Genomic DNA, 72,089 nt, shown 5'->3' with positions numbered 1-72,089 from the left:
GATGCATTAATCATAGTTTTCCAGTGCTTTGGAAAATTATGACTAATACACCTCTAGCATCCTTACTTTTTTAATACCCTGGAATTCACCCGATGCTGGAGACTTATCTACCGTAAGCCCCCTTACTTTTTCCTTTACTATACCTGTTTATATTACCATATTTATTTAATAATAAAATGTAAATTGCCAAAGGTAATGGGCACAGCAACCCTGCTATCCCACCCAACCTTATGCTCCCCCTGCCATCCAGCTCACTCCTGGGGTGGGCAGGGGAGGGGGGATGGTTGAAAATTCCAGCCCAACTTTCCTGGAATGCCATGTTTGAATCCCTCCAATTAGATTTCTAGTCTTACCACAGTACTGAAGTAGCACTTAATAAAGTCACAAATAACATCCTATGTGACTTTGACAAAGGCAAACTATTCCTCATCCTTCTCAACCTGTCGGCTTTGATGCAGTTCATCACTATATCCTCCTCCAACACCTTCCACCTTCGTTCATCTAGGTGGAACAGCCTTGCCTGGTTCCATTCTTATCTATTTATTCATAATCAGCAATGGATTCTTTTCCTATTTCCACATATTTACCTCTGGTTTCCCTCAAGGATCTGTCCTTAGTCCCCTCCTATTTCTTATCTACATGCTGTCCTTGGCAACATCATCTGAGAGCACATCAGTTTCCACAAGTACACAACCACCTCTCTTGACCCTTTCATTATCTCTAAATTGACAGACTGCTTTTCCAACATCCAGTATTGGATGAGCAGAAATTTCCTCCAATTAAATATTGGGAAAACTGAAGCCATCGTCTTCGATCCCCACCACAAACTCCACTCCCGAGCCACTTACTTCATCTCTCTCCCTGGCAACTGTCTGAGGCTGAACAAGACTGTTCGCAACATTGGTATCATATGTGACCTCGAGGTGAATTTTCAATCAGATATCCATGCTCTCACTAAGACTGCCTATTTCCACCTCCACAACATAGCCCAACTCTGCAACTACCTCAGCTTTTCTTTTGTTGAATCCCTTATCCATGCCTTTGTTGTCTCCAAACTTGACAATTCATACAAATTCCTGGCCTGTCTCCAACACTATACCCTCTGTAAACTTGAGATGATCCAAAACTATGCTGCCCATGTCCACATTCACACCAAATCCTGTTCATACCTCACCTCCCTGCAGTTGATGTACACTAGCTTCTGGTTACACAGAGCCTCAATTTTAAAATTCCTATTCTTGTTTCAATGGCCTTGTAAGGGCATGAGAATCCCTTTGGAGTCTCACTTAGGTTTGGAGCGGTACTCTGGACGTAACAGGAATGAGTGGCAATGCCAAGTAATGTGTTAAAACAACAATTTTATTGAATATTGAATAATGATAATTATATGACAATTATAATTGATCATATAAAAAGAAAAATAAGTGAAAAAAGGGAGCTTTATTGAAAGGAGAAGGCACAGATTTTTGTTTATAAAGCACAAACAGTAACCCCAAATTGGTTTGTTCCATGACAGATCCCCAAAATGGATAACCCCAACTTAGTCTGTTCCACAACAGGACCCTAAATTGGTGAAATTTCCCCTTGGTACATACATTATCAAGTCTATGAGTTACATGACATGGAAGTAGACTCTTCGGCCAGCCACTCCGATATCCCTTCCTCTGCGTTCTTCAGTGGTTGAGTATTCCACTCTGGCTCAAATCCTGGAAGCAGTGTCCCATTAATTCAATTTTTTGGCTCCATTCCAGCCTTTCAAGGCCTTGTTCAGACATTCTCAAAACAATTCTGGTAAACACACATCCTTACCAATTCTCCTCACAGGCTCTGCAAGGCTTTTCAGATTTCTCAATATTCAAGTTGTTTATGGTGTCTCCCATCTGTGCTCAATCATGTTGTATGTCCATCAATCAAGCTCCATCTCTTGAATCCACACCATAGTTGACTACCCTGCATGTAAGGCTACTCATTGACTGGCTTGTAGTTCAAGGGTCATCGGGGTGAATACAGTAAGAACAGTTCGTCTTTTTAAACAATAGTCAAAATAATATTTTTTAGTAGTGCATCTAGAAAAATAAGCAATGTTCAGGCAAAACAGCAGCTGTGAATATGATGCACAAGAAAAGTCCTTGGGAAACAGTCCAAGTCTACAGTTAATAATATTACTGATTATTTAATTGATCAATAATCAAAGAACAATCACACCTCGGTTTAAATCAATGTCGACAAAGCGAGATTCAATAAAGGTTTTTTTTTGCAAAAATATACTTTATTCACAAAATATCTTCAACAACATTTCAAATCATTTCAAAATCACCATCACAAAAATACAATCAGGTTCAACTTTTACAACGTGTATCACGAAATGCATCAATACAATAAATGAATATTACAATCATTTGCAGACATTCATTTTCAGCTGTACAGCCCGAGGGGATTTAAACAGTTCCCAGTCCCTCGGTGCACTGTGGCAGAAAGGTCTTAGGCAGCGACCCTTCCCCATTGCGCCTTTGCGGCGGCTGCCCCAAGCTTTAGTGCGTCCCTCAGCACGTAGTCCTGGACTTTGGAATGTGCCAGTCTGCAACGCTCGGTCGGGGACATCTCTTTGCGCTGGAAGACCAGCAAGTTTCGGGCAGACCAAAGAGCGTCTTTCACCGAGTTGATGATCCTTCAGCTGCAGTTGATGTTTGTCTCAGTGTGTGTCCCTGGGAACAGCCCGTAGAGCACAGAGTCCTGTGTCACAGAACTGCTCGGGATGAACCTTGACAGAAACCACTGCATCTCTCTCCAGACCTTCTTTGCAAAGGCACAATCCACCAGGAGGTGAACAACGGTCTCTTCCCCACCACAGCCACCTCGAGGGCAACGTGCAGAGGGGGTGAGACTCCTGGCGTAAGGTTCACTTAAAAATCAAAAGTGAAGCAAAAATAAAATTACAAAAATTAGTGATTGCCGATTGTAGGCCTGCAGCCTACCCCTTTTAAAATACAAAATTATAACAGTATTGTATACTCCAAAATCACCATTTTTTGTAACTTATCCAGTTAGGGTAATTTTTTTTATATTCCATTGGGGTTTCAAGACTTGTAGAGGTCATAGCTCAAATTCAGTTACTCGTGAAGGCAATTGTTGATACACTTTATTTACATATTGCTGAATACAGCAATTAATTAGCGGAAACAGAATTATCAGTTAGTGAACAAAGACCAATACATTTGATATAATCTTAATACATGGATGAATATTCACATTCAAGCCCCAATTCCATAAGTTGTTCCACCATGTGGTAATTTTGATATCATCAATTTTTTCGTTAATATACGCATTATGTTGCTGCAGGTGAAAGCACACTTTCTAGGATTTAGCAGTATTCTCTCTTAATTCTTTTACTTGTTCTGGCAGTTGTGGAGCTGTGGGACATTATAACCGAAAATTTCCACAAACTCCTGTAGTCATCCTTTCATCCTATCTTTTACACTAATTTTTGTGATATTGTGATGGTAAATACTCATCAATTCTCAATCACAAATTCTGACAGGTGTTTCTGGGGTAAAACAAAAGGCCATTTTGGGAACAGGGCATGGATTTTCGTATCCATAATTATATCCTTTTTCTATAGTGGTAACACAGTATTCCCCCTCTCCTACATATCTAGTTTGTGTCGGCTTCAGACCAACTCTAACAGCTTCCATTGTACAATTTACTTGTGTTTGATTAAATTCACATACTGCTTTGGGGTGGCCCCTTATCTCATACGGGCACACAGACACTTCCCTCTGTGTGCTACACCATTCCAGCCAAGTTCCTAATACATATTTACTGCATATCGATAGGTATTGTGACAATGCATATGACTGGCATCCCAAGTCAATCCTATGTTTTCTACCAGATATACTGGCAATGGTTCAGTCTCACTCGTCACTACTGGTAGGCATGGAATTAAGCCCGATGATGGTCCAATTAATAGTGTCACATTTTACCTGGACAGGGTAAGACTGAACCAATCCCTGAGTTGTCAGGCTGTGATGCCCTCATGTATCTCTCTTGTATTCTCTCAGGCTTGTTCCACTAGCCAGGGCCCATACATAACATACATATCATTTTGAGCTGCTTCTATCGAAGCATTACGGTCTTCCCTAATTAATTAATTGATTTTTTCGCGTGATTCTCTAATTCAATACCTATATCCTTCTAGTGAATTGTCATTACCCAATCTTCCTGTAATTGAGTGTCCTAATTTGTTTTCCCTTCCCGGAGAACATTTTCAGTTGTGTTTTAAGATTTTTAATTGCACCATTTAGCGTGGCCAGATCTACACTATTTACTACTGAAGCTCCAGTATTAAATCCTGTTGCTAAATTATTTATTAACCCGCTCTTACTTCTGGATGAGCTTCTCCTGTTTGGAACATAGGCCTGAATTTTTCACTCGTTGGGCGCAAGCAATCAGCGGGCCCAGGAGTGGAAAGGAAACAGGCCCCAGGCCGCAATTTCATGCTGGCTGGGCCCGTGCCCCACCAAGGGATGTAAAATTCTGGCCATAAATTTACTCCCCGTGATCTGGTCCTCCATCTAATTTTATGCCCAACTCAATAACTTGGTGTAACAGATTTTTGTACAGTGCCTGTGTTTTTGCCTTACACCAACTTGGTAATGTCATTCCTGTCAAATTTAGCATCACAGGTACTACTTCATGATGTACATTATGATACAGAGTCTTTCTCATTGGAATCAATACCAAACTGTTTTGTGGCCCCTCCCTGTATTTCGGACAATCTGGCTCACTTACCCTAAGGAGTACTGAACGTGTGTTACAGTTCTTTAAAACAGACTGTGGAGCTGCCCACTGTAACAAAATCTGTGGATACCCTTGTTTGCAACTACGATCACCATCAGGACCACACAGGATAAGTTTGGTCCATAAGATGGGAGTCTCCTTTCCTTGGTTTGTTCTCCGTCTAGGAATGGCGGGGTCTGACATACACTTCACCTCAGGGAGTACCCTTTTTGCTGACTCTGCTGGAACATCATTTCCCCTACGAAATATATAGTTTCCTGAATGGAATTTACCCTGCCATTTGGACCAACATAACTGGATATGATTATCAGGTGGGTCTGTCATCATTATTCTCGGGCTGTCTCCTAGGTTGTAACCTCCCACCTTTTTCCATTCACCACCCTCCCCAACTTGTCTCAAAGCAACAAATGTGGAATGTCTAAGGGGCAGAGTAGCTTCAGACTCTGACATAAGTACTTTCCATCGAAACTCACAGATTAAACATGTTCCTTTTTCTTCCCTAATTCGCCATACTCGTCATATTCCTTGAAGAGAGCAACTGCCTGGACAGTCACCTTTAATCTCTCCATGGTATTCCCACATGTATACCCTGCCGGCTCCCCAGAAAATACTTGGGGTCCGAAAGAAGCAAAATCGTGGTCACTGAGGTTGGATCAATCAAATAAATCACCTTTCCAATCTGGATGACCAAAATACACCTGGGGCTGAATTTTCCCCCTGTTGGGGGGGTTGTGCGGGGGTGGGTGGGAGCAAACGCGAACCCGTTCAGTGCCCCCAATCAGGTGCGCGCCGTTATTTTACGTGGGTGGGCCAATTAAGGCCCGCCCAGCGTGACGCACACGCAGAAGCGCTGTGCGCTCCCTGTGCAGGCAGGGGTGAATCCCCTGAGTTGGGGCCTGCGCTCTTTTGCGCATGCAAGCAAAAGAGCACAGAAATCTCCCTGAGGCACAGAGATGCCTCAGGGAGATTAGTTTAAGTTTTGAAAAATGTAATAAAGGTTAAAAAAAAGGTTGGACGGGCAGCATTCTTAACAGCCTTAATTACTTTGTTAATGGCCTTAACAAGCCTTTGACAGTTCGGCGGGCGTGCAGCTGACTTAGCTGCGTGCCCACCGAACTGACAATCTAAATGACGCGTGGTGATGTCGGGACACCCACCCGACATCACCGCACGCCATTTTACACGTCGGCGAGCGGGCCCCGCCCCCCACTTGCCGACGAGAAAATTCTTCCCCTGGTGTCACCTCTTCCAGAATATGGATGGCTATTAACAGGTGACTGATCATCAATGTTTGGACCCACATCTTCCACTGGTCGTCAATCCGGTTTTTTCTGAAAAATAAAACAAAATACATAGAGCTCTGTGGGCGAAACCTTTCTTTTGGACATAGACTAGTAGTTAAGGGTTAACAACATTGTCTCTCTCTTCTGCGGCCTCTATTAACCCTATCACTTCTGTGTGGGAGTAAATCATCTGAGCCCTCCCCCATTGAGCCCTGTCTTTGTAACACATAGCACTGCTGGCACTTTGCCTTCCTGCACAGGGCTGGTTCTCAGCTTGAACTCTTCTTCTGGCATTTCCTTGGAGGTGATTCCTCTGGTCCCATACTATTGGGTCCATGGGTCCGATGCTGGCTGCTTTTTTTTTCTCCAAATATTTCCCTTTAAATAGTTTCACCTGATTAATATGAAACCACTTAACTTGCTTAGGAAGTTGGGCAGCATACATCATTGGGCTAGCTTTATCCACAATGCTTTATGGTCCTTTATACAGGGGATCAAACAGACCAACTCTCGTATAATTTCGCACCATAACATGCTGACCTATATCTCACTCTTGTGGTTTGGCTGGTTCTAAGAGCAATTTATTAGCATGATGCACCCTCCCTATATTTTCTGCAGCCTCATAGTGGAGGTCTTGCAACGTCTGTAGGAGGTTTGCCACAAACTGTTCCTTGGTAACTTCTCTGACCTACCTCTCAGTTAAAGTGGGCACCCACATGTGTATGGGGGTCCTCATAGGTCTTCCTGCAACCAACTCCGGGGGAGAGTATCCAGTTCCCTTGGACTTTCCTGCCCTGATATTCATAAGTATCAGTGGTAGAATTTAATCCCATTTCATCCCTTGGGCCATTAGCTCTTTCCTCAGCGCTGTTTTAATCGTGCGATTCATGCGCCCCACTATCTCGGATGATTGTGGATTGTAAGGCGCATGTCACTTTCTCTCAATTCCTAGCAGCTGTAGAGTACGTTGCATTACCTGATCGGTGAACTGATGACTTCCTCAATTGGACTCCACAATTTGAGGTAAACCCCACCTTATAAACACTTCTCGTACCAGTTCTTAGCTGTCCACAGCACAGTTACAGGTTTACAGGGGAATGCCTTTACCCATTTGGTGAAATTAGCTACTAGTGCCAGACAATACTTGTTCCCCCTTCTTGTTCGAGATAAACACCCTATAAAATCAATTTGGATCCCTTGCCATGGACCCTCAACTCTCCTAGTGTGTCCCATAAGTACCTTCCTCTTTTGTGGATCAAGATTATTAGCAGCACAGATGAAGCATCGCTGACACACATCCTCCATATCCTTTCTCATCTCAGGCCACCATCCAACATACCATAACCTTTCCCAGGTGGTTTCCAGCCCTGGGTGGCCAACTCCCATATCTCCATGGACCAATTCCATCATTTCTCGATGCCATGTCTCTAGTACTATCCATTTATCACCTTTAAATAACATCCCCTGTTTTATATTGATTTCGGGACTCCCCAACAGCCCTCCTATGGACTCCCCTCTATTCATAGCCTCAATGCCTGCAATGCTGGACCTTGTCTCTAGGTTTTGATTTGGTCGAGGGGTAATGGTATTCCCCCAGTTCCACATTTAGTAATGCCTTGTGCCTTTTCACAAGGAAAAAGGATCCCATGATATCTCCATTTTAACCACTATCTTGGCCATTTTGTCGGCCTCACAGTTCCCCTCCCATCTGGTTTCTAATTTATGGATGTAGCACTGCTCTGGGCTTTGTTGGATTGCCCGAAAAATAGTCTGTAAAAGGGGTTTAATGGTCAGTGGTTCAACTGCTGAGGTGTACCCCTGTCTTTCCCATATTACCAGAAATTCAGTCAATGCATTTGCATATGAACATTGAATCTAAGCAAATGGTATAAGGTAGCTGAAACTTTCCTGGATTCATAACCACATAAGCTGCTGCTACCAGCTCTCCCTGCTGAGCAGTCAGGCGGCTAGGAAGTTTTAGACCTAACCACATCTGATTGTCAGGATCATAAATCCCTCAATCTGTTTGTCGTTTTCCTGCCACTACTGGACTTGAACCGTCCAAATGGATTTCTCGCCCATTTGGGTGTATTCCTGCTTTAAATCCTTCCCCCGTTTCCCAGATACCTTCAACTGAACATTCATGTGATTCTTCTTTGTATAACAGATTTGCTGCTAACTTAGCATTTTGCAATGATTGTACTTTCAGAATTGTGCCCTGTAAAAGCAGGGTCCACTGAGCAATCCTGGCATTAGATACTGTTCTACCTTTAATCTTTCCCTCTGGTAATAGCTTTATCGGTGTATAATGGGTTAATAAGGTTATATGTAGTCTGAGTCCCATTGTAAACTGCAAAATGCTTTATGGTCCAGAAGGTGCACAGTAGATGGCACTCGCATATCGAGTATTCCTTTTCTACTTCATTTAATACCTGGGAGGCATATGCCACAGGTCTATGCTTCCTGTGAATCTCATGCATCAATCCTGCACTAAGGCTGCTGCCACTAGCCACTACATCCATAGCAAATCCCCTTTTCTGACTGATCATTCCTACAGCTGGTGCAACCTGAAGATCCTTTTTTAGTTTCTCAAAGGCCTCTTCACATTTGGGTGTCCAATTCCACGGCTCTCCCTTTTGTCAACAGGGTTGGCAATGGAGCTGACTTGCCCCCATAATCTTCAATGAACTCTTTACAATAACCTGTCAGTCTAAGGAAAGATAGTAATGTAATCATTGAGGTGGGGCAGGCTAACTTGACTCCTATCTCCCTCTTCAATTGTTCGATACTCCATTCTCCTGGTGTAAGACCTAACCCCAGGAACTGGACTTCTCACACCCCTTTCTGCACTTTCTTAGGGTTCACCTTCTGTTCTGCTCTCTTTAGCAATTGTAAAAGTTCTGTCAAGAGGCCAGCATGTTCCTGCTCACATTCTGTGAACAATAATAGGTCATCAACATATTGAATCAAGCAAAATTAAAGCAAAATACTGCGAATGCTGGAAATCTGTTTTACCAGCATTTTTTTGTTTTTGTATTGAATCAAGCACTCAGGTTAGCTGAAAACTTTCAATTCATTTGCCATCCATTGATGAAATATGGAGGGACTATGGTGAAAATCCTGTGGAAGGCATGTCCATGTATACTGTTGACCATTAAAGGTAAAGGCAAATTTGTATTGATCTTCCCAATGTATGGGAATTAACCAAAATCCATTTAGGTCATTTACAGCGAGAGAGTGTGAGAGAAGCAGGGCCTTTAACAGTGAGAGAGTGAAAGAGTGTGAGACCATTAAAGAGCGCGAGAGGGAAAAGAGTGTGGAGAGCAACTGATTGGTGAGTAGGATTGGTGAGTATTTCTAGTCTTTAAAGTAAAAGTCTGTGTTTGGATCTCTAGTCTTTTTTTCTCTTTTTCTTAAAGATAGCTTGTTAAGTATATGGTGTGCACAAAAATAATTATAATGAAGTGTAAAGAGTGGCGATACTAGAGTAATTAATTAATTAAATTGAATAAAATACAATAGCAATGGCAGGACGAGTGGTGTGTTGCTGCTGTAGCATGTGGGAACTGCTGGACACCAAGGTGATCCAGGGCAAACACATCTGTACCAAATGTTTGCTGCTTGAGGAGCTTCAAATCCGAATTAAGGAGCTGGAGTCCGAGCTGCAGACGTTGTGCCACATCAGGGAGAGGGAAAGCTACCTGGACACTTTGCTCCCGGAGGCGGCCATACCCCTCAGATTAGGTAATTTAAATTTGGTCTGTGATCAGGGACAGGAAGGTGTGACTGCAGGTGAAGCAGGTTTGGGGACCCAGGGGGCAGTGTTCGAGGAGCCTCGGCCTCTGCAACTGTCCAACAGTTACAAGGTTCTTGCAAGCTGTGTGGATGAGAACAGGGACTGCAGAGAGAATGAGCGAACTGACCACGGCACCGTGGTACAGGGAGCCATTCAAGTGGGGGGAGGAAATGGGAGCATAGCAGTGGTAGGGGACAGTATAATTAGAGGGATAGATACTGTTCTCTGCAGCTGTGAGCATGAATCCCGAAGGCTATGTTCCCGCCTGGTGCCAGGGTTAAGGACATCTCCTTAGGGCTGGAGAGGAACTTGGAGTGGGAAGGGAGGGATCCAGTTGTCATCGCCCATGTTGGTATCAACGACATTAATAGGATGAGAATGGAGGTTCTGCTGAAAGAATTTGAACAGTTAGGAGCTACCTTCCTTCCTAACAGCACTGTGGGTGTGCCTACACCACATGGACTGCAGCGGTTCATGAAGGCAGCTCACCACTACCTACTCATGGGCAACTACGGATGGGCAATAAATGCTGGCCCAGCCAGAGATGCCCACATCCCATGAATGAATTTTTAAAAAGCTGAATTATAAAACAGAGCCTCCATGGAAATAATCTTGGGATTGCCACCTGAGCCACGGTCAAACTGGCATAGGGTAAATAAAGTCAAGGGGATAAATGCGTGGCTCAGAGATTGATGTGGGAGGAATGGGTTTCAGTTCATGGGGCACTGGCACCAGTACTGGGGTAGAAGGGAGCTGTTCCAGTGGGACAGGCTTCACTTGAACTGTGCTGGGATCAGTGTCCTGGCAAACTGAATAACTAGGGCTGTAGAGAGGACTTTAAACTAAATAAAGGGGTGGGGGGAAGGTTCTGGAAAGGAGATACTTAGGCTTACAAAGCAAAAGGACATGGCAGCTTTGCAGGGCAGCTATTTAAGTAATGATATCCAGAGTGTGACAGGAAGGGACAGAGTGTACAAACATAAAAAAAAGAACAGCAGCAAATAGGGTCAAAAGGGGAAAAAATGGTAAAAAGGCAAAATTAATGGATCTTTACTTAAATGCACTCGGAATAAAATAAATGAATTAACGGCACAAATAGAGGTTAATAGGTATGATCTGAAAGCCATTACGGGGACGTGGTTATAAGGAAATCAAAGCTGGGAACTAAATATTCAGGGGAATGTGACATTTTGAAAGAACAGACAGGGAGGAAAGGGTGGTGGGGTAGATTTGTTAGTATGAGATGGAATAAGTACAATAGCAAGAAAGGATCTTGGATCAGAAGATGTAAAATCCACATGGGTGGAGGTAAGAAATAACAAGGGGAAGCAGAGACTGTTGGGAGTAGTCTTTAGGCCCCCTGGCAATATCTATATTGTAGGACAGAGAATAAATCAGGAGATAATGAGGGCATGTAAAAAAGTCAGTACATTAATCATGGGCGACTTTAATCTTAAAGTAGATTGGGAATATTAAATTGGCAGAGGTAGACACAAGCAAGAATTCATAGAGTGTATTCAGGACATTTTCTTAGAACATGTGTGAATCCAACCTGGGATCAGGCTAATTTGGATCTGGTAATGTGTAATGAGGCAGTTTTAATAAATGATCTCAGAGTAAAGGATCTGCTAGGAAACAGTGACCATAATATGGTAGAATTTAGCATTCAGTTTGAGAGTGAGAAACTTGGGTCAGAAACAACTGTGATCAACTTAAATAAGGGTAATTACAATAAAATGAGGGCAGAGTTAGCTGAGTGCACTGGGAAAGCAGAAAGGACGGTTGATGAACAATGGCAGACGTTTAACAAAATAGTTCATGACTCTCAACAAAGACATATCCCAGTGAGGAAGAAGGATTCAAGGAAAAGAATAAACCAACCATTGTTAAGCAAGGAAGTGGCAAACAGTAGTGAAAAGCCAGAGGATTAGGAAAGTTTTAAAAACCAACAAAAGATGAACAAAAAAAATAAAGAGGGAGAAAATAAACTTTGAGGGTAAACTTGCAAGTAATATAAAAACGGACGGTAAGAACTTCTTTAAATATATAAAAAGGAAGAGAGAGACCAAAGTGAACATAGGTGCCTTAGAGAATGAGGCTGGGGAAATAATTATGGGGAACCAGGAAATGGCAGAGGAGTTGAATAAATACTTTGCTTCAGTCTTCACGGTAGAAAACACTAATAGCATTCCAAAAATACTAAATACTCAAGGGGCAAAAGGCGGGGAGGAAATAAATAAAATAACTATCTCTAGAGAAAAAGTACTAGGGAAACTATTGGGGCTAAAGGCCAATAAGTCCCCTGGCATCCTAGGATGTTAAAGAAAGTAACTACAGAGATAGTGGATGCACTGGTAGTAACCTTCCAAGAATCCTTAGATTCTGGAAAATTCCCAGAGGATTGGAGAATGGCCAATGTAACACCTTTATTCAAAAAGGGAGGGAGACAAAAAACAGGTAACTATAGGCCAATTAGCTTAACATCTGTCATTGAGAAAATGTTGGAGCCTATTATAAAGGGTCTAACAGCAGAGCATTTAGAAATACATAATCTAATCAAACAGAGTCAGCATGTCTTCATGAAGGGGAAATCATACCTAACAAATTGATTAGAATTCTTTGAGGAGGTAACAAGCAGGATAGATAAAGGGGAACCAGTAGATGTAATATATTTGGATTCCCAAAAGGCGTTCAATAAAGTACCGCACATAAGGTGTTGGGGGTAGTATATTCACATGGATAGACAATTGGCTAACTAATAGAAGACAGAGAGTTGGGATAAGGGGGGCATTTTTGGGTTGGCAAGCTGTAACTATTGGAGTGCCACAGGGATCAGTGCTGGGGCCTCAATTATTTACAATATATATCAATGACTTAGATGAGGGAGGTGATTGTACCATCACTAAGTTTGCAGATGACACAAAAATAGGTGGGAAGGCAAGAGGTAAGGATGTCACAAGGAGTCTACAGAGGGATATAGATAGGTTAAGTGAGTGGGGCAAAAATTTAGCAGGTGGAATATGTGGGAAAATATGAGGTTATGCACTTTGGCAGGAAGAATAGAGGACCTGAATATTATTTAAATGGAGAGAGACTGCAGAAGGCTGCAGCACACAGGGATTTGGGAGTCCTTGTGCATGAATCCCAAAAAGTTAACATACAAGTTCAACAGGTGATAAGGAAGGCAAATGGAATGTTGGTCTTTGTTTCAACGGGAATGGAGTATAAAAATAGGGCAGTCTTGCTAAAGCTATACAAGGCACACCACCTTGAATACTGTGAACAAGTTTAGTCCCCTTATCTAAGGAAAGATATACTGGCATTGGAGGCAGTCCAGAAAAGATTCACTAGGTTGATCCCAAGTATGGAGGGATTTTCCTATAAGGAGAGGTTGAATAGGTTGGGCCTGTACTCATTGGAATTAGAAGAATGAAAGGAAACCTTGTTGAATCATATAAGATTCTTAGGGGGCTTGACAGGGTAGATGCTGAGAAGTTGTTTCCCCTTGTGGGAGAGTCTAGGTCCAGACGGCATAACCTCAGAGTAAGGGGGCACCCATTTAAAACTGAGAGTAATCAATCTGTGGAATTCTTTACCACAGAGGTTGTAGAGGCTGGGTCGTTAAGTATATTCAAGGCTGAGATAGACAGATTTTTAATCAGTAAGGGAATCAAGGGTTATGGAGAAAAGGCAGGAAAGTGGAGTTGAGGGTTATCAGATCAGCCATGATTTCATTGTATGATGGAGCAGAATCAATGGGCTGAATGGCCTACTTTTGCTCCTATGTCTTATGTTCTTATGAATGTCTAGCACAAAAAACACTGGTTGTGGGAGGTATGAGTGCAATCAAGTCTGCCACTGTGGCTACCATGGTTGCGCAGGCAGGAGCGTTCTTATTTAAGACCTGATAATCCACCATCAGCCTCCATGACGCATCTAGTTTATGAACTGGCCAAGTAGAAGAATTGACATGCAAGGCTATTGGTCTTAATACTCCTTGCTCTACTAAGGAATCAACCATAGTAGTCAGATCTGCCTCTGACCCCTGTGGGAAATTGTACTGTCTTTGAGGTTGTGACATGGGGCATCCATAAATTCTAATTCCTTTAACTTGCCCACAATCATTTTTGTTTCTCCATTCTGTGTTATTACCTCCTGAAGCTTGGGAGAGACTGACTCCATTAGGTCGGTTAAATTGTACGACCGTAAACTTGCTCTCTGTCCCTCCTGCTTATGTTTTACTTGGGGAATAACCAAAATTTATTTTCCCTCCACAAGCAATGATTGCAAAGATCTACTATAACATCATGGGCCTTCATCCAATCCAATCCTAATATTCTGATCCCTGTGTCTGACCGTTGATTAATATACATGGCCACTGAGTTTTTAGTGGCCCCACTTCAATCTCCAGAGGAACCGATACAGTTCCCATCGAGCAATCCTCAGCAAAACTCTCTAGGAAGTAAAGTGCCCCACTTGATCAAGGACTGTTAAACGGAGCCTCACAATAAATAACTGTGAGAGATGCTCCTGTGTCCACTAAATAATTTCTGCCCTGACCCTGTACCTTGACATACATGCAAGGTCACCCGTAAGAATCATGCTTGACTGGACACAAGTACTCGGGCCAGGAGCGGTCCTGTCATCACTGAATGGGAGGTGCTGGGGGTGGGGAGGAAAGTAAGGCCTCCCCGCTCATAGTCACAATCAGTCCCTTCCTTTTCTCTAAGGCAGCCTCAACTGCTGCTGCTATCTGTTATTCCGAATCCTGACTCTGACCCTCTATCCCTGATTTTCCCTTTTCCTGAGGGAACTTTGCATTTTCCTTTCTAAATGGTTGTTTACAATATTTTCAAAAGTGGCCTGGAAGACCACAATTAAAACACTTCAGGCCATTGTTTCTCTTCCGGGCTCCTTCCTGCTTTCACTGTTTCCCATCTTTTTTTCTTCTCTACCTTCCCCTTCTCTCTATAACCTCTTGCCATTTTCTCCCTCAGCCTTTTCTCAAAATGAAGGGTTTTTTTTCATACCACCTTGTCCTTGGTTATAGACTGACGCTATGGGTCAACATCCTCAAATCCCCCCTTTATGTGTGATATAGCATGGCTAACCAAGTCCCAGAGCTAGTGATTAAAGGCCTGTCCCGCTAAATTGTCTCAATCTGCATCAAAAGCTACATTTGTTCTGGCATAAACAGCCCACAGCCTTTTTGCGAATGCAATTGAACTCTCATCCAGTCGCTGCTAAGTTTGCTCCTGCATCTCAAAGGGGTTTCCCCTTGTCAGACCCATAGCCTCCACTACCCGATTTTTCATGCTTTCCCATGTACCCCCTCCCATTTTTGCTTCTCTGGGCAGGGCCCGGTAAACATCTGGAGCTAAAGTAAATAAGAACAATTTATTCTTTTCGTTCTTATCTAATCCATGTAATCGTGCAAAGTGATCCATTTCTGGGAAGTGTCCATAAGGCTCTTCTCCTCTTTCCAATTTCTTTATGTTACTAACCATCCTCTGTAACTCCACTGAAGTATATAGGACAATAAACTGCCTGTCCAATGGTCCTAATGCCCCTTCTGGTGTACCTGCGGTGGCTGGTTGGTACCTAGACTGCTGCACAGATGCCATTCTTCCTGATCTCCCTGTCAGACAACCAGTCATTTGTCCATCACTACCCTCTCCTTCCCCAACAGGGGTTCTACAATTACCCAATTCATGGGAGTCTAATGCCCTTAATGCACAGACCATCCCATGCTGCTGTTGAATTTTGCTTTGTACTGCAGTCAATTTGAGCTAGCAAGCAGCAAGGTCTGCTTGTTCCTCTCTCTCTCTCTCCCCCTCTAGCATTCTGAATGCCACCTTCACATCCTCCTTTGCCCTATCTAATCTCTTACACTCCCGATGAGGTCCTCATTTGACTTTTCCAAAGCTCCCCACCTTTCACATGCGTCTACACACTGGCTTAAATATATTCTACCTTTCCTTCCCAATGGTTAATTCCTGTGGCATTTTTTCTCATTCCTTCTTTCTCCCTTCCCTCTTCTCTTGGAGCTGGCCCAGAGTATGTTCTGCAATTGCACACTGCCCTTCCTTTTCTTTTTGTACCAATTTAGCTTCTTTATCAGCTAGTTTAGTTTTATACCCTTTCAACTCTTGCTCATGATCGTTACACCTCAATTTTTTTTCCAACATCTGGCTCTCTAATCTCATGCATTTCTCCCTTAGCACCAACAACCAGACTGCTTTTAACAGCCCTGGTTTACACACGGATCCCCCCATCAGAGTTCCACCTCAAAGACTGGATCATCCGACTGCTCAATGAGTTGAATCCATCCTTCAGATGAAAGCAAAATACTGCAGATGCTGGAAACCTGAAATAAAAACAAAAAAAATGCTGGAAAAACTTAGCAGGCCTGGCAGCATCTGTGGAGAGGGAAACAGAGTTAACGTTTCAAGTCCGTATGACTGAAAAGCTATATGAACTTGAAACTTTAATTCAGTTTCTCTCGCCACAGATGCTGCCAGATCTGCTGAGTTTTTCCAGCGTTTTTTGTTTTTATTTCGAAACCATCCCTCCTTCAGGGGTAGCTTAGCTCTAAGATACTTCTCTATAGCCTCATCCATGTTCGCCTTCGGGCTCCTGGCAGCTCAGCAAAAACCTATAAGGGTGTGAAAGTCCCTTTGGAGTCTCACTGAGGTTCAGAGCCATACACTGGATGTAACAGGAATGAGTGACAATGCCAAGTAACATGTTAAAAAAACAATTTTATTGAATATTGAATAATAATAATAATTGATAATATAAAAAGAGAAAGAAGTAAAAGGAAAGAAAGATAACTTTATTGAAGGGAGAAAGCACTATATATATATAAGAAAAGAAGAAACACAGTTTGTTTTAAAAGCACAAACAATAACCCCAAGTTAGTCTGATCCATGGCAGCTATCTAAAAGCCAATGGGGTTTAGAATGTCTCGTCGCATTTTATGGCCCCGTGTCCACCGAAACGGGGCTGTGAAATTCTGCCCTAAGAACAGTTCCTCTTTTTAAACAATGGAAAAATAACTTTGTTTTTTTAACGGCACATATAGAAAAAAAACAACGTTCAGTCAAAGCAGCAGCTGTGAATGTGATGCACAAAAAAAATCCTAGGGAAAAAGTTCAAGTCTACAGTTAATAATATGACTGATTATTTAATTGATCACATTTAGGTTTAAATCAATGTCTAGAAAATAAGATTCAATTAAGGTTCACTTAAAAATCAAAAGTGAAGCAAAAATAAAATTATAAAAATTAGTGATTGTGGCTGTAGACCTAAAACCCGCTCCACCATTTCTCCGTAATATCCTCCAGCCATACAACCCTCCAAGAAACGTACGCTCCTCTAATTACAGTCTCTTGTGTATTGCCAATTTTAATCACTCCGCAATTGGTGGCCATGCCTTTAGCTGCCTAGGCCTTATGCTCTGGAATTCATTTCCTAAACCTTTGCATCCCTCTACCTAGCTTTCTTCCTTTAAGACAATCCTTAAAACCTTTCGGTCATCTGCCTTAATGTTTCCTTTTGTGGCCTAGTCTCATATTTTGTTTTATAATGCTTCTGTGAAACAGCTTGGGATGTTTTATAAAGGTGCTATATAAATAAAAGTTGTTGTTGTTGTGACAAAAGGCATTCTTCACGGATCTGTACTATGGCTTTACTTTTTCAGCACTTATATTACTAGCCTGAATGAAGAAAGAGAGTTTTATATTCAAATTTGCAGATGACACTAAGTCAGGAGGTACTGCAAGTGCAAAACTTTGGCAGGTGGAGTTCAATGTGGGAAAGTGTGAGGTGATCCACTTCTGAGAAAAACAAATCAGAAAGGGCCATAATGTCTGTGGAGTGGCGATCACAATTGGGTTGTCACTCTGCTCTTATTTAGTTGCACTGAAATTTAGCCACACCATTCTTGCCCGACCTTCTGACTTGTGCTCCAGAGAATAGTGCAGTGCAGTCGGTTCCCAAGGCCTTCAGTCGAGTGCAGGAGAATTGGCAGGGAAAGGAAGACGCACCCTCTTTTTTACAGCATTAGGTTTATAAATCCAGCTACTTTAAGAAGCCAGGGAGAAGGTGCAGGTAGTCGGGAGGTGGAGAGGGTAGTTAGGAGGCATTGGGACGTAGTCGGGTGAGTGGGAGCGGTAGTCAGGGGGTCCCATGCCGGGGTTGGGAAGGTACAGGGGTGTCCTGTGGGGGGGTTCGGGAGGGTAGTTGGAGGTTGGAGAGGGTAGTTGGTGGGCCCAGTGAGGGGATGGAGGGTAGTCAAGGGTCCCATGGGGAGGTCGGGGCGGTCAGTACTATAGCTACCCAGGAGTTAGAAGCAGTTTTAATTCTAACTTTTCCTGGGTAACCAACCCCGTAGGACAGTCGGAACCATCCGAAGGCTCCGAGTTAAATTGGAGTATCGGATGGTTCCCAGTGTAGGGCAATTATCCAACAGAAGTTTGAACTTCCTGGGCAATTGCCGTGTAATCCTTATGTGGGGACTTCTGGGGTGTTGGGGGTTGTTGGGGGGGGGGCGGTGATGGTGGGGTGGTATGACGCCCCAGAGATCAGAGGTTAAGTGCCAATATTTTCTTAACGGTGAGAGACTGGGAGCCCTTTCTAAGCCTTGAAATTTTGACTGTTTCCATAGCAGCATTGCAAGCATTTATGGGAGATGCAATATAAATTGCAAACTTTCACATGGTGTGCAATTTCACCCTGTGTGCAAATTTATCCTGATTTTGCAATTCCTGCTTCCAAAGTTATTATTAGCAGATCCTTTTCCATCCAATGGCACTTCTATCCTATGATGCTTTGTTGATTTCAACTGTGCTACCATTGGAGTTTGTGAGATGCTTTCCCTCATAACTTTGAGGGAAACTCATGATATCAGGACAATTGCATCTACAGAATTGCGTCTCCAGCCTGACCTCTCGATTGGGAGAAAGTTCATTACTTTTCCATTACTACAAATAAAATAGGATAGATGCCCTAACTTGTTTAATTTGAGGAAAAAATATAAATAACATATTGCCATAAATGCCCATAAAATTTTGTGGAAGTTTTGCTTCCTTACAGGATGTTAATATACCTGTAATGTGGATAAAAGAAGTGAACTCATTAATCATGAGAAAATGCATAAAATTACAAAAGCATGCTAAATATAAGGAAAAAGTAAATCATAGACATTAATTTTGATTTTGACAGCATACTGATTATTGAAAACACTTTATAATTATACTGAATGCTGAATGAACTGACATTCACACAGTTCTTTAAAGTATCACAGCATTTGTCTATTGAGAAATCTACTCACAGCTCATATAAGTTATTATTGAAGAAGCCCATTGTCACTGTAGGCAATAATGCTATTTATATAAAGTGCTGTTATTACTTTAAATTAAAAAATAACTAGAATGGTTTTGGTGTTCATTGTGGGTTAAAATAATATTTGAATTTAAGGTGTCTTAGGCATTGTTGCGCTACAGGTAGTAATCTTTTACCTTAGGTGTTTCAGTCCCAAGACATGTACAGAACTCCATATGTTCCCTGGCATCAATGTGATGGTCACATCTTAATATTAACAAAGAGCTAGTGGGAAAATCAGTTCTTTACTAGTGTTGAAAAGGTTCATGTCAAAGCTTAAAAAGTTCAGCGTGCTTCTTAAATTCAATTTGCACCCTGCAGTTTGCATTTAATATGAAGCCGAACAAATCTACTTCACACACACATAAAGTGCCCCCAAGTTCTTTGCTTGGAGGATGGTGTAAGTTGTGATCTGCACTTTTGCATGGCCAGGAATTTCTGATTGTATGGATTTACCTCACAATTCCACTGGAGAAGTACCCTGGCAGAAATTGTGCTCAGTTTTAGATTGGGCTGAAGAAGCAGTTGCTCTTCCAATGGCCGCCACATACAAATGATAGAGTTAGGAGGGCACAATGGCACCAAAGTTCCCTCTCAGCTGTGGAGAATGTAAGTGACTTTATAGAAAACACAGTTTTCCAAGACCCATTTATCAAGGCGGAAGTACTTTGCTAAAGGAACTCCACTCATTGGGACTGACGCATTGCAGGTATTGGAAAACATTTTTCAATTATGCTAAGGAAACTGTCACTGCTATGAAAAATCAATCCACTTCAATACAGTTACTAAGATAGGATCTCAAGACTGCACAATGAACTTTTCACTGGAAATCCCACTTTACATGATTTATATGCTGGACCTAGAAAGCAAGGTAGTCCTTAAAGCAAGGCAGAATAATCAGGCAGCAGCTGAGGTAAGTCAAACCATCTCGATATTCCCCACACCCGCAGCAGGATATGTAAACTTCACTTTCTGAGACCTTCCCCAGGAAATCTGTCTCAGGACGTGCACTTCAATCGTGAAGCTTTGGAACCGGTCTTGGGTTGCAGCCAGAATTGCAACCATGGAGAGCATGGATGACTCTCACTGTGATACTGAATTTGACCATGGTTCTCAACTCTTATGCCAGGTGGAGCCAAAGAGACTTCTGTCAGATCAGTCAATTAGTTCTGCACTCCTCTACAATGGAAGTCACTGATACCGTCTGACTTAGGGCAGCTCAATTTACACAATTCAACAGTGCTCCCACATGAATGAAGGAATGGGTCATCATATTTTTAAGAATTGCCAGATTCCCCAGGCTTCCCATGGCTGTTGGTTGCACACATGTTGCATTGCCTGCCCAAATATAAATCCCCATATTTATATGAAATTCCCTAAAAATCCAAACACATTGTAAGATTTCACACGTACGCTGACAACACCTAGCTCTACCTCATCAACCTCTCTCTTGATTTCTCCATCGTCACTAACTTATCAGACTGCTTCTCCGATATTCAGTACTGAATGATCAGATACCTACTCCCATTAAATATTGACAAGGCTGAAGTTATTGTCTTTGGACGCCGCTAAAAAACTCTTCACCGGTTGCCAACTCCATCCATCTCCCTGACAACTTTCTGAGGCTGAACCAAGCTGTCCTCAAACTTGGTATCATATTTGACCCAAAAATGAACTTCTGACCACACATCCGCACCATCAATAGATCACTTATTTCCACCTCCATAACTTTGCCCAACTGCTGATCTGAGGTTGAAACCCTCATCCATGCCTTTGATATCTCTAGACTTCACTTCAAATGCACTGTTGGCTGTTCTCCCATATTCTACCCTCTGTAAACTTGTAAACCTCCAAAATTCTGCTGCCCCTATCCTAACACCAAGTCCCATTCCCTCATCACTTCTGTGCTCACTGGCCTACTTTGGTTACTGGTTATGCCACGCCTCAATTTCAAAATTTTTATCTTTGGGCTGAATTTTATGGCTGACGCATGGGTGGCTGAGCCTGCACATCAGCGCTTAAAACGTCACGCGAGCGTCCCGACGTCAGCGCGCGGCATCACGATATTTAGGTGGACGGGCGCACTATGCAGCGCGACACGCGCCCGCCATTAATTAAAGGCCTTGTTAGGGCCCTTAACTCGGCAATTGAAGCTGATTTTGAGGAGCCCGTGCAATCTTCACCTCGGCACACAGGCCCAACAGGCAGGTGCGTGACTGATTTCTTAACAAACCTCATCCATGGACGGGATATGTGGGCTCAGAGGGGCTGTTCATGTTTTTTCTGACGTATTTAATACAGAAAGTGTTTTAAACTTGCCTGTGTGATTGTTAGCAGTTCAGATCGATTTCCAATCGCTTTCTCTGTACTTTGAAGTTTCAGCTCACCAGTCTGCAGACAGTAATCTTTATCGGGCCTGCAGCTTTCCGGAGGCCTCCTTGTAGCCTGGGTATGGGTTCTGACATCTCCACTGGAGGCAGCTCCTCTGAGGAGGAAAGGAGGAATAGAATAAGGTGGAGGCCAGGAGTGGACAATCAGCCTCCAGGGGAGCCACCTTTGGGAGGCCAGGCGCAGGCACAAGGGGCGCAGGGCCAAGCGGTTGTCCAAGGTGGAAGGGGCCGCAGAAGATGCCACTATCCTGCTGCCAGGGTATACAGGCGATGAAGCAGCTACCTCAATATGACTGAGGTGCAGTGCCAAAGGAGGCTCTATCTGTCAAGGGAGACAGTCAACTATATCTGTCAGGTGATTGGCCCTTTGATCTCCCCTAACTGTGTGGGTGGACACCTTATGCCAGCGGCTCTGAAGGTCACAGCTGCCCTCCACTTCTATGCATCTGGATCCTTCCAGGGCTCGGTGGGTGATCTTTGCCGTGTCTCCCAATCAGCTGTACACACTTGTGTCAAGCAGGTTACAGACGCTCTGTTCAGACGGGCATTGACCTTCAGCCACTTCCGCTGCGACCAGGCAAGTCAGATACAGCGAGCCAGAGGCTTTGCGGCCATTGCTGGCTTCCCCCGCGTTCAGGGTGCAATAGACTGTACACATGTGGCCATCAAGGCGCCAGCAGGTGAGCCCGGTGCCTTCGTCAACAGGAAAGGATTCCACTCCATGAACGTGCAGATAGTGTGTGATCACAGGATGCAGATTCTGCAAGTTTGTACAAGGTACCCAGGCAGCTCCCACGACTCCTACATCCTCAGACACTCCCAGGTGCCGGGGCTTTTCAGTGCTCCGGCTCGGCTGGATGGTTGGCTGCTGGGTGATAAGGGCTATCCCCTCAAAACGTGGCTCATGATGCCACTCCGCCATCCAAGAACAGAAGCTGAGCACCGCTACAATAGGAGCCAGGGCACCACAAGGGCTGTGGTGGAGAGAACCATCGGTCTTCTCAAGATGCGCTTCCGTTGCCTGGACCACTCAGGGGGTGCACTCCAGTACCCCCCAGATCATGTCTCTCTGATAGTGGTAGCATGCTGCGCTCTGCACAATCTTGCGCTGGAAAGGGGGATGCAGTTGACGATGAAGACCTTGACGCAGTGGATGAGGCTGCACATGATGAATCCAGCAGTGCCTCAGAGGATGAGGAAGCACAGGGCGATGATGAGGGGCAGCACGACGACCCGCTATTACACCAAGGAGGCAGGGACACCCGGGACAATTTAATCCAACGAACCTTCAGCTAGATCCACACACATGGATCAGCAGGACCAGCATTGCCTGGCGCTTCCACACGTGGCACTTAGGTGCCACATCTTCCACCTCATCAGCTGCAACTAAGGGCTTAGTGCAGAAATATCAATGTCCACTCAAACACTCATGAGATACCTGTGAAACATACAAATGCAGCACAAAGGAAACAGCCTCAGCCATGGCCAGAAAAGTGGACTTTATTCCCTCCAAAATAAAACACTAACATTGCTTAGGCGTACATTAGTATATTTTCCCGAATCTAGGGCCAACACAAAATCACAAGTGACATACTCGTGGAGTACCTAATGTGTCTTATGCTTACGTTTGCGGGTGCTACGTCTAGGTGCCGCATCATCGCTTGGAGTGGCTTGTGAGACAGCCTGCTGACTCTGCTGTCCTGTTGGCGTAGATGGCCTTGGCGGGCGTCCTCTGGCCCGTGGAGCCTGTGATGGCCCCGCCTGGGAGGGAGTGGCCAGTTCCAGAACTGGCACCTCCCCAGTTGTTGCAGCCTCAACGGATGCAACGGTCACTGGCAGAGGGGCGGAGGAGCTGCTGCCCTCATCTGGAGTGCCCTGAGAGGAGCTCGCAGCGACGACAGGCAGCTGCTGCGCCGACGTGAGATCACATTGGGCCTCCCTGCTCACCGCAGATGCATGGACACCGAGCGGTGACACTTGGTGCCCAGAGAATCTCCCACATTGGGAATGACCACCTGTGGCCATTACCGCTGTGAGGGCTTGCAGGTCAGAGCGTAACCCAATCAGAAGAGTCTCCAAATGATCGAAACTCGTCTCCATGAGAGTTGCCAATCTCTCAGTGGAGGAAGCCTGAAGCTCTGTCCTGAGATTCATGCCTTCACTGACACTCTGCCTGGACTCCTCCACCACAGAGACCAACTGAAGCACACCCTCATGCAACCCTGCCAGATGCTCCCGCGCATTCTGCCGCTTGTCCTGCAGCTGCTGCCTCGGTGACATCTCCAGAGGCACATCATCACTGCCGGACTCAGCATGTGCCTGGTTCCCTGCAGTCCTCCGGCTGCTGGCACCATCGGCATTCTCTGTCTGTGCCATCTCCTCCAGCGATTGTAAAGTGCCCTCTCCACTGTGCCCCGGGACAGTAACCAACGTTACATTCCCCACTGAAGTGTTTGTCACTGCGCTGGTGACTGGCTGGCTGAAATGACGTGACGCAAGTTGCAAGTCTTGGCCCTCAAGTGTGGAGGGGGGGCTCCGGATGTGTTGGGGGCGGCCATGCGGTGGTGATGCTGAAATTAACAACAAGGACAGTGCATCAGTTAGCGTTCAGTCAGTAACACCTTTCATCCCTTTCCCCCCCAGCCTCATAAGTCACTCACCCTTCAAGAACCTAAGGAGACAAACATTGGTGGGATAGTAAATAGTCAAGAGGAGGCCCAAACATTACGTGCGCATACAAACAGGCTGGTTAGATGGCCTAAGTTATGCCACATGGAATATTATGTGGATAAGTGTTCGGTTAAGCACTTGGGCAAGACAAGCAAGGTACGGGAATACTCGAGTAATGGTAGGACCGTGGGCAGTCACAATGATTACAGGGACCTTGCGAGGCAGACCCGTTAAGATAGCAGAACAGGTACATAAGGCGTTTAACAAGGTAAAAGCCAGACTTGCCTTCATGAGCCGAGGAATAGAATGTAGGAAAAGGGAGGTCATGTTGCAAGTGCAGAAAACACTATCGAGGCCACATCTGCACCTCTGCGTCCAGTTGTGACCTGCACTTCATGGGAAGGATGGCACTGGAGTGGGGAGAGTGCAGAGGTGCAGGATGTGCAGCAGCAATGCCATGGCATGTTAGGCCATGGGGATAGTGGTCACAAATGGGATAAGGTGACTTTGGAAGGTGTTAGAAATGTGCATCCTCAAGGGGCCGAGGGACCTTTGTGTGTGACCCACACGTCTGACTGTATCAGTCTGTGAATGAGCAGTGTTGCAGCATTAACGATTGCAGCAACCATCAGTGCTTTGGATGGTGGGAAGATAGAGTGGATGGGACTGTGGTCCTCAAATACCTGGCCGCTGCACCCCAGCCTCGCTGACACCTGCTGACCTGGCCGCCTGCCTCCTCCCCAGCTCCATGGCCTGCTCCTCGTAGGTGGTGAGGCGCTGCAGCATGGCGTGCCCACCACCAGTCTGCTGCCGCTCCCTCAGATTGTTCTCTGTTTTTTCCTGCAGAACAGAGAAGAGCATTTATTGGGGCTGATCGCTCATGTACTCTGCACGTGCACGCTGCACCCCAACCACAGTGGCCAATCTGAGGCCTCCGGCAGCTCCTGTCCACACTACTGGTGATCAGTCCCCAGAAGATAGTACGGCTGCTTCCAATCCCCACTCCCAACGGCCACCTTGGACAGATCACTTTGAATAACACACTGGTGTTAGCGCCCATGGCAAGGAGGCGCAACTAGGTGCGGCACCAAGGCCAGCAGATGGCTCTTGGCCATGACACCTTGAGGCTCCCCTTCCACCATCTCAGCACCATCAATAAGACATGTGTTGGAGTTCTGAGTATGTGTGTAGCTGCCTCCCCTGCAGGTTGACCCCACACTACTCAAATGCGACAAACACCAACATATGCTGCAGGGAGAACCCATCTTCTCCTCAACCACTAAGGCTGATGTAAGCATGGTCACTATCTGTTTGCCCACCCAGCGTGCGCCAAATTCCCAATGCAGTAATGACACTAAGATGTGGGGGAGGGGTGGGGGGGCCTCAAAGGCTAAGGCTACCTGCTGGGTCAAATGGCCAAGGCTGACATGGTACTCACCCTTCCAGAGCGCAACAAATCATTGAAACCCTTGTGGCACGGTGTTCCTGTACGCTGCACAGTATCTTGAGAGCTTACAGCCTCCGCCACCTCCTGCCATGCCTGCCTGGTCACGTGGGGGGCCCTCCTCCTCCCATCCTTTGGAAACAACACCTCCCGATGGTTGGACACCTCTTCGAGGAGGACAGCAAGGCAGGCATCGGAGAACCGAGGGGCACATTGGCCCCCCGCTGGCCTACCCTGCAGCCTGCCCCCCCTCCTCCTCCTCTGCCCTCACCTCTTCTGGTGCCCGGTCGCTGGCCATTGTGAACAGCCTAAAGGAGGCTACCTAGCCGTTCTTTATACAGACTGCCAGTTCCCCATTGGAACCGGCGGTCTGAACACACTCGCCGCCGATTTGAATTTCCTATTGAACACAGGAGCCTGAAACGCGCTGGGTGGGCCTTAATTGGCCCACCCGTGCAAAATGGCGGCGCAGCCCGTTATGCCGGCAGCAATCGGCTCTGCGCCTGCCGCCGATTCAGTCGGGCCCACTCACCCGCCAAACGCAAAATTCAGCCCTTTGTTTTCAAATCCCTCCTTCGCCTTGCCATTCCCTATCTGTGTAACCTCCAGCACCAACATTTTCCCAAATATCTGTGCTCCACTAATTCTGGCCCCTTCCACATCCGCAATTTTATTTGCTCCACCATTGGTACATGCCTTCAGCTGCCTTGGCCTTAATCTCTGAAAATGCCCCCCAAACCTCTCCACTTCTTTGGGCGGAATCATCCCAGATTTGCACAAATTGCGGTAGTGGGCGGGAAAAAGGTTGTTTTACTCGCCAGCCGCAATGGCGGGTTTTTGTGCTGCATTGTCCCATTTCCGTCTTATTAATTCTGCAGCTACAAAAAGCACGCTGTCTGGCTGGCAGGCGGCCTCCGATTTGCCCACCATGCCATTCCTCGCCGCTTCCTCACACAGGGCTCCATATTTAAACTGCAGCTGTGCGCATACTTCTCAATGCTTGCAGCCCAGGACTGTTGCAGTGAAGACATGGCTCCAAAAGCCATGTGACACATCCCTGGAACACCTTTTGGATGCTGTAGAGGCACGCCACGATGTCTTACCCCTGCTCTGGCTGCAGGAGGCCCATCAGTCTCACCACTCCGGTTTGGGAGGTGCGGGCAGAGGTGGTCAGTGTCAATGCTGCACGCAAGAGGTCAGCCACCCAGCGCAGAAGAAAGATGAATGATTTCATCCAATTTTTGGCCTTCTTACCATATTGTTCCCCGCCGCCCCTACCCCCACCTGCCATGATGCACAAGGCCAAGGGGGCTGGAAAATTCTGGCCTTTATCTCATTTTTCTCCTTTGAGGCACTCCTTAGAACATACCTCTTTGACCAAACTTTTGGCCATTTGGCTTGCCTTCCCTTGCCTGAGGCCACTTCTCCCCCTTCCCCAAGCAAGCCCTAGCCGCCTTATGGCTGGTATGGTAGATTAGAGACCTGTCCATGAGCCCCCCTAAAAGTGATGTGGTGCTGCCTGCGAAGCCTGGCGTTAATGACTTCGAGTTCTGCCCGAAGCAAGGCAGGCAAACAAACCTCAAAGTCCCGAGTGAAGTGCAGGTTGCCAGGTGCATGTCACTTATGTTCAATTGTGGAACACATTGGCATGCAATCAAGCCGGTGTACCCGGATGATCCAGTGTGGAGGGATGATTGTGGTGAGCAGGGCTTATAATTAGATGCAAATGTATTAAAATGACGTTCCCAACGTGCGGTGGTGGGGAATATGGCCCGCATTGACGGGTGGAGCGGAGGATCGCAAACTGGTTTCACAACAGCAGTGAAACCAATTTTTGGCCTTCTTGTCGTATTGTTCCCCCGCCACCCCCCCACCCCCACCTGCCATGATGCACAACGCCAAGGGGGCTGGAAAATTCTAGCCTTTAGCTCATTTTTCTCCTTTGAGGCACTCCTTAGAACATACCTCTTTGACCAAGTTTTTGGCCATTTGGCCCAATATTTCCTTATGTGACTTGGTATCAAATTTGTTTTATAACACTTCTGTGAGGAACCTTGGGTTAAAGCTGCTATATAAATTTGTTTAAGTTAAGCAATAAAGTCGCTGTTGCAAATCATTTGCAATGAATAGCACGGCTTCTTGTATGTGAATTCACAACATGCTGGGAACTGTTATGATGTGTTTATACTTAGTGAGTCCAGTGCCTCAGCTCTATTTCAGAAGAGGGAAGTAGAAGGATGGCCACTGGGTGACAACCATTGTTTGCTTCTTTAATAGTTCATAGCGCCACTTTCTGAAGCCACCAGTGCTGCTATGATGTAGATAAGGAAAATAATAAGATCATAGAATGGTTACAGCACTGAAGGAGGCCATTCAGAATGTTGAGTTCATTCTTGTCTCTCTGAAAGAACAATTTAGCTAGTCCCACTTCTCTGCCCTTTCCCTGTAGCCCTGCATATTTTACTCTTCTGGTACTTATCCAATTTCTTTCTGAAAACCACAACTGAATCTTCCTGCGCCACACTTTCAGGCAGTGCATTCCAGATCCTAACCACTCACTGCATAAAATCAGTTTTCCTTATGTTGCCTTTGGTTCTTTTGCTAGTCACCTTAAATCTGTGTCTCTTGGCTTTCAACTCTTCTGGCAACGGGAACAATTTCTCGCTATCTACTCTGTCTAGACTCCTCATGATTTTCAGCACCTCTAACAAATCTCATCTGAATCTTCTCTTCTTTAAGCGGAACAGCCCCAGCTTCTCCAGCCTGGCTACATAACTGAAGTGTCTTATCCTTGGAATGATTCTTGTAAAATAACTTGAAAGGAAGGTTCCCGTGACTGGATGGATCCGGTGGTGCCTTGCAATATGTGCCCAGCACCATTTCTTCAATTGTGATGCATGTTGTGTCATCCACAACTTTGTAATCAGGATAAGATTGAAGGTAGATGCCCCAGAGGGTGCCAGGGAAGCTGAAGATGGCATCACTGATGCTGGAGATCTGGCCCATGCAAAACAGGAAACAGATGCAATGGCAACAGCTGACAGCAGATTTATTTGGCAAATCTCCACAGATGATTAGTGCACTACTACTTGGAAGCCACAGCCCATCAAAAACCTTCTTCCTCTCATCAACCTATAGTCTAAATTAAAGTCCTTGATCCTCAAAGTTAGCCAATACACCCTAAGCCTCAACATCAACAAAGTATTGTGCTAGACAAGAATACCAAACACCAAGCAGTCCTTATATCAAATACAGATATTACAAATATTCATTACAACTATTTATTTTTTTAAAAAATCATTTGATTATTTCACTGTGACCTTGCAAGTTTTTCTCTGCTGTAGTCGAACATTTCTTCTATGTGTTTCCTCAGGGTCTGGAGTCTGAGATGCAGATTGCTGCTACAAAGTATGAGCCTTTTGTTATATGAATTGGATATTTTATGAGATGGACTGATTAGCACTAGAGACACTAATTACGAGACTTTCAGTGGTGAAAGGAGGCATGCTAGGATCATAAACAGCCAAAGTAGCACCAGCCTGGCGTAATAGGGAATATATTCCCAGGGCCTGATTCAGTAGCAGACAGATACCATCTATTAAATAATATATCTGCAGTTAATATGCATCATATAAAAGTAATGGCCAACTTTCACTTTCTTTGCCCTTAGGGAAGATAGTGGATATATGGATAGTGCCCTGGAGTGGAAAACAGGAGCAGCCACCTCATGCAGCATTACCTACACTTTAATAGCTGTCAAACTGGGCAGGGCGCTGGTCTGCTCTGTCTACAGACTCATTTTTCTTTTCCTTCATTTTTATCTGCTGTTTCTTATCCCCTTTCCCCTTTCAGCCCTCCTGCATTAGCCAAGTACGTTCTTAGCAGATCCACCAAAGGCCGATACTGATGGCGATATCCATGGGGAGAATTTTCCCCCGTTGGGGGGGGTTGTGCAGGGGAGGGCGGGGATGGGCGCGGACCCAATCAGCACCACCGATCGGGTCTGCGCTGCCATTTTACGTGATGTGACGTGCGCCCGGAAGCGCTCCCTGTGCAGGCGGGAGTGCAGAAATCTTCCTGAGGCACAGAGATGCCTCAGGGAGATTAGCTTAAGTTTTAAAAATCTACATAAAGAAAAGAAACAATTTTAATACATGTCCCCTCGTGTCACATGAGCTGGGACATATCAATGGATTTTTATAAGAATTTTTATTTAATTTGTAAACACTTCATGAAACCTCATCCCGCCATGGATGAGGTTCCATGAAAAATGTGAAGGCCACCTGGGCTCTTCGCCTGCCTGCCAGCCTTAAGGTTGGACGGGGAGCTCAGGTTATTAGTTTAATTAGTTTTAAATGGCCTTAATAGGCCTTTGATAGTTCAGCGGGCACGCAGCCAAGTCGGCTGCACGCCTGCCGAACTGAAAATCTAATTGACGCGCGGTGACGTCAGGACTGACGTCACCCCGTGTCATTTTACCCCTCGGCGAGCGGGCACCACCTCCGCTCACTGAGCCAATAATTCTGGCCCATAGGTCAGGTCTGCCCACTGTCCCGAACAGGGGGAAGTTTGCTTTGAGGCTGAAACACAAAGAGGAATTTTGTTGGGGGAGTTCGGGGTGTGTGGAGGATAATGATTTTAAAAATGAAAGGGAAGCATTCTTACTGTTCAATTCTGATTACTTTATCGTGTAGAGTGCCCAATGCCAACAGTTCTATAGGGTTAATTTTCATTTTGCATATGGGCGGTTGTTTGACATCCAACCAACTTTCCAAAATTGATGACGCTATATAATAGGTGGTCAATCTAGAACCCCCAGTTTCTTGCCTGCATCCAAAGTGAAAATGATTCCTTTGGCTTTGGTTTTCAGCATGTTACTTCCAGCCCATGAGCAGTTCAAACTGTGTTTGGCAAATGTAGCTATGGCTGCAGCCAAACAGACACCAGCCTTGGCTCATGAGTTAACCAGCCAGTCAATCCCTGCCCAATGACATTTATTAGCCCACACCTATCATGCCACCAAATGGAGTTGAGAATTTGATAATTTTGTTTTGACACTGCATGGATATTTATGTGTGTTATCAATTACAAAGTTTGACAAGTTACATCAGCAGAATAGGAGCTGAACAATTGAATTTTACTGGATTGTGGCCAATTCAGAAATCCTGTAACTGCAAGCATGAGTTCAGGGTATGCATTTGAGCAAGAGAAGAATTCACTCCAGCCTTTTTAGTACCAATGCTTCCTCCCCACTAATCTGAATTGACCAAATCCTGAATAGCCTATTAAAGAAATGTATGAGAAGCAAACAGGTAAAAAAGCACATTTTATTTTTTAAATGTGACTAACTTAAGTAACCAGAAGAAAAACATTGAGTGGAATTTTCTGAACTTTGGTCTTGCCGTTTTGGAAGGGGCTGCCATTAGCGGGTCAGGAACCCGTGGTGATCTTCAGCCTTAGCTTTGCCGAGGTTCTTTAATTGAGTCACAGTATTAATATCGCACATCCTGGTTCCATGGCCGATCAGGGAGGTGGGTGGCATGATGTGTCGATTCTGTCGAAAGAAGGATTTCTAATTAAACGGCATGAGTTAGAACGGCTCAATTGGATATGGATTTTGGATGCTGCAGCACCCACAACAATGGAGAGGAGACCTGGGAAGGCTGCTGCCTGGGTCTCTCACTCTTACCTCGAGGTCCTGCTGTGGAATCTGAGGGATTGCAGTGCGGTGACTTTTCCGAGGAAAGAGGAAGAAGACAACCTCTTCAACGAAACAAGCACAAATGGAAGTGGCCAAGGAAGACAACAGCAGAAGTATGATCCCTTCACCTTGGAGACAGTACACCAAAAAGATGCAGGACCTTGGGGAGTGGGGGGGGGAACAGAAGGTGAGTAGCACAGCAAATTCAAGTATCAAGCCCACAACCTGACTTTCCCAGCATTCTCCTTCACTGCACTCCTCAGAACAACATATTTTGCGATTTCCACTTGTTCCTCTCTCTGCAGGCATCTCACATCCCCATTTGGATAGCCAACACTCACACTCATCCTCGACCTATTGCACATCCATGCCTCACATTTTCCCCCACAAATGTTGTCCTTCCCTGTTAGCCACACAAGCCATTATTACCAGTCATAACTTTCTGCTTTCCCTCCTTACAGGAGGAGAGCACCCAACCTTGGGGAGAGGCAGAGACCTAGGGGGTGGTCCTCCTGGGGTAAGGCAACTTGATGGCCACTGGTAATACGTGCCCACCTGGCCACTGGGCAAGAGGCCTTGTTCCAGGTGGCTGCAGATGTCAACGGCGACTTGTTGTGAAATCCTGCCCCTCTGCCCCTATTACATAGATTGTAAACGGGTATGATATGATTGTAATTACGGAGACATGGTTATAGGGTGACCAAGGCTGGGAACTGAATATCCAAGGGTACTCAATATTTGGGATGGACAGGCAAAAAGGAAAAGGAGGCGGCGTAGCATTGTTAGTTAAGGATGAAATCAGTGTGATAGTGTGACAGGATACTAGCTCAGAAAATCTAGATGTAGAATCAGTTTCTGTGAAACTAAGAAGCAACAAAGGGCAGAAAACATTAGTGGGAGTTATCTATAGGCCTCCAAACAGTAGTGATAAGGTAGGGGACAGCATTAAAAAGGAAATTAGAACTGTATGTAACAAGGATGCTACAGTAAACATAGGTGACTTTAATCTACATATAGACTGAGCAAACCAAATTAGCAATAATACTGTGGCGAATTAATTCCTGGAGTACGTACAAGATGTTTTTTTAGATCAGCATGTTGAGGAACCTGCTAGCCTAGATTTGGTATTGTGCAATGAGAAGGGTTTAATTAATAATCTTGTTGTGCGGGGTCCTTTAGGGAACAGTGACCACAACATGATAGAATTTTTCATTAGGATGGAAAGTGAAGTAGTCCGATCAGAAACTAGGGTCCTAAATCTTAACAACGGAAACTACAAAGGTATGAGGTGTGAGTTGACTAAGATGGATTGGGGAACTTTATTAAAAGGTGAATGGACAACGGTTAATATTTAAGGAACGAATGTATGCATTGCAACAGTTATACATTCCTTTCTGGCACAAAAACACCACAGGAAAAGCAGCCCAACCGTGGCTAACAAAAGAAATTAAGGACAGTATTAGATCCAAAGAGGAGTCATATAAAGTTGCTAGAAAATGTGGCAAGCCTGAGGATTGAGAGCAGTTTAGAATTCAGCAAAGGAGGACCCAAGAGATTGATTAAGAAGGGGGAAATAGAGCAAACTTACAAGGAACATAAAAGTGAACTGTAAAAGCTTCTATAGGTATGTAAAAAGAAAAGATTAGTGAAGACAAATATTGGTCCCCTACAGCCTGAAACAGAAGAATTTATAATAGAAAACAAGGAAATGGCAGAGCAATTAAACAACTACTTTAGTTCTGTCTTCACGGAGGAAAACACATAATTTCCCAGAAATATTAAGGAATCAAGGGTCTATTGAGAAGGAGGAATTGAAGGAAATTAGTATTACTAAAACAATACTGCTGGAGAAATTAATGGAATTAAAAGTCGATAAATCCCCAGGGCCCGATAATTTACATCCCAGGGTACTAAAGGAGGTGGCCATGGAAATAATGGATGCGTTGGTTGTCATCTTCCAAAATTCTGTAGATTCTGGGACAGCCACAGCAGACTGGAGGGTGGAAAATGTAACCTCACTATTTAAAAAATAGGGAGAAAACAATGAATTACAGACTGGTTAGCCTAACCTCAGTAGTAGGGAAAATGCTAGAGTCTATTATAAAGGATGTGGTAACAGGACACTTAGAAAATATCAACAGGATTAGACAAAGTCAACCTGGATTTATGAGAGGGAAATCAAGTTTGACAAACCTAGAGGAGTTCTTTGAGGACATAACTAGCAGAATAGATATGGGAGAACGAGTGGATGTGGTGTATCTGGATTTTCAGAAAGCTTTTGATAAAGTCCCACATAAGAGGCTAGTGTGTAAAATTAAAGCACATGGGATTGGGGGTAATATATTGGCATGGATTGAGAATTGGTTAACAGACAGGAAACAGAGAGTAGGAATGAGTCGGTCTTTTTCAGAGTGGCAGGTGGTGACTAGTGGAGTACTGCAGGGATCAGTGCTTGGACCCCAGCTGTTCACAATATATATCATCAATTTGGATGAGGGAACTAAATGTAATATTTTCAAGTTTGCTGATGACACGAAACTTGGTGGGAATGTGAGCAATAGGGAGGGTGTTAAGAGGCACCAAAGTGATTTAGGCAGGCTGAGTGAGTGGGCAAATACATGGCAGATGCAGTATAATGCGGATAAGTGTGAAGCTACCCACTTTGGTAGGAAAAACAATGGCAGAGAGTTATTTAAATGGTGATAGATTGGGAAACGTTGATGTACACTGGAACATGGGTGTCCTTGTACACCAATCACTGAAAGCAAGCATGCAGGTGCAGCAAGCAGTTGAGAAGGCAAATGGTACGTTGGTCTTCATTATGAGAGGACTTGAATACAGGAGCAAGGATGTCTTACTGCAGCTCTACAAAGCCTTGGTGAGACCACACCTGGAGTAGTGTGTGCAGTCCTGGTCTCCTTACCTAAGAAAGGATATAGAGGGAGTGCAGCGAAGATTCGCCAAACTGATTCCTGGGGTGGCAGGATTGTCGTATAAGGAGAGATTGGGCCGATTAGGCCTATATTCACTGGAATTTAGAAAAATGAGAGGAGATCTTATTGAAACATATAAAATTCTGACAGGAATGGACAGACTGGATGCAGGGAGGATATTTCCTCTGGCCACAGGGGCTCTAGAACAAGGGGTCACAGTCTCAGCACTAAATGGTTTATCCATAGACAATTTAGGGCTGAGATGAGGAGAAACTTCTTCACTCAGAGGGTGGTGAACCATTGGAATTCTGTACCACAGAAGGTTGTGGAGGCCAAGTCACTGAATAGATTTAAGAAGGAAATCGAGAGATTTCTAGACTGTAAATGTGTCAAGGGGTATGGGGAGAGTGCAGGAGTATGGTGCTGAGATAGAGGATTAGCCATGATCATATAGAATGGCGGAGCAGGCTTGAAGGGCCGAATGACCTTTTCTCTATGTTTCTATGTTTATGAGCACTGGTGGTCAGACATGTCAAGAGAACTGATCTTCTGCCTGCAGACCCTCTGCAGGGGTTTTGCTTCCTTGGAACAGGATCTCTGTGTCTATCGCCTCTGCCCTATGGAGTGGCAAGAGGCCGAGGAGAAGACAGTTGGTGCTGGTATTGCTCCTGGTGCTGCAGGTGCTGTTGGTGTTTCTGTTCCTTTTGTTATTCATCACAGGTGGAGATTCTCTGACTGTTGGTCGGGGAAGGTTGTTCTCGGGGGAGAGATATCTGGTCGTGGTAAAGCCGGAGCAAAAGGGCGCGCCAAGGCCAAGACTCGCTCCTCCAGAGCCGTTCCCTGTCGGTCGTATCCACCGGCTGCTGTGCAAGGGTCACTATGCTGAGCGTGTCAGGGCCGGAGCCCCCGTCTACTTGGCTGCCGCCCTCGAGTACTTGATGGCCGAGATCCTCGAGCTGGCTGGCAACGCGGCCAGGGACAACAAGAAATCCCGCATCATCCCCCGCCACCTGCAGTTCGCCATCCGCAATGACGAGGAACTCAACAAGCTTGCTGGGAGGGGTCACCATAGCCCAGGGCGGGTCCTGCCCAACATCCAGGCTGTGCTGCTGCCCAAGCAAACAGGCCAGCCCAGCAAGGTTTATGCCTGAAGGGGGCGAGACAGGAAAAAGGATCACAGGTGGAAGGTAGAGCTGCCTAAGCTGCTCCCATGCCTTTGTGAAGGTTGGCAGCAAGGAGGTGCAGCTGAAGGTGAGTAAAATACAAAACATGTGAAGAGACTTCCAAAAAGCTGGCAATTGCCTGGCAAGCACTGAAAGTACTCTGTGAGAAGGGGCGCTATGTGCAGCAACCTTTCACCTGGCCATGGCTAAAGCTTTTCATTTCCACTGATCAAAGGCTTCCCAGCCTGTCAAGTTCTCGAAAGTAGAACTCCCCTCGTTGACCCTGCTGAGAAATAGATCCACTGTCTGTTAAACCCAGAATCGTTGGTTAAAACACAGCTTAATTTTAATTTTTAAAAGCCTGACCTGACAGCTGCATGGGGTTCCCTGTTTGACTTGAAACCTGCTCAGAAGGTGGGAGGCCCTTGCCTGGGAAAGTTTCCCACATTACCATTCATTGTAAGTTTTAGTTTCTAAGCTCAAAAGTCATTTGCTTCCTCTGAGTTGATGCACCGGATATTATTTAATTGAGTCTCAGTTAAAATTAGTCTACATTTTGCTTTGATTATATGCTTCACTTTGTGCAGTCTTGGATGTTAATAATCATATTGTGCATCAAAGCATTAGTCACCGGCAAACGCATAAGCCTGAAACCACATGCATCGTCGCTGACCATATGTCAATTTATATGTGCAGGATGTATGCTACACAGAAGATGAAATGTGAGCAAGTGGACGGACCTATAAATTAATATAGCCACAAGTGAGTTTATATCAGTCAGTTGAGAAAATGCTCATATTTCACTCCCTACAATTGCATATCACATATTTAAAGTAGTCTGTTTTGATTGTTTTGTTATTTTTTTCTTTTTTTGTTATTTCATGAACTGTGTCATGACAACCTAACTGTCTTGTCTGAGACAGTGAAGGTGTGGAACTGCAAGATTTATTTTCTAATTCATACTATCTTCCATGCAAGAAGAAGTAGGATTGACTGACTAGCATTTCAATGATATTTGTATCTAAGAAAGAGACAGCGATGGATTAAGGAAACTGGGAATGAACAAAGCCTCCCTCTAACCAACCTGGTATTGCTACTTCCAAAGAGGTTAATACCTTTGCATCTGCTGGTATCATGGTACACAGGGTGGGTGTATATTAGTGGCCAACAAGGAACTTGATGATCAATCATTTTACCTATGATTTACTTTAATATAAGCTCAACTATTAACAAAAGAGATGATGCTGCATTCTACTTACATTGGATATTAGTGGTGGAGCACAGTTACTGCCAAGCAAGGTGAATCTACTCCTGATCTGTGACCCAAAATAGGCATCCAAGCTGAATTTGGAGCTGCAGTACTGATCTTAATACCACCACTGGTATGGAGGGAAATTCGGCACTGGTACAGCCTTTAAAAAGCAGCATCCAGTCAAAGGGGCTCATCTATTTTCCAGCACGTGAGAGTGCCAGATGTCTCCAGGAGTGGTGGAATGGGGATACCGGAGATGGGGGAAGTTTGGTGGGCAGTGGGATGGTGGTCATCAGGAGCAAAGGCTTCTATGTTTTCTGATTTACCTGTGGAGTTTTTTTTTGGTTTGGACTTGAGATACGTATGACACTGCCAGCACATCCCCCTGTGTTGCTCCAGCAGGCTCCATTAAACCCCGCCCCTTATTTCTGGTAGTGTTCACACTGCTGGTTGGGGAGACTGCGCCCAGGGAAAGACCACTAAAGAATCAGGAGGGTCCTATCAAAAAAAATGAACAGAGAGATTGCGAAGGAATGGAACATTGAGTAAGTAGAGAAGGGGATCGGAAAGGAGCAGCCATGGAATTAGAATAAAAAAAGGAGGGAAGAGGCTACAAAAAGAGGGACATTCCTTTACGCAGATTTTTGGAACATTGGACGTGTGCTGGCTACTAGGAATTGAACTCTCCCAACTGAAGAAGAAAGTAAATTTCAGAGGATAGGTCCTGGTTTGTGGGAAGTTGGGGATGGAAGGTGTAGGAGAGGCTCAGTGCAGATGTGGGGGTTGTGGTTGTTGGGAGAATGGATTTTTTTATATTTTGGGGAATATTGTGTTATTCTGTAAAAAAGGATGGATGTCTGTGCATCTGTGTGTGAGATTTAATTAAGCTGGGTAAGAGGTTGATAGGAGTCAAGTTGTCTGGGGGTTTGGAAAGGATAAGAGGTGTTAAGTTGAGGCACAAGTAAATAGGTTAAATCTAACATTTGCAATTTTAGATAAGTTGAAAGGTTGCTTGAATATAAAAGGGGAGTCAGGGGTAGAAAGGAAAATATTTGCATCTTGCAGGAGTCTGGAAGTAAATAATAGTGGGGATATTTTATTTTTATTGACCCAAAAGCAGAGACAAGATGGAAACATGAATGATCTTATATTTGAAAGGGTTTGAGTTTCAAAGGGGTGTGAAAACAATGGGACTGAGCTGAAAGGGGGAAAAAGGTATAGTAGAGTTACTATGGATAGTTGGAGTTAGCTATTGAGCTGGATAGCTGTTAAGCTGGAGATAATTGGAGCTATTTGAGCTGTTGAAAGTCTTGGGCTGCAGCAAGCTGTTTTATTCTGAATTGGATCCATGGCAGAGTGGAAGAGGGTAAAGGACATGTGGTACACCTTTATTGAAGCTACAGCAGTTTGCCTTGTGTAATATTACTGGATTTCATATTTAAATATTTATAAGGGAGTGTTGCCTGGAAAATGTTTACTTGTAGGTTTGACCAAGTAGCACATTTGGGGGAATGTTTTGTAAGACCAACCTTAATTGTGTAACTGTAATCTTGTGTGCTTAAGTTTTCCTTTTTTTTTGTTAATAAAACTTTTACTTTCAATTTTTAAAATCCAAAAGTGTTACTGGACCTCTTACTGCTGAGACTGGTGCATCTCCTTCCTGTTATCAGAATACAAAACAAAAGCTGTGGCCTGTAAGCCAAGTTTTCCTCTGGGATTTGGTTTGCGCAGCAATTAACACCGGCTGTCGTCATAACGTTATGCAAAAGGATGACATGAAATGCTAACTAAAGTTAAGTTTGCCACTGGGACTTGTAGTCCTTGGGTCACTTTTGGAATAATTAATAAAAAATTTGATTGTTTGCTGGGAGACTGTATACTGACTCTAATTTGTTTAAAGATCAGGCAGGGTTATGTTGCTTGTGGTAATTGGAAAATTATTTTTCTTTGTAGGGCTTTGTGGTGGAGTGTGTAGGGACCTAGCATAGTGGCTATATATTGCAGGGTTAATTTTTGATGGAATGTGATTGGGGAGAAAAAAAAATACATAATCTACTAAAGAAAACTAGAAAGTGGCCAATTAAAAAGGAGGAAAGCACCTAAATTTAAATGAGGAAGAGAAAAGTGACACAAATGGTAGGATTTTGACAGAGTTGGATGGACTCCAGAGACCTTTAAAAATGGTGGGCGGGGCCAGATGCAGAAGTCCCCACCCATTTCCTATAGATCCCACTTTTGCCAGCCGGGGAAAGGGACAGGGCTTGAATCACGCATGCATGAAACCCAAACTTATCAGGGGCAATTGAAATTAATGCTGAGTTCAAACAGACCCCATTTTCACTGTTCCAGGGGTCTCACCAGTAATGTTGGAGTCATGAATTTATGGAGTAGGTGTAAATGCTTGCGAAGGGTGGATAAGGTCTGTTTAAGTGTTATTATCTGAAGTATTTTTTAAATCCCTAACCGTTGAACATGAAAATGGCTGAATCTGTCAGATAGAATGATAAAAACCTCTGCTGGACTGCTTTCATTAACAGGTCATCTAGTGTAGGTTAGAAAAATCATTACCATCTGTTCCTGCAGTTTCAATAGAATTCTTTGTTGACATTTCCGAAGGGTTGTTATTACAGCTGACATAATTCTGAATGCTTGGCCGAGTTTCAAAAGCTACTAAAACACATATCTAAACAGGAGGTGGCTGATTTTACATTTTGATTGACAGTTTGAAGAGTCTATTAAAGGATTAGCTGTCTTTGATGTGGTAATGGAATAGAACTTTGTTTTTATAAGAGTTTGAACACTTGAGGGGATTTAAAATCTTTGAATGGGTTTCATGAATCAGAATATTTTTCAGTATCAAATGTGGATGAGTCAGAGCTCTATTAGATTGTTAGAAGTTTAATGTTATTTTCATACACACGTGGCTCCTGAGATCTGCCTTTAGTGGATACTGGGTGAGTGAATACGGCTATGAAATGGCATGGGGATACGAGATGGCATGGAGAGATCATGAATTGGCATGGATGTGGTAGGGAGGTATGGGGGGCATTTGGTAGGTGGGAGACATGCATTGGCTTGGAGGGGGAATTGGGATATGAGGAGTCATGGGGGTGGGTGGGGTCATGAGTTGCTACAGAAGGGACATGGGGAGTGGGTGGGGAGAGGGGTGTGAGTGGAGAGGTCTAGACAGCCTAACAGCTTCTAAAACAACTGGGACAAACAGGAAAACAAGGGAGGCCTTTTAACCAGCCTGCCTCAGCACTTGCCCGCCCCTGTAGCTGCCTACGATTTGCTTCCGGGGTCGGCGAGCCTGACTATATCCCAACTCCACCTTCCTGGGGTGAAAATTGGGTGGAACGGGGCTCTTTAAACTGAGGTGGGTCTGCCAAGTCAAGCTACCCACTTCAGTAGCAAAACTCTGACCCCAAGATGCAATGACCAATAATGTAGCTGACAGACAGAAGGAATTTCATTACATAAAGATTTTTAAAATTTGTTAAACAAAGTCAAGAGGCAAGACTACTACCTCAGGGCCAAGGCTAACACTGAAAATAAAGCTAATGTTGCATTTTCTGAAAATTTATAACGCCTACCAAATGAGTTGGTATCATTTAATGTTCTTGTTGCTTCACTAGGTTTCTAGTGAGAACAGCCAAATCATCACTTTTTTGATTGCTCTCTTAGAAAAGACGTTGGTCTCTTTTGAATTTATCACTAATTGGAAACTGGATACTGCAGTATGTCGGTAGCACATTGCCTTTTCCCTTCAGAGTTTGAATCCAGCTCAGGTTGAAAGCTTCTTTCCTCTGCTGCCTGGTCTTGTTTGATTTATGTTTCAGCAAGATTGACTGATATCCGTGAATGTGTATCTGTATTGCCTCTCTCTCTGGTAGTCCCTCAAAGTGAGGAAAATGCTTGCCACAGAGTACATCCCATGGCAAAAACCTGCGAGTGGAGTATTTTAATATGGGGAAGCTTTTGCACTGCAGCTACCCCATTGTTATGGCTGACCAGGAGACTCTCCTGCTCTTACTGCCTGCCATAGGCATATTGGAAGGATTTGCTGGTTGAAAATCAACCTGTTTGTCCACACTATGAATGCACTTGCCATGGCCATCAAGATATGTAAAAAGCAAGAGGGTAGCCAGGGAAAGGGTAGGCTCACTCAGGGACAGAGGTGGGAATCTGTGTGTGGAGCCAGAAGAAATGGGAGAGATACTAAATGAGTACTTCTCATCAGTATTCACCAAAGAGTCGATTTGTCTAGAGAAGAGTGTGTAGATAGCCTGGATCATGTTGAGATCAAAAAATAGGAGGCGTTAGGCGTCTTGAAGAATATTAAGGTGGATAAGTCCCCAGGGCCAGATGGGATCTAACCCAGAGTACTGAGGGAGGCAAGGGAGGAGATTGCTGGGGCCTTGACAGAAATCTTTGTATCCTCACTGGCTACGAGTGAGGTCCCAGAGGACTGGAGAATGGTCAATGTTGTTCCATTGTTTAAGAAGGGTAGCAGGGATAATCCAGGAAACTACAGGCCGGTGAGCCTTACATCAGTGGTAGGGAAATTATTGGAGAAGATTCTTCGTGACAGGATTTACTACCATTTGGAACCAAATGGGCGTATTAGTGAGAGGCAGCATGGTTTTGTGAAGGGGAGGTCGTGTCTCACTAACTTGATCGAGTTTTTCGAGGAAGTGACAAAGATGATCGACGATGGAAGGGCAGTGGATGCTATCTACATGGATTTCAGTAAGGCCTTTGACAAGGTCCCTCATGGCAGACTGGTACAGAAGGTAAAGTCGCATGGGATCAGAGGTGAGCTGGCAAGATGGATACAGAATTGGCTTGGTCATAGAAGACAGAGGGTAGCAGTGGAAGGGTGCTTTTCTGAATGGAGAGCTGTGACTAGTGGTGTTCCGCAGGGATCAGTGCTGGGACCTTTGCTGTTTGTAGTATACGTAAATGATTTGGAGGAAAATGTAACTGGGCTAATTAGTAAGTTTGCAGACGACACTAAGGTTGGAGGAGTTGCAGATAGTGAAGAGGATTGTCAAAGGATACAAGGGGATATAGATCGGTTGGAGACTTGGGCAGAGAAATGGCAGATGGAGTTTAATTCGGACAATTGCGAGGTAATGCATTTTGGAAGGTCTAACACAGGTAGGAATTATACAGTAAATGGCAGAACCCTTAAGCGCATTGACGGGCAGAGGGATCTGGGTGTACAGGTCCACAGGTCACTGAAAGTGGCAACGCAGGTGGATAAGGTAGTCAGGAAGGCAAATGGCATGCTTGCCTTCATCGGCAGGGGTATTGAGTATAAAAGCTGGGAAGTCATGCTGCAGCTGTATAGAACCTTGGTTAGGCCACACTTGGAATATTTGCGTGCAATTCTGGTCGCCACATTACCAGAAGGATCTGGAGGCAATGGAGAGGGTGCAGAGGAGGTTTACCAGGATGCTGCCTTGTCTGGAGGTTATTAGCTATGAGGAGAGGTTGGAGAAACTCGGATTGTTCTCACAAGAGCGACGGAGGTTGAGGGGCGACTTGATAGAAGTTTACAAAATTATGAGTGGCATGGACAGATTAGATAGTCAGAAGCTTTTTCCCAGGGTGGAAGAGTCAATTACTAGGGGACATAGATTTAAGGTGAGAGGAGAAAACTTTAGAGGAGATGTGCGGGGCAAGTTTTTTACGCAGAGGGTAGTGAGTGTCTGGAATTCGCTGCCAGAGGAGGTGGTGGAAGCAGGTACGATAGTGGTGTTTAAGAGGCAGCTTGACAAATACATGAATAGGATGGGAATAGAGGGATACGGACCCCGGAAGTGCAAAATGTTTTAGTTGACGGGCAATATGATCAGCGCAGGCTTGGAGGGCCGAAGGGCCTGTTCCTGTGCTGTACTTTTCTTTGTTCTTTGTTCTTTGTTCTTTGACTCTAACCCAGAGCTTCTGGCTCAGATGTGGGAATGATACCACTCCATCACAAGATCTCCTGTATCTCTATTATAAAACTGCCCATAAATCAATATTCATTGCCAAAATCTTCACCAATTGTAACAAGAACAATATTGTCATCCTGGTGTAGCAAGAAGTACTGCTCAGAGGTTATATCCTTACCAAAAAATTTTGACATCGATTCTGCATTCAATTGCGCTCCAAACAGTCAGTGCATCATTTGATATCAAACGGTTTAACTTGGAATGAATCTTGATTGCAAAAACAGTGCTCATATCAGCTAAGTGCTCAATTAATATCATGAACTTCCTACTTTAGGAGCCATCAATGTGATTAGAAGCATTCAAAAGCCATCACAGCTTGTTAAATTTGTGGAAGCAATCTTTTGCATTCGAAAGCAATCATTAAGCATTATAGCCATCAAAGCAATCAGGACAATAACTTACTACGTGTTATGATGACAAAAATAAACAAAGCTTACCACTTATTTTCAAAATTTTTCCTAAGAACTTCCCTCACCCCTCCCTTCCAATCATTCTCCTGCACCTCTCAGGTCCAACCCTGACTTTGTTATCAAACCTGCTGACAAGGGTGGTGCTGTTGTTGTCTGGCGTACTGACCTTTACCTCGTAGAGACTGAGTGCCAACTCTTAGACACTTCCTCCTATCTCCCCTTGGAATATGACCCCACCACCGAACATCAAGCCTTTGTTTCCAGGACTATCACTGACCTCATCACCTCGAGAGATCTTCCCTCCACAGCTTCCAACCTCATAATCTTCCAACCTCGGACAGCCCGCTTCTACCTCATCCCCAAAATCCACAAACAGGACTGTCCCGGTACACCGATCGTGTCAGCCTGTTCCTGCCCCACAGAACTCATTTCTTCCTATCTTGACTCCGTTCTCTCCCCCCTTGTCCAGTCTCTTCCCACCTACATCCGCGATTCTTTCGATGCCCTACATCATATTAACGATTTCCATTTCCCTGGCCCTAACCACCTCTTCTTCACCATGGACATCCAATCCCTCTACACCTCCATCCCCCACCAGGATGGCCTGAGGGTTCTCTGCTTCTTCCTTGAACAGAGGCCCGAACCACCACCACTCTCCTCCGTCTGGCTGAACTTGTTCTCTCACTGAATAATTTTTCCTTAAACTTGTCGCACTTCCTCCAAATAAAAGGTGTGGCTATTGGTACCCACATGGGTCCCAGTTATGCCTGCTTCTTTATGGGGTATGTGGAACATTCCTTGCTCCAATCATACCCCTCCCACAACTCTTTTTTTGGTACATCGATGACTGTTTCAGCTCCGCTTCATGCTCTCATCTGGACCTAGAAAAAATGATCAATTTTGCTTCCAATTTCCATCCTTCCATCACTTTTGCATGGTCCATCTCTGCCATTTTCCTTCCCTTCCTTGACCTCTCTGTCTCAATTTCTGGTGATAGACTGTCCACCAATATTCATTACAAGCCCACCGACTCCCACAGCTACCTTGACTACAGCTCCTCACACCCTGCTTCCTGTAAGGACTCCATCCTATTCTCTCAGTTCCTTCGGCTCCGTCGCATCTGTTCCCATGATACCACTTTCTAAAACATGCCCTCCTTCCTTAACCGAAGTTTCCCACCAACGGTGGTTGACAGGGTCCTCAACCGTGTCCGACCCATCTCCTGCACCTCTGCCCTCACACCTTCCTCTCCCCCAGAATCATGATCCCCTTGTCCACACTTTTCACCCCACCAGCCTCCGCATTCAAAGGATCATCCTCTGCCATTTTCACCAACTCCAGCACAATGCCACAACCAATCATATCTTCACACACCCTGTCAGCGTTCCTTAGGGACTGTTTCCTTCAGGACACCCTGGTCCACTCCTCCATCACCCACAACACCTCAACCCCCTCCCACGGCACCTGCCCATGCAACCGCAGAAGGTGCAACACCTGCCCCTTTACTTCCCCCCTCCTCACCATCCAAGGGCCCAAACACTCCTTTCAAGTGAAGCAGCGCTTCACTTGCACCTCCTTCAATTTGGCCTGCTGCATTCGCTGCTCCCAATGCAGTCTCCTCATTGGAGAGACCAAACGCAGACTGGGTGACCGCTTTGCGGAACACCTTCGGTCTGTCCGCAAGCATGACCCAGAACTCCCTGTCGCTTGCCATTTCAACACACCACCCTGCTCTCATGCCCACATGTCCGTCCTTGGCCTGCTGCAATGTTCCAATGAAGCTCAACGCAAACTGGAGGAACAGCACCTCATCTTCCGACTAGGCACTTTACAGCCTTCCGGACTGAATATTGAGTTCAACAATTTCAGACCATGAACTATCTCCTCCATCCCCACCCCTTTTTGAACCCTGCCTTTTTTCTCATTCATGTTTATTTATTTATTTATTTATTTATTCCCACTTATTTTCGCTATTATCATTTTTAAAATTTATTTCCATTTTCATTCATTGTTTTATCCCCAGCTTTTAGCCTTTTCGATCTTTTTTCCCACCACTGTCCCCTTCCTCCCACCCCGCCCCCCCCAGCACTAGGACCATCACTTTCCAGAGTGCTTACCCTGGTCCTGCCACTATCACATTCTGCTTTACACTCTTAATGTCACCATTAGCACCTCCTTTAGCCAGAACCACCACTATTAACAACCCTTTGAACTTTTGGTTTATGACAGCTTTCACAATCTCTCCTTTACCTTCACCTATCGCAGGCCTTCTATCCAGCTTCACCTGTTCCGCCCTCCCCCTTAAACAGTATGTATTTCACCACATTTCTACTTCTCTTTAGCTCTGAAGAAGAGTTATATGGACTTGAAACGTTAACTCTGTCTTTCTCTCCACTGATGCTGTCAGACCTGCTGAGCTTTTCCTGCAGTTTTTGTTTTTGTATTCTCCCGCACCTCTGCTATGCCGACTTTGCCAGGGTCACCAATTCTGGGGGAAAAAACAAGGGACATTTCGCCAGTGTCAAGGGGAGATGATAAAGAAATATTCAGCAATGTAAGTAAGAAAGTAGATGTGGCACCATTGAGAAATAAGAGTGCAGTGGAATTAAATTTAAAAGCATACAATGAAATAAGAAAGCTAGCAACTACCAACACACCAAGGCTCCTCGAAAGCACCTCCCAAACCCGCAACCTCTACCACCTAGAAGGATAAGGGCAGCAGATGCATGTGAACACCACCACCTGCAAGTTCCCCTCCAAGCCACACTTCACTGTTGCTGGCTCAGAAGCCTGGAATTCCCTTCCTAAAAGCCCCCATCTTCTTGGCCGCTGTCCTGGAATATCTGACCACCGAAATCCTGGAGCTGATGGGCAACGTGCTCCGGCACAACAAGCAGACCTGCATCGTCCTCCGCCACCTGCATCTTGCCACCCGCAATGATGAGGAGCTCAACAAGCAGCTGGGAGGAGTCACCATGGCCAGGGTGGGGTCCTGCCCAACATTCAGGCCTTGCCACTGCCCAAGAAAACCGGACATCCCAGCAAGGTTTATGCCTGAAGCGGCAAGATCAGAAAAAGGGAAAAATGTACGGTGAATAAAAATTTTTTAAAGAAGGAAATCTACTGCCCAATGCATGGCTCAAAACCACAATCTTGTGGTTCATCACCCCTGCCCTTTCAATACTTCCCTGATCCCCCCTTCCCCCTGTCGGAAGTTGGCACCACCCAACTCTTGGGCTGGCATGGACCCCTCCCCTCTCCCACGGGCCTGCTGAAAATGTACCTGTGTGTGCCTGTCACCCCCCCAACCCCCATTCCCCCAAGTCTCTGAATCTGTGTCCCTCCCAACCCTAACTTCCCCCCAATGTCTTGGGGTCTACCACTCCTCCCCCAACCCCCACATCTGGGAGCCTTTTTAAATGAGGGATAAACTACAACTTGTGAAAAAATTGCTGTATTTAAGAATTTGCTTATATTAGATTTAATTTTAACTGGACTTGACTGTTTGATCAATGTCAAGCTGTGCCTTTTAACCATTCATGACTCTGATACCTTGGCCCTCTGCAATCTCGCCTGCTTTTCTGTAATTCTGCTGTTAAATTCATCCTGTATGCATTGTGGATCTATTTTATACATTTTTAATAAGAACAAATGCATACAACTTCCTAATTCTTAGACCGGGTTTATTTTTAATATTACATTTACTAATGACCATGTTTACTGTATTTACAAATGATCACTTTGCAGGCTGTTAGAAAGATTTAGGGATAAGAAATGAATTTTTAGATTTTCTTATTGTTTCATGGGATGTGGGCAATGCTGGCTAGGTGGTGGTGAGCCGCTTATAGAACCACTGCAGTCCATGTGGTGTAGGTACACCCACAGTGCTGTTAGAGAGTTCCAGAATTTTGACCCAGTGATAGTGAAGGAACCGTGATATATTTTCAAGTCAAGATGGTGTGGGAGGGGAACCTTGGAGGGGAACTTGCAGGTGGTGGTGTTCGCATGCATTTGCTGCGCTTGCCCTTCTAGGTGGTAGAGGTGGTGGGTTTGGGAGGTGCTGTCGAAGGAGGCTTGGTGAGTTGCTGTAGTGCATCTTGCCTATGGTACATACTGCTGCCTTTATGCATTGGTGGTGGAGGAAGTGAATGTTTAAGGTGGTGAATGGGGTGCCGATCAAGTGGGCTGCTTTATCCTGGATGGTGTGGGACCTCCTGAGTGTTATTGGAGCTGCATTCGTCAAGGCAAGTATTCCATCACACTCCTGACTTGTACCTTGTAGATCCTGGATAGGCTTTGGGAGACAGGAGGCGAGTTACTCATCACAGAATTCCTAGCCTCTGACCTGCTTTTGTAGCTCCAGTATTTATATGGCTGGTCCAGTTCAATTTCTGGTCAATGGTAACCCCCAGGATGTTGATAGTGGGGAATTCGGAAATGGTAATGCTATTGAATGTCAAGTGCAGATGGATAGATTTTCTCTTGTTGGAGATGGTTGTGGCCTGGCACTTGTGTGGGACAAATGTTACTTGCCACTTATCAGGCCAAGCCTGGATAACATCCAGGGCTTGCTGCATTTGGACACAGACTGTTTCATTATCTGAGGAGTTGTGAATGGGACTGAACACTGTGCTATCATCAGCGAACATCCCTACTTTTCCCCTTATGATGGAGGGAAGGTCATTGTTGAAGCCATTGAAGACGGTTGGGCCTAGGCACTACTCTGAGGAACTCTTGCAGTGACACCCTGGGGCTGAGATGATTGACCTCCAACAACCACAGCCATCTTCCTTTGTACTAGGTGTGACTCCAACCAGTGGAGAGTTTCCCCCTGATTCCCAATACTTCAATTTTACTAGAGCTCCTTAATACCACACTCAGGACAAATGGGGCCTTGATGTCAAGTGCAGTCACTCTCACCTCACCTATTGAATTCAGCTCTTTTGCCCATGTTTGGACCAAGGCTGTAATGTGGTCAGGAGGGGAGTGGCCCTGGCAGAACCCACACTGAGCATCACTGAATAGGTTTTTGTTGAGTAAGTGCTGCTTGATAATGGAACTTGTTGTAATAATTAATTGAATCAATATAAATTTAAAATGTTACCATGCATTGATATACTAATTACTTTTGCAGAAATATTATATCCTGGTAAGTTTACAGAACATATTGCTGCCATCAATGACACAACCATGCAATTGCATCACCAATTATATGATTACTGTGTTTTAAAAATTTATTTATTGTGTTTACTTTTTATCTTGAGTGAACTTCTGTGTTCAGCAAGAAACGGATGTTTGTAATGTACTAGGAATGGAAGATCTTTCTACTTCAGTTACCTTCTGTTAGCATCCAGCCCTCCCAGGATCTTGTATGGCTCAACAGCTGATGTCATCCCAAGTCTCAGATTGTAACTGTGTTAATTTTTCTACTTTTCACATTCGTCATCTTAATAGTTTTCAAACCATTTCCCACAAGCAAAATTTATAGCCATTCTGTTTTAACAACAACTTAAATAAATCAGCCACAAAAAGAATATTTCTTCAAATTAAAACAGTATTATGGTGCCTGGTTGTGGTGCAGACAGATGGAAACCTGATGCAATGCAATCCTTTCCCAGGGACCAAAAGGACAGGCTCCTGGCTGGATCCCGAAACTGAGCCAAGCTAAAAACCGAGCTTGCTGCACACAACCTTTTCAGTCATTACATCTCTACTTCTGCGTCAGTTTTCCCTCAGATAGTCTTAATTTGCTTCTCATCGATGGAAAGCCGTTTCACGGCAGCTGCAATGCGGGACTACCCTGAGTGACATCTTTCATAAGTGAACTGGGTGAGGGATTGCCGAAGGGTTTTGTTTCTGTGGGGACCTTCATAGCTCAGCCAGATCCTGTTCCACGCCTAACAAACACTTCAGGCACAGGCAACTGGCTCCCACTCAACAGTTTCATCCTCTCCAAACCCTATCAATCCTGTGGCTTGTTGTGGTGACCACCACCTGCCACCATAAATGAAATCAAATAGCTCAGAATTCATCAGGGATTGGATTTGGAGCTTTCTTTGTCTGCACTGCTCAGTATTACATCATATGGTGCTGGAAAGTGGGATTAAAAGGAGCGGCTAGTTTCTTTTTCACCTTTATCTGGCCAGCACAGACATGACGGGCTGAATGGCCTCTTTCTGCACCGTAACCTTTCTATGGTTTCTATTTTTTCTGTGATGGAATTATCTATTGAAGAATTCTTTGTAATATACAAGCATTGTTATTTCATGTGTAGCATATTTAATTTTCACTGCTCTAAAATAACATTGTATCATCTGGTGAAAAGAATATAATTCCCTTTTTATCCAAGTGGGCAATTAATGCCCACTTAAGGGCCTCATCCCCCCCGCTGCTGGTATTCACCCTGCGGCAGGTGGAGGTCTCGCCATGCAGGAAATCCGAAAAGTAAACTTTGGCATGTTTGTTTGCAGGCTTCCAGGGACGGGGATGGTGAGTGGGTGGGGGGTATGGGGGGCCGGGGGTTTGTGGGTTGGGGGTGGTGGTCCCTCTTTCAAATCGAGGGACTCGGTATTTGGAAAGGGGAGCCCGTTGACAGCCACCTCTCTGACCTTGTTGCTGACCTGGCCGCTACACCTTCCTGTCATCAATCACCTGTGCCTGGGCCTATGGTGATCCTAGGCCTCAGATGGGTGTAGTCCCAGCAGCAGCCACCGTCTCCCTGGTGGTCGTGCCAATCAATAAAGAGCTTCTGATTGGCTAGCAGCTCGCAGGATGTTCCCAACACAGCCCCCCCGCCCCACCCCTGGGGTCCTTGATCTGGGGAAGGCTCGCCGCTCCCCAGCTCAGTGCCTGATTGACTTGTAATTTGGTAGGCCTTCCCAAAAAGAGGCAAAATGGGCACCCGGTGGTTCTCCAACCAGCGGGTGAGACCCTTGTCACCTCCATTAAATACCACTCAGAGAAAGAGTTGCATTGTGTTTGGGTGATGCAGCTGTCACAGTTGAAATGCTGATTACATGTGTAAGCTGTGAAATGTGAATGTACAGCTTCTAGTAGTGCTAAGTGCGTGAGGATGAGGTGAAGCATATGAGGTTTGTGTCATGGTGATATAAATTGCTGGTGGGTGAGTGAAGGGATTATGGTGATGTATGCTTAGTGGTGCAGTTGGGAGGATTTGGCATCTAAAGATGCATTCACTGACCACTCATGTGAGGTCATTACTCTTCTTGTGGCATTATATCTGTTATAATATGGGTTCTTTAGATGTCTCAATGATGAGATTTTGAGATTTGTATATTTATGAACCCCTTATTGTTAACCTTTAACTATTTACAGATCCCAGGTTACTGTCACGCATGGTGCTGTTAACTCCATGCAGGCTGGTTCCAGACTGTTCTCTCTAGACGGTTCTCTCAGTCTATTACCATGTGACTCTATACACCATACCGGGGTGTTGCGATTCTCCAGTCCCACATTAGCCCTTGCTTTGCTGAGTACCTTTACATTACAATGGCATCCAGGTATGTACAACATCATATAACAACATCCACATCCTTGGTACCAGTCTGGTGACATTGACTGCCACTTTTACTACCTGCCCTCACTGCCTTCTGAGCAGTTCTCTGGAGAAGCTCCTGGTCCCCTGAGGGAAGAGAAGCTCTCTCCTTCATTCCACCTCCTATACCATTAACTCTGGCCCAGCATCTGCAAACCAAGGGGTGGGTTCTCTTGCCTTTTGCGCCAGAATGCATTTGATCTTTAAGAGGTTCCACCTGGCTTTCAGTAGTGTAGGCTAGCTCCACATGGTGCTCGCCTTGCAGCAACTTGAACCTCCTGTGGAGATGTGCAGGCATTCAGCAGTGTGCTCAGTGCTGAGCTGCATACCACAATCATGGAGATAAGCAGGCAGCACAAAGTGCATGTGCTGCCAGTATCACTTCAATTGGGCGCAGGACAATTGCGCACTGCAATCCCTGTGCCCCAATTAAACCGCCATCGAGGTTAAAATGAATCAGGAAAAGGGAAATGAAAATAGATGAGCTAGCTAACATATAATGGAACCCAAAAGTCTTTCATATACAGAAATAGCAAAGGTAAAGTCATAGAAAGGGTGTGGCCTATTAGGAATCAAAAAAGAAATCTTCTTGTGGAGGCAGAGGGCATGGCTAAATCAAGGTACGAAATGAATACTTTGCATCTATCTTCACTGGAGAAGTGATACTGCCAATGAAATTAGGAGGAGGCAGGGATATTGGATAGAATAACAATGGATAAAGAGGAGGGCCATTAAAGGTTGGCAGTCTTTAATATGGAGAAGTCACCTAGTTAAGGTGGATGCATCCTACTGAGCGAAGTAGGGTAGAAATTGTGGAGGCTATCAGGCCGCAATCTTCCAATTCTCCTTGGATCTGGTGGGGGAGGGTGCCATTTGACTGGAGAATTTTAAATGTTACACCCTGATTTACAAAATGGGAGGGGGTAACTTCAGGTCAGTCAGCCTAACATCGGTGGTGGGAAAACATTTAGAGACAATACTCCAAGGCAAAGACGTTTGGAAAAGTATGGGCTAAATATAAGGATGGAATTATTAAAGGTATTCTGTTGACTAGTTCAATCGATTTCTTTGATGGAGTAAAGGAGACAATTGATGAGGGTAATGTGGTTGATGCTGTCTATATGAGAAGATTTGAAAAGATGTTTGACAAAGTACCACATCATCTTCTTGTTAGCAAAATTAACTCCTATATAATCAAAGTAACAGTAGTAGTGTGTAGTTGATCGCAGGGGCTCTGACCCAAATTTTCAAATCCTCTCTGGTCATAGGGGAGGTGCCAGAGGACTGGAGAACAGCTAATGTGGTTCCGCTATTTAAGAAGGGTTGTAGAGATAAGCCAGGGAACTGCAGGTCAGTGAGTCTCATGTCAGTGGTAGGGAAACTATTGGAGAAAATTCTGAAGGAGAGAATCTATCTCCACTTGGAGAGGCAAGGTTTGATCAGGAATAGTCAGCATGGCTTTGTCAGGGAAAGGTCATGCCTAACAGATTTGATTGAATGTTTTGAGGAGGTGACCAGGTGTGTATATGAGGGTAGTGCAGTTGATGTAGTTTATATGGATTTTAGCAAAGCCTTTGACAATGTCCCACATGGGAGACTTATAAAGAAGGCAAATGCACATGGGATACAGGGTAATTTGATAAGGTGGATTCAAAATTGGCTTAGTTATAGGAGGCAAAGGGTGATGACAGAAGGATGCTTTAGTGACTGGAAGCCAGTGTCCAGTGGCGTACCACAGGGATCTGTGCTCGGTCCCCTATTATTTGTCATTTATATAAATGACATAGATGACTATGTGGGGGGTAGGATTAGTAAGTTTGCGGATGATACAAAGATTAGCTGGGTGGTTAATAGTGAGGTCGAGTGTCTTGGGCTACAGGAAGATATAGACGGGATGGTCAAATGGGCGGATAAGTGGCAGATGGAATTTAACCCTGAAAAGTGTGAGGTGATACACTTTGGAAGGAGTAATTTGACAAGGAGGTATTCAATGAACGGCATGACACTGGGAAGTTCTGAGGAACAAAGGGACCTTGGCATGAGTGTCTTAGAGGCCCTGAGGGAAAAGGAGAGGGTGGATCCTGTGGGATGGTTCCCCGAGCAGACTGTCAAAAGTCATTTGGCAGAATGCCTCATCGCCAGAACTTTCCAACAAGCACCAAGACGTAGCTTGGCTGGTGGTGAGAAAGGCCCTCCCCGTCAGATCCTTCCTACACGCCAGGAGTCTCACCCCCTCGGCACATTGCCCTCGAGGTGGCTGTGGTGGGGAAGAGACCATTGTTCACCTCCTTGTAGATTGTGCCTTTGCAAAGAAGGTCTGGAGAGAGATGCAGTGGTTTCTGTCGAGGTTCATCCCGAGCAGTTCTGTGATACAGGACTCTGTGCTCTATGGGCTGTTCCCAGGGACACACACCGAGACAAACATCAACTGAAGCTGGAGGATCATCAACTTGGTGAAAGACGCTCTTTGGTCTGCCCGAAACTTGTTGGTCTTCCAGCGCAAAGAGTTGTCCCCGACCGAGTGTTGCAGACTGGCACATTCCAAAGTCCAGGACAACATGCTGAGGGACGCACTAAAGCTTGGGGCAGCTGCCGCAAAGGCGCAATGGGGAAGGGTCGCTGCCTAAGATGATTCTATGGGTGTAATTAAATGCCCTCCCTAGCGGCGTGTTTGGAGGCAGGGAGGGCATTTAATCAGGCAGGAGGGTGGAGGGTGAGCACCTTGCCACCTTCGTGTCACCACCCTGATTAAGTCCGGGGCGGGAAGACCCATAGTCAGCCTTCCCGATCCACCACCAAATGAGGCCCTTAATTTTTTTTTATTTATTCATGGGATATGGATGTCGCCTGCTCTGCCAGCATTTATTGCCCATCCCTAATTGCCCTTGAGAAGGTGGTGGTGAGCTGCCTTCTTGAACCGCTCGAGTCCATGTGGTGTAGGTACACCCACAATGCTGTTAGGAAGGGAGTTCCAGAATTGTGACCCAGCGACAGTGAAGGAAGGGTGATATATTTCAAAGTCAGGATGGTGGGTGGCTTGGAGGGGAACTTCCAGGTGGTGGTGTTTCCATGTGTCCGCTGCCACTTAATCAACACTTAAGGGCTTCATCCCGCTGCTGCTGGTATTATCCCAGCTGCAGGCACCCACGCAGGGAGCTCGGCAAATAAACTTGTGCAGGCTACACAGTGCCTGATTGAGGGTTCTGGCACTGAAAAGGGGTGGGCCTGCTGACAGCCACCCCTGCTGCCGAACCTTCTACAACCCCTCTAACCGGCAACCCTCACCCGCGAAACCTCCGTCATTAACTGTGGCCCAGGTCGCTCCTCGACCCTGGGCCTCCAGTGGATGTCGTTCCAGCAGCAGCCACCAGCTTCCCAGTGACACCGGTGAGCAAAAGAGTTGCCGACCCTGGAGTTCAGATCCTGGGGAAAGGCCCACCACTAGCCTCTCAATTGCCTGCTTGGCTCGTGGTTCAGCAAACCTTCCCTAAAGGAGGCAACGCGAGTCTCTCGCTGGCTCTTCAGCTGGCAGGCAAGACCCCCATCACCTCCATAAGCTTCTGTCCTATGATTCTATAAATGTATTGTCATAGATTGATAAAATTAAATTCAGTCACTTAACCAGCTTTAGGATAACCGCAGCATTCTAGGAACAACTAATAAATCTCACTTTCAAAAGTAGACTATCTAGCTTGTGGACATAGGTAGAATGACCCATTGATAACATATATGGAAATAATTTTATATATTAATTATAATTTGTCACCTCCTGTCAACCATGTTTGAACACTTAGACTTACTCTTTGTTCACTTTTATTTATTAATTTAAACAAGACAATCTTTATTATTTGTGTTAACATAACTGACAGGGGAGTCAGTAAATAATGAATTACTGATGCTGATGATTGCCTCTTAAATTCATTAGTGTGCTGGACAGAATGTTATGTATGCGTGCTCTTATCAGTGTGAAGTAATCCTTTACCTATTTACTTCCTACTGTTTACCTGGCATATTCTCAATTTCTCACATCCCTGGCACAGTGTGAGAGAGAGGAAGTTTTGAAATCCCGCTGACAGAGATGACGTGACAGTAACAATTATTGGTGTGAGCACCTTGCACATACTGTGGTCACTGCAGAGCCATACAAAAAAAAACCATGCTGCTGCTGGCAAAGGAATAACATATGGAGAAAGCACACAATCAGTATTAATCTTATATGTCCCGATTACAACAAAGGGAAAGAAAGTGTGTCTTATTTGCCTCCAGTAAAGTTATAATAAATTATTAGAATGATAATATAAGCATGTATTATTTTTACTTCATACTGTACATAGAAAACTGGAGGCCTATTTTCTGATATAATACACTTTTATAGTGTTTATGATGTTCCCCAAATCCCCATCCATAAGGCAAAAAAAATTGAGAATTAATGACACCAGACCTCTACATTATATCCTGCTGGGACCTCCCCTGAGGCTTCCTGGTAGAATTCAAATTGATTTGCACTTTTGAAAGGCACTGGCCTGGCTAAATTATTGCAGTGTGCTGGAAGGAGGTGTTCCTGGCCATGTAAGGCACACTGGGTAATGAAGGGACATCCAGCAAGGCTGCACAATGGCCTTTCACCAGATCCCCACAGATTGAGGGGGGTCACCAACGCTCCTGGATTGTCCACAAGTCCCCAGGAATTGAAGATTAATCTCCAGACAACCGCTGCAAGCAACCCAGGAGAAAAATCGCAGGGGCATTCAACGGAATTGTGCTTTATTTTCAACATCTCTCTCTGCTACTTCCCTTACAACAATGCTGAAATTAGGAACAGCTACCTTTCCATTACCACAGAAAAAACAAGTTTTTTTCATTCTGTGAAAAGTTGTACACCAATATTTCTTTCTTTCTAAGTTTAATGACTAATAGCTGATTCATAGGAGATCAAATGAGCAATCTATTTCCACCCAGACTTTCTTAATCTTTGAGAACTTTTTTACTGAAAATCACAATTTGACAAATTAATTTATCACCAGCCAGTGTTCTGTGGTGTTGAATACATTGGCCTAAATACTGGCCATTTTTTTTCATTTTTCAGTTAGTGAGGGCTTCTGGTAGTAAAAAAAGATGTCATAGTAGCAATCGTGAGATTCCTCTTCTGAGACAGAAATCAGATCAAAAGTCACCTGCAGATGCTGAATATCTGAAATTAAAGGAAAATGCTGGAAATACTCAGCAAGTCTGGTGATATCTGTGGAGAGAGAAACAGAGTTAACATTTCAGGTCGACGACCTTTCACTAGCACCTCTTCTGAGATATAGTTTAAAGCATCCGGGAGGATGATTATGTCAGCTGTAATGAAATCATGAGTGCATTCTTTATAAATGAGTTTGTAATTTTGCTGCAATAGCAGAAAGAAGGAATTTTGCTCATTGTTGAAGGGAAAGAGAATTTTATTCTGCAACTAACTGTGGCCTGCATGATTTAGATGTGCCTAATGCTGAAACTATGCCCTTTCATTTCATAGGGGCAGATTTTGTGATCACTGGTGAAGCAATGGCACATGCCCCTGACTGTGAAGAAAGCTGCCCATAAAGATGAGCCGACCTTTGTGGTGTAGCCTTCCTCTTACCCAATGTTCATTTGAATCTGGTGCCAAGTCAAGGGGATCTCCAGGCATCCAGCAACAGTGATGTCATCAAGCAGGGTAAGCAGACAATCACTTTGAAGTATTCTCAAGAACAGCAAGCCAGACAGTAATAATCACTGAATTCACTTTTACTTTTTAAATTTTACAGATAGCAAAACAAATGATTGGAACAAATGCACGGGATTAAGGTAAAAGTTAAAATACCATAAACCTTTAGTTTAGAAGAAATTATTATTTTAAAAGTATGTGGAATATCTTATAACAGAGAAATTTGATATTCAACAAATATAAGATTACTTTTTCCAGGTCAGGGAGACTGTTTAGCAGTAATTATGAACTTAGTATGCCGTTAAAAACCCAGATACACCTCATTCAACAAGGTGTAGCATTTTCTGGGTTTTAACAGCAAAACTAACAGCGTATGAGTGGAAGCTCTCATCAATTCAGTGATTTCTAATTGATTTCAGTCTTGGGGAAGGTCAACAGTGCAACATATAGAGAGGCTAGATCACTGTCAGCAACTTCTGGAATTCTGCATTTAACTGCGCACGTGCAGATTTCAGAAGTTGCTGTCAGTTTCAGAGAAGCAATGACAGTGAATGCTGACAGTTTCACTGTCATTACTACTGCAAAATTCAGGCCAAAATGTTTAATTTGCATTACAGATATTGCTTACTGCGATAGGTACAAATAAACACCATGAAAGGTAATTAAAAAGTGCTTGCTGCCTTGCAAAAAACAGATTACAAAAGTCTGTGTACTGTATCTTGTTAGTTAACACACTGGCTGTGAAGTGAAATTGGTCATGTGAGTTGTTTTTGGAACTTTTCCAAAATTCCTGGTAATTGGTGAGAATGTTTCTTTCATAATTCTCCCAGGGTTTTTTTTGTATAATGAGCTGAATGCAGTTATTATTATTTTTGCTTCACTTTTTCTGCACATTCTTTTGAGAGTCATCTGGCAAAAATAAATAAATCAATGCAATTTTTTAGGACTTTTTTCCTATTTTGGGAGTTGTTTATAAAATAATTAATCTATTTTCTCTTTCTCAAACCTGTATTCACATTGGATAAAACTAATTAGTTTAGACATATGACGCACCATCATGTGGTGGAACAATATAGTTTCACTTTAATCACTTCTTGTTACTTTAATTTGTGTCTTTATGTGCCAATCTAGTTTCAATGATAAAGATTTTGACTTTTGAAAAATACAACTATATGGATTCGGTCTCACAGGATTTAATGGTAGAAAGCTGAAGTTCCAACTTGATTTCATTTCACAATATAATTGCTGAAATCCTCTGCAAAAGTACAAAGAACATTTAGGGGTGTATCGAAATCTGATGTGTAATAGACCTTTTAAGACAAGTGTTGTAATGTAAGGTCACATGACCTTAAGACCCAATAGCAGAGTAGCACGGGCTACCTCTTGGGAGAGTCTTGAGTTAAACTTAAACCGTTGCATCGTCACCGACAGCTTGGGCTGGTAATGATTCTTTATGAGGTTCACTAAGTCATCAAAACTTTTTGAGTCTGGGGCGCTGGGCGGCAACAGATTTCGAATTAGTCCGTATGCCTTACTCCCAAGTGTGGACAGAAGGATCGCATGTCTCTTCTCTTCTCCCGCAATGTCATTCGCCTGGAAGAAGAACGCGAGGCGTTCAACATAGTGAGACCAGTCGTCCGAGGTTGGACCGAATGGCTCCACACTTCCAAATTGTGGCATGCTCGGAGGGGCTTACTTCAACACTCAGAAGGAAATGTTCTTTTACTTACAATTACCATGCTAGGTATGGCCCGATTTTGGTTCTTCTAATTTCCTTTGTTTTTTCCCACTTTTTACTTCGTTTTTTTCAGTGGCTTTTTGTGCTTTTACTCTCGTCGCCAGTTTGTTGGATCCAGTGCCCTTGGTTTGTTGAGGCTAAAGGATCCGGGTTGCTTGCTTATTTTGGGTTGACCGAGTTGGTACAGAGACAGAACATCAGTAGATCATTGTTAAACTAAACATATGCTGTTTATTTACAAACTAAACTCAGCAGCTACATTTCTGTGCTTACAACTCAAAAGTCTGTCTTCACTCTTCAGTGTCTAACTCAAGACTCTCCCACAGAGGTAGCCCACGCCACTCTGCTATTGGATATTAAGATCATGTGATCTTACATTGCAACAATTGTCTTAAAGGTACATTACACATCAGGTTACTACAGGGTGAATATGCATGAAACTTTACAATGCAGCCAGCAATTTTCAGTTAATTCATCACGTACACTGAGAAAGAAATCAAAGGTATTTTAAAACAATATGATTAATTTTGATGGGGCAAAGAATTACAGTTTGATATCATTTTGGTGAGGTGATATGACTTTCTTCAGGATGATGATACTGCTCCACCGCACTCACACCACGGCACCCACCTCCCTACACTTCATGAGTGAACCCGTATCTACATCTGGAATGTATAGTTTGGAATGTATAGCTGCAGAGGATGTGGGAAAATGGTGCAGGAGCCCCTGCACCATTATATTTGGAGCCCCCTATGATCTATCCATGGGCCCTCCTATTTCATCTGGAGACATGCACGCTGATGAACACCCAGCTCTATCCCACTACCACCTTTCCCACCCATCCACTGCCTCTGTGTTGTCAGATACAATTCTGGATGAGCCACAATTTCCTCCAGCTAAATCTTGGGAAGACTGAAGCCTTTGTTGAGTGGGGCTTGCATTCAGTCTTTCAGAGGGACCACTCGAACAGTGCACTTGGAACTATGAGCGTCCTGAAAACTGCTGGTGTTGTCGTGCCCCGCTCTTGATTCCCACTTCGCTGGTAGCCCGAGGTCCAATTTTGGCTAGTCCTTTGGCCCACTGAAACCAGTGCATGGATTGTCCCTTGTGCCCACCAAGTTGGTACTGACTAATTTCTCTCCCATTGAGCCTGAAAATCCACACCTGTATTGCCACACTGATGAAGTATATCTCCTGTGAACATAGCATTCTTTTCAAAAGATTGTCTAGGAGGATACAGGCCCCAATATGTTCTAAAGATTTATGCGGGAGCTTGTGTTGGGAAATAGTTCAGTCTACTCCAAAGTGGGACCTGATGTCAGAGGGGTGCAGCGGGGAGAGTTAGCAATGGCCTGATCACCCATATGGATAGGGTGTAGTCCTCTGTCCTGCTAAACTGGTCATCGTAGTGCCTGTTTCATGCTGGAAAACAGGACCCTGTCAATACTGCCACTATCCCCCCCAACCCCATTTTCTTCCTTTCCTGTCTCTCCTAAACACCTTGTACCCAGGAATATTTAACACCCAGTCCTGCCCTTCTTTAAGCCAGGTCTCTGTTATAGCAATACTATCATAATTCCATTTGTCAACTCGTGCCTGTAGTTCACTAGTCTTATTAACCACACTCTATGCATTCATGTACATGCACTTTAACCCTGATTTAGGCGTTTTTACTTTCCTCCTTATTCTGACCCCATCTAATGATTTACTATTGCCTACACTAATTCTATCAAACTCTCCAAGTATTCTATCTACCTTGATACTACTCTCTGATATGTCCTCCTTATCAGTTAATACTTCTCTACTTCCTACTGCCAGTTTTTCTCCTCTCCACTCTGAATTTCCCCTCAGGTTCCCATCCCCCTGCCAATCTATTTTAAACCCTCCCCAACACCACTAGCAAACCTCTCCATAAGAACATTAGTCCCAGTCCTGTTAAGGTGTAACCTGTCTTTCTTGTGCTGTTCCCACCTGCCCCAGAACCAGTGCCATTGCCTCAGAAATTTAAAGCATCCCCTCTTACTCCATTTCTCCAGCCACATGTTGAACTGCTCGATCTTCCTATTCTTATGCACACTAGCACATGGCACTGGGAGTAATCCTGAAATTAGTGCTCTGAAGTCCTGCTTTTTAACTCCCTTCCTAACGCCATAAAACTTGCTTTCAGGGCCTCATCCCTTTTCCTACCTATATCATTGATCTCAATGTGGACAATGACCTCTGGCTGTTCATCCTCCCCCAAAATAATGTCCTGCAGCCGCCCTGTGACATCCTTGACCCTGGCACCAGGGAGGCAACATACCATACTAGAGACACATCTACAGCCACAGAAATGCCTGTCTGCTCCCCTAACTATGGAATCCCCTACTACAGCACTTCCACTCTTCCTCCTCCCTTCCTATGTAGCTGAGCCACCTGTGGTGCCATGAACTTGGCTCTTGCTGCAGTCCTCTGGGGAACCATTTCGCTCACCAGTGTCCAAAGTGGAAAAGCAGCTAGACAGTGAGCTAGCCTCAGGGGACTCCTGCACTACCTGCCTGTTTCTCTTAGATACTCTGGCAGTCATCCATTCCCTCTCTACCTGTGTACTTCTTAGCTGCAGTATGACCGCCTCTCTAAACATGCTATCCACATAATCCACAGCCTTGCAGATGCACCACAGTGACTCTAGCTGCTGCTCTAGTTCTGCAACCTGGAGCTCAAGATTGTGCAACTGGTGGCACTTGCTGCACTTGTAGTCATCAAGGGCACTTTGTACCTGCACGACTTCCCACATCCTGCAGGATACACATTCCACATGACTGAGCTACATTGACACACCTTAAACTTTATATAGTGTTTACTACAGTATGGTATAATATAATAACTCACCTGTCACTCATCAATTGTCTCCTCTGTGCTGAGTCCAGAAAGGCCTAAACTTACCAACCAATCAACTTACAGGATTCCTGTGATGTCATTTTTAGATTTTATCTGTAAACTCTTGGCTCTCACTCTTCGCTGCTTTATGGGCTCCTATGACATTCTTCCCTATAGCAAAGGTAAAGCCAACTACTAGATGCTAAGGAAAGATAAAAAAAGAAAGGTGCACCTCCCTCCCCTCATCACCGCACTCCCTCACTCACCAAACGCCAGCTTAAGCACTATAATGCATCCAAAACAGCATTCCAGAGCAGATTTTTAGCACTGAAAAAGGCCTGTTTTTATGCTCTCTCATTAAAGCTTTTGAAAACCAATTTAATCCAGTTATCTAACTAACTATCTGCAGCTCCAAGGAGAGCCTGTAAACCCCAATTTAAGGTGTCAACTTCCCTCACCCAAACAAAGCATGCCCAATGCTATACTTGTCTCAGATATTAGGGAGGTGCCCTGGCAGATGCCTAAAGTAGGGATTAAACCCCTTAAATATGTTAAGAAGGGGCTTAATGCCTGCTTTATGACTCAATTGATTTACACTAATGTTGTGTTCAAGGTTACCAAGTCTACATGTGGCCTAGTTAATACTTCAAAAAGAATGTTAAGAGTTCACAGACTACAGTATGCCTAGTGTAGTGTCTATATTGAACTGAATGTTTCATGGCTGCCCCCAGACATTCCCTCATGGTAGAGGTCACATGACTATGGCAAGCCAGGTAGGACATTTAGTAATGACTGCATTTCAAAACCCAACCATTCTCCTTTCCATAATAAACAGAGGACACACACATCCCCTTTTTCCTCATGAAGAAAATACAAATTTGCATGCACTATAATGTGTAACTATGAGTCACCCAAGTCACCCACTATACCACAACTGTTTTCATGCATTCACAACCTGTTCATTATTCTAGTCAGTTGCTGCACATGCCTTGCACACACAGTCGTTAAATTGTGCATACCTCTTAATGGTATGCATGCGTGTTGTCATTGGTTTCTCATCTGGGTGATGCTCCCTCTCTGGGGAGTGTCATTCCCATGGCACTTCTTGTTGCCATGTTAACTGTTGCTGTTGTTCCATTTCCATTGTTGGGGGCCGGTGGACCTCTGAGAGTGATGGTTGTTTGATACTTTGTGCAGCTGGTAAGATCCCATTTTCCTGATTGGCTGCCTGCAGCGAAGGACCAATTTCTCTAGTTGTTCATATGTACCTGCAGCTGCGTACAATCGGGGTGACGCATGTCTCAAGTTACCACATGGGCTGACTCCTGTTGAGACTGTTGAAGATTTGTACTCTGACTGGCTCTCCAATGCTCAACTCTTTGGCAGTCTTGTCAAAATGAAATTTGGCTTTCTGCCATTTCACTTTGATTTTTTCATAGTTGCTTTTTTGCTATTGGAAGGGTAATTTGGGTGCAGCATGACATTAGCTTTTGGACTGGACTACTTTCTATGTCTTCAGTTGGTGTGTTTCTCCACTCGAGGATTGCTTTGCATAGGTCTGTGCTAGATTTGCTTAATTGCTTGATGATACCTTTGGCGATTTTCACTGCCGCCTCAGCCTTTCCATTTGACTGGGGATAGTGCGAAGATGATGTACAATGTTGAATTTCCCAATCCTTTGTGAAGTGGCTGAATTCTTCATGAACTGAGGGCCATTGTCACTCATCACAATGTCTGGAATGCCGTACTGACAGAAGTGTGCTTTCAAGTATTCTACTGTCTCTCCTGTTATCAGTGAAGTCAACAAGTCTAACTCCCAGTTGACCGAGTAGTAGTCTACAGTGGAAAGATAATCAGTTCCTGCTATAGTGAAGAAGCCTACTTCCAGCTTGATCCATGGCCTGTCTGGGGTACCATGCATCATCAATGGCGCTCTAGCTTGTTTAGCTTGGTACTTGTTACAAGCACCATACTGGCCGATGTGGTCTTTAATTTCATTACTCATGTGTAAGCAGTAAAGCACTTCTCTTGTCTTCCTCAGACTTGATTCAATTCCTTGATGGCTTACATGGATGCACTTCAACATCTCTCCTCTCATCTCCTTAGGGATGATGACTCTATTTTCCAAGATGCCATCTTGGGCTGTCAATTCATCTCGGTATGTTCAATATGCACTTGTGACCACAGGCGTGTCCTTGATGCTCTCAGGCCATCCTTTCATCACTACTTTTTGAAACACTTGGAGTGTTGCATCTTACGAGTAGTTCACTTGATTTGTGCAAGCGCTTGTCTGCCAGATTCAATGTCTCTGCTGGGTTGATGACTTATAGAGCATGTCGAACTGCTGCTTCATGTTGAATCTGGAAGATTTCACATTCTGTTGTAGCATCCACAACTTTCTTCATGGGGAGTGCTGCTCTCAACACAAGTTGGCAACATGCATCTGTCTTCCTTGCTTGTATGTCATGTCCAGATGATACCTCTATAACAAAAATCACATTCTTTGCAGATGCTTTGGGGCATATAGTAGTGGTTTGAGAAAAATGCGTTGATGTGGCTTGGGGTCAGATTCCACTGTTACTTTGTCTCTCCCAAGAAGGCATTGATGAAAATGCTCACAAGCAAAAACAATAGCCAGGCAAACTTTCTTGATCTGAATGTAGCGCAGTTCAGTTTGCATTAATTCCCTGGATGCAAATGCTACTGGTTGTCCTTGCTGTATTAAGGTTGCTCCAAGACCTGTCTTGCTGGCAGCACCCTACAAGATGATTTCATCATTGATGTCATACTACTTCAGCACTGGCATTGCTATCACCAGTCATTTGATTTTAGTGAATGCTGCTTCTTGTTCTGTGCCCCAATACCACTGCATATCCTTGGCAGTGACCTTGTCTAATGGCTCACAGTTCAATGACAAATTTTGCTAAATAATTCAGGAGTCCACAATCGTTAAACTGCTTTCACATCTGTTGTTGTCAAGATCTGGGCAAAGACCTTTTGCTGTCAGGACTTGACCAATGCACTTCAGACATCTTCAATTGTAATTTTTTTCTTGTTCGGCTTCAGGTTCATCTGGCAAGTTCTCTCCAGTAGTTGTATTAAATTCTGATCATGGCCAGCTATGGCTTCTTCCATTGTGTCTTCACATCCATAGACTAGTAGATCATCTGCTATGGCTTCCACTCCAGGAAGATCACTGACTACCTCATGCTGTCTGCGTTGATACTCTTCTGGAGCTGTGGAAATGCCTAACAGCATGCACAACCATCTGTTTCTCCTGCAAGGCACCCAGGATGTAGTTAGAAAGCTGCTGCTTTCATCCAGCTTCACTTGCCAGTGACCATCCTTCACATCTAGAGTAGTAAAGGTCTTTGCCTTGGCAAGTTGTGACAAAATTCCTTCAATGGTTGGCATGGGGTAGTGAGATATCTTCAGATCCTTTGGGTCTAAGCATGCTGTCAGCACTCCAGGGGCAACATTTTCCCCCTGTTGGGGGGATGTGGGGGAGCGGATGTGGGCGGGCTGGTTCCCGTTCGGCGCCCCCGGTTGGAGGTTTTAAGTGCAAAGTGCCGCCTCGGAGATCACTGGAAGTTTCAAAAATTTTTAGAAGTGTGAAAAGAAATTCCTGACACGTCCCCTCATGTGACGCATGAACTGGGACATGTCAATTTCTTTTGTTTCAACATTTTGTAAACATTTAAAATCCCTCATGAAACCTCATCCCACCCGTGGATGAGGTTTCATGTTTTCTCAGAAGCCCGCTTGGGCTCACGGCCTGCCCGCCAAGCTTAAGGTTGGACGGGCAGGTCCACTGATTACCTCAATTACTTTATTAATGGCCTTACGTGGCCGTTGACAGGTGGGCGTGCGCGTAGCCAACTCGGCTCTATGCGCGCTGACCTGAAAATGTAAATGGCGCGGGGTGACGTTGGGACGCCCGCCCGATGTCACCCCGTGCCATTTTAAGTGTCGGCAAGTGGGCCCCGCCCCCCACGCACCAACCGGAAGATATAGCCCCAGGTTGTTTCACTGATACCATGCTGCTAATCAGTCTGGAGGAGTTGTCACTTCCTTTTTTTACTCCCTTCTTTTCCAGCTCTTCCATCTTATTTTTTAGGCTGGACTTGAGGGCAGCTGGAACTCTCCTCGGCAGATTCTGAATTGGTCTTACACTCTCATCTGCTTCTAGATGATATTCTCCAGGTAGACATCCAAATCCTATAAACACATTTTTGTACTGCTCTAGGATCTGTCCAGAAGTCAATGTTTTTGTGTTCTGTGACACGTTGTAAATCCCTGTTGGCACATTTAGGGTTACTAGTCCAAGCTTTAGATTTTCCCCAGCTGAAATGAGTGGCAGTTACGTACTGTCTATAATCTGGAACTCCAGATCTTCATTCTTGCCATTGCACTCGGCTCTCAGATTAATTTGTCCTCTCAATATGAGCATCGTGCAATCATATAGCCTCAACCTTACTTTTGAGGATTTCATCTTTGGATCGCCTTGTTGAGCTACTTCACACAGGTCTGTGAAAGTCATGATGTTGCATGGTGCACCAGTGTCTATCTGACACTTTTTGTTCACTTGATGCTCTCCTTCTGTGGTCATCTTCTAACAGTCACAAACCATTTATCATCTATAGACTAGACAAGACCAACCTGTTGTATGGTGCCTGTTGCTTCATCAGATTCTTTGGCTGATATCTCTCCTGTGGCCATCCGTATAGGCTTGTTTTGCTTCTTTCTAGCCAAGCACAAATGTGTGAAATGATTTGGCTTCTTGCAGTTAAAACACAGTTTTCCCCATGCTGAACAACTCTTGTTTTCCTTTGTATGATGTCTCCCGCAGTATTTGCATCCTGCCCTTCGTCTGAGATTGTTCTGCTCTTTCAGCCTGGAATGTCTCTCAGCTATAATGTATCTCCTGGTCTGTTGCACCATTTATGTGCTTCAGCTGGCATTTTCCAACCTCTGTGTTTCTGCACACGTTTATCGCTTTCTTGAGAGTAAGTTTCCCCTCTCCCAGTAGATTTGCTGTCACTGTCAGATCTCTTATGCCTAAGACAATTCTACCTTTAATGACATCATCTTTTCATTGCCCGAATTCACATGATTCTGCAAGCTGTGTTACTGCAGTCACACACTGATCAATTTTTCACCTTGAGCTGAATACATAGCATTTAGCATTCATAAGTTACAGTCACTCGGGGTTCAAAGCTAGCCTGCAAGGCTTTCAAAATCGCTGCCATTTGTTTTTTTTCTGTTCTTCTGATAGTTTTAGGGTGGAATACAATTGTAGCAGCCCCTCCCCAGCAGTGTTAAAAGTGTTGCTACTTGTATCGGCTCCGGATTATTAATTAAATCTGTTTCAATCTCATAGTTTTGCCATTGCAAGTGGAAAAATTGCCAGTTCTACGGCATATCTCCTTTCATTTTGACAGGTGCTGGGAGTGGAAAATTTGCAGCCATTTTTGTCTCACCCAGTAATTAAATGCAGCCTTCAGCTTGTGTTAGCTTTTCCTTGCCTGGGTTTTTCTTTCAGCAACTTTTAACACATTGGAACATTTCAGTGTTCCTCTTTCAGTAGCCGTGGATTCTCTTCCAGCTTTTCAAAATTTAATCTCAGCTCCACTTCTGATACCATAGCTGGAATTTTCTGGCCCCATTGAAATCGGGCATCATAGATGGCATGTGTGAACAATATGGTGAGAAGGCCAAAAATTGGTTTTACTCCGTCGTGAAACCAGTTTGCGATCATCCGCTCCACCCATCAATGCTGAGCCGCGTTTCCCACCATCACACGTTGGGAACCTAATTTCAATACTTTAGCATTTCATTATAAGCCCTGCTCACCAGAATCATACCCCCCCATGTCAAATTTACCGCCCTGTCAGTGTGACTTCAGAACGGCGTGCTTCACAACTGCTGTTAAAAGATGTGCACCTGGCGAGCTGAACTTCGAGGGGGACTCGGAGGTGAGTGCACACAACCTTGTGCAGCGCTCGTGAGCATTGCCCGTAGGACATCAAGGAAGAGGCGCTGTGCATTTGCAGCATGTGCGGTGCTAGGGCCAGGGGTCCAGCGCGGATCAGGCTGGGTGGGGAGGGTGGTGGTGGGTGGCAAGGCAGCACAGACTGAAGGAAACACACAAGCACATGCAGGGTTGGGGTGGGGGAAGAGGGGGTGAGGGAAGCGGCCACACACTTGGAAAAGTGACAAGCATTGTTCCGCAGGTAAGTCTGTTCAGCTGTAACTCCATTAACACACTTGGAGTTGGGCCTCTGAAGCTCTTCTGCCCACTCAAGCGATGCAAAAACATGAAAGTGCCACGAAATGCTCCAGGACGTTTCAGCCCTTGGGTTCACACTGCAAATTAATGTGCATTTTGGGGGCAGTAGAGCAATTGGCCAACTGGGCAAGTTATACAATCCCCTTGCGAAAGGTGGCCATGACGCAGTCACTGGTGGAAGTGCTCACGGCCCCTTGCAATGTCTTTATTAAAGTTTGGACCAGTATCCTTCATGGTTCAAGCTAACAGTGCAGCCTTGCTGTGCGGGTTAAGAGAATGCCTGCACCTGAGCTGAGAGCACAGCATGCAGTCCAGTAAGCGAAGCTGCTGCCAATCGGTCGGGTGGAGTGGGGCGGAGGTGGGTAGGGTTTTGGATAGCCATGAAGTGCACTATACACTGGCCATCCAAGTGGTGGCCAGCACTCCCCTGCATGCATGAAGGGGCCTTCAGACTTAACCAAGAGAGGTTTTTAGGACATATATGCTAACCCACCCATCCATTCCTTTGAACCTGCAGGAGAACATCAGGATCATGGAGCCTGGAGATTTAGTGGTATTCCTCATGGCTTACAGAGACCAGAGAAGAAGAAGAAGAAGAGCAGCAAAGGCTCCTGGCTCGGTAAAGGGAGGAGCACCTCCCTCAAGATGAAGGGGCATTAGGGCCTGCTGCAGCTGAAGATCCACAGAGAGCCATCACTCATAGGTGCCTCGCTAGATCCAGGGTCTATAGACAGTGTTTGTAATTCCTGCAGATGACTGAGAACCAGTGTTGCCGAAGACTGCATATGTCTAGGGATCTGGTCGGTCACATATGCCACCTGTTGTAGGATGTGGCGATGCGATGACATGGAGGGTATCCACTGCCAGTGGCCGTGAAAGTGACAGCAGCACTCAATTTTTACGCCAGTGGCTCCTTCCAGGGCTCCACAAGTGACCTGTGCAGGATCTTACAACCCTCCACGCACGAGTGCATCCAGGAGGTCAAGGACACCATCTTCGCAAAGGCACACATCTTTGTGCATTTTGCCTGGGATCAGGAAAGCCAGGAATCAAGAGCGCTGGGATTTGCACAGATCTCAGATTTTCCACAGGTGTAGGGTGACATTGACTGCACTCACGTGGTGTTTAGATCTCCGTGGCAACAAGCAGTCAACTATGTCAACTGCAAGGGCTTCCACTTGCTTAATGTTCAGCTGGTGTGCAACCACCACAAACACATCCTGCAGGTCTGCACATGATTTCCAGGGAGCAACCACGACCCCTACATTTCTTGCAGGCCTCAGGTCGCATACATCTTCCATGGTCCACAGAAGCTGCAGGGTTGGCTCCTCAGGGACAAGGGATACCCACAAAGGATGTGGCTGATGACACTCGTGAGGCAACGTCAGACTGGAACAGAATGATGGTAAAATGAGGCTTATGCCACAACCTGGACTTTGGTGGAGCAAGTGATAGGTATTTTGAAAATGAGGTTCCAGCGCCTGGACAGGTCCAGTGGAGCATTGCACTACAGTCCAGTGAGGGCGTCATGCATAATCGTAGCTTGCTATGTGCAACACAACCTGGCGCTGCAACGGGGGGAAGGACCTGGCTGAGGAGGCGATGGAAGAGCTGCATGTCTCCTCCAATGAGGAGGACGTCGAAGGGGATGACGATGATGAGATCCTCAAAGGCGAGGATGCCGCCGATGAGGCCATCGCACTGGCCAGATGAGGCAAGCATGCTCGGGAGGCCCTCGTAGCGGCAAGATTCGTGGAGGATGATAATGAGTTGCAGTGAACACCATGATATCCTCATCTTGCATCTGTGAACCTTCAATTCCTGTGTGGCTGTTGGCTGCGCACATATCCTCAGTGCTCAGGCTCATGTCATGGAGAATCAGCGGAGACCCTAATAATCGCTAGATTCCAAGAGGAAGATGATGGCATGCAGTGAGGACACTCCATAGATCTTCACATTGTCTCTGTGAATGTTTAACTCCTGTCTGGCTGAGGGTAGCTCGCCGGTGTTCTGCGATCATGGAGATGCAGCCGTGAAACTTTAAATGCAGCTGATCCTGTGTCAGCCTTCAGCACCTGTGCCCTTCAGGAGCACAGCATCACCAGCCACAGATACTGAAGAGATGGGGGGCCAGCCCCACCTTAAAGGTGCTGAGAGCACACAGAGAGAATGATGGAACTCTCTGACGTTTGCCCACGACATTCTGGTAGCAATGACAAGCACCATTGAGGTGCAGGCATCACTAACGTGAGCAGCAGGTGTGAAGCCGGACCATCACTTTGGTCTGAAGGTTACACACTGCACAGGGAAGAGGCGCTGAACTGAGATGCCTGCCTTTATCTTGTGCAGGAACCAAGGTTTCATATCTGAGTGACACATACACTGCTCATCATAACAAGGAGCCACAGGCAAGGAAACATTCTGGGGAGTTTATTTACAATAGTGAACATTATGTACAAGTAATTAATATCTGTGCCCACGCTGTGCAACTACTTAACCTTCCTAACCCTGTCGCTATGTGCTGGTGCTCCCCCAACAACCACAATGGAAGTGGAGGCAGCCTACTGACTGCTACGCCCTGTCTGTGATGACCTTGGTGGGTGTCCTCTGGAGAGCCAAGACTTTGGGGGCCCTGGCCTGCTTTCAGGGACCTGCTGCATGGCAGTGGCACCCTCCTTGGCCTGTGGAGCTGGAGTTGCTGGGGTCATAGGGAGAGGGGATTCGGATGGGCCGGCCATTCCTGGAGTCACCTGGGTGTATGGCCCCGGGTGTGCACCTGCTGATCCTCCTCCCTTTGGGTGCTTGAGGGCCCCTCGATGACTCCTTGAGAAGAAGAAGAAGCTGGAGTGAGATCAAGCTGCCCTGCACCTCTTTTTTACATTAACACTGTTGGAGGCCAACTATGGTGTCAGTGATGGAGTTCAGACCATGCAGCAGTGCAGGGCCGATGTCCTGGACCAAGGTCACCATGGCAGCTGCTATCCTACCATAGTTGACCTTGGTGCGTTGTGATGCCAGCGCTTTCATCTCAGCCTGAAGGCAGGCAGCCTCCTCCATCGTGCTTCACAATCTGAGGAGTGCAGTGGACATCCCTTCCTGATATTCCTGAGCTTGCTTTGCAGCTCCAGCAACTGAGGTATGACCGAGTCCAGTGGCTCCTTATCTGACTCAGACTCAGCAGATTTCTGGCCTCCAGCAGTCCTCCGATTGCCTGAAATCTGGGAAGTCCCTTCCTCCACCTGCTGTGGATCAGACAGTGTGATGTGCTCACCAGATTGTGACCCCAATGTTACCCTAGAACTAGGTCCCACTGAGGCGTGTGTCTCTGTGCTGGTGGAAGGTGTGGGTGAGTGCTGTGACGGGTCTTCAGTGAGGGTGTCATCAGATTCTTCTTTCGAGGTGTCTTCGGGGCTTGAGTCGAAGACCTGGGTCGTGGACCCCCTTGGCTGCTTCCCAGATATGCCTGCAAAAGCAAGGTGAGATAACTAGTGCATGGCAGGGGACTGCAGAACAGGAGAACTGACTCAAAGCATTGTTGTCTGGTAGATGCTGCACTGCTGGTTTCTCACTTGGTTGAGCACCGTCGACCTCGCCGTCAGCACAGGTATGGTCCAGATCATCACTGGCCAGCTGGGTGACCCTATTTTTAAAGACGGTGAGGACCTTGATGGTGGGCATTCCTCCACTAATCTGCAACCTTTCCCTTTTGTTGATTGCCAACTTGTCCAGCGTGGATACAGCATTAGGAAATAGAGATAGTTCAAGTAAGTTGTATTTGTATTTGTGGGTATTAGAAATGAGTCTTAGCTTTAATGTTTAAGTTTGATTTGTAATTCTGTGTCTATGTGTTAAGAAAGGTAAAATTGAGTTTTAGTTTCACTTTAAAAGATGCCTGCATTTCTAATGAGAGTTTTACGATGGTTGCAGCTAAGTTAAACAAACGAGAGTAGAGGACCTGGGCTGTTGCCTAGAAAAGGGGTCCAGAGAGACAGGTCCCTCCCACAAACACACAGAAGAAACTAGAAACAGCAGTTTGATTTGGAAACTGTTTGAGTTCAGTTGGTTTTGAAAGTAGCTGCCAGGAGAGACTAGAGCAAAGGGGACAGATATCCAGTCCCAAGCTAAAGAAAAGATCCCAAAATCCAGGGGACTGGAAGAGGAGAAAGTCCCAAGAAGACCTTCTAGTCAAAGGAAGGACAGGAACCTGGAAAATGTCCTGTTAAGTGAAATTAAGAGTGAGGGGCAGAGAGAAAGGCTCCTAGCTTCAGATTTAAAGAGATAAAAGCTGCAGAAAGCAGATTTAAAGCAAGAACAGCTTTCAAGAGGCAAGAAGGTCCGAAGAGACAGCTGAAGATCTGTAGCTCTTTGCTATGGGCATGTGAAGCAGTGGTGTACAGTCGATGGCTGAGTCAGTGAGAGAGTGTGCATGGAGGACAGCTTGAATGCATGCAGTGACCCATGGAAGAGGAACATCAGAAGGAGAGTTCGAAACCCTGGGAATGAACCCTTACGGAAGGCATCTGAAGGAAAGCGTCGATGTGGGAAAAGATTCCAAAGCGAGTTCTTCGAGAGTGGAGATTGCAAACCCTTGTGTGAAAGACGGAGTTCAGTGAGACTGATTGGCTCACGGTATGACAAGTGTCTGGTGGGGGGAGTTAAGGAGAGATCCATAGCATTTGGTTAAAGTGGCGTTTGTGACTTGGTTTCAGAGTGTGATGTGCTGTGCCTGATTTCAGGTTG

The 72,089-nt window shown here is 45.1% G+C and overlaps 1 pseudogene; it reads left to right on the top strand.

The window, feature by feature from the left end:
* Nucleotides 1-34,927: 34,927 nt before the first annotated feature.
* LOC144693563 (histone H2A type 1-H-like) lies at nt 34,928-35,549 on the top strand (annotated as a pseudogene).
* Nucleotides 35,550-72,089: the final 36,540 nt, after the last annotated feature.

The sequence above is a fragment of the Cetorhinus maximus genome, chromosome 18 (genome assembly GCF_964194155.1).
Source record: "Cetorhinus maximus chromosome 18, sCetMax3.hap1.1, whole genome shotgun sequence".
NCBI classification, from domain to species: Eukaryota; Metazoa; Chordata; class Chondrichthyes; order Lamniformes; family Cetorhinidae; genus Cetorhinus; species Cetorhinus maximus.
The sequence above is the reverse complement of the archived record's forward strand: the minus strand, read 5'-3'. Positions and strand labels throughout refer to the sequence as shown.